The sequence below is a fragment of the Miscanthus floridulus genome, chromosome 16, assembly GCF_019320115.1.
Source record: "Miscanthus floridulus cultivar M001 chromosome 16, ASM1932011v1, whole genome shotgun sequence".
In the NCBI taxonomy this organism is placed as follows: Eukaryota; Viridiplantae; Streptophyta; class Magnoliopsida; order Poales; family Poaceae; genus Miscanthus; species Miscanthus floridulus.
Genome location: NC_089595.1, coordinates 72,014,851 through 72,086,523, shown reverse-complemented (window position 1 = coordinate 72,086,523; position 71,673 = coordinate 72,014,851). Strand labels below are relative to the sequence as shown.

Here is a 71,673-nt window from a genome sequence, read left to right as displayed (position 1 = left end):
TCAACTACGCTCCGCTGCTGACCCCATTGCTCGTCAGTCGTGCTTCACCATCAACTCCACTTCCTAATAGTTGCCCCCACATTGCTACATGTTCCACAACTCACAGCCAACCCCAATGCTCAATAGCCTCGCCCTACCGCTTGCTCCACCTGTCGAGCTCGCTTTGCTAGCCTCGTGACCTCCTCTAGAATGCTGGCTTTACAATCTCAAGATGACACTAGGACAGAGGATCTATCTTAGGAAGAAGGCATACGGACAATGGATGATAGGTGGGACCAGTGGTTATCACGTGGGGCTGCTAATTGTTGATACTAACTGTGTCAAAAAGCTATCCACCTTATCCCTCCCAACCCCTCAAATTAAGGGGAAAACAAGGATAAATCTATCATTATCCAAACACTCAGGGCTTGTTTGGCTACACCTCAATCAACCCCAGTTCATGTGTATTAGAGTGATTTGATGTAGAAAAATAACTATTTTTTCATCCAATACTTGTATTTTTCTCGATTGGGTCTTTTACCCATTTTTCATTAAGAGGAAAGGCCAAAAGAAAGGCCGGGACACGGATACAAAGGACTCCCAAGTAATCTGAGGATTACCAGCGGAATCCCAAAGACACAAACAAACATCAAGAATACACGGGGGAACCTCCACCACAAAACACCAACCAACTATGCCTACCAAAAAAAGATGCATCCACGCAATGGTCGCCAATAGAGGGTGGGTGAAGCCGTGGTGGCAAAGCATCCACCGGTAAAATGCTCAGCATCCATCCGCAAGCGACCAGGTAGCCGCTGCGAAGAAGAAGGCGACAGAGTCCGCCAGCGACTAGGTAGCCGCTGCGAAGAAGACCACCAGCGACCAGGTAGCCGCTGCGAAGAAGATGACGTATCTACCAGCAACCACATAGCCGCTACGAAGAAGGAGACGACTACAGCGACACCAACACACTAGTTGGATAGACCAAAGCGAGGAGGAAGCTGAAGCACAGGCAGACACAGCGCAAATAAGGAGCGACGCGATGGGATGGAGCGGAGTGCATCAACGAAGCCTTCAAGAAGGTGATGACATCTGCGGACACCAACTTCGTTGGGAGGAGCACCCACAAGAGACTTTCGTCCTCAAACTTGCCCCATCAACTCCAACACCAAACTGAGCATTTGACGACGCCTCCAAGAAGGTGATGACGCTGGCACGCCATCGTCATCGGCCCAAGGCAAGAACCCCAACGGGGTTTTCACCCCAAGTGGCCCACACCGCCGGCCACTGCTAAGGAGGGGCGCACGGTATAATAGGACAGCAGATCCGGTCCCAGGAGGCCCGGATTTGGCCATCCACCGCTAGAGATCCCGCACACCCACAGAGCCCCGTCCACCACCGGAGTCAGGTCGGCTCCCTTGTCTGCCACGTCATCATCGCCTGCCGCATCCCGGCACAGAGCAAAAGCAGCAGCTCCCGCCGTAGTGGCCAACTTTCACATGCGCCCTAGCAGACAACACTAACCAGCCGAAGTCGTAGATGTAGCCGGCTAGCCACGAGTCGGCCGTGGGTAGGCCTGTCGAAGCACCAGCCATCCACAGTTCAACAGGCATGTCAGACCCTAGTAGGCGACAGCACCCTGCTGCCACCGAAGCGTGCCAAACCACGTGCGGTGGGTCACAAGGAGAATCACCGCCAAGCATGGATTTAGCTTGGGGGAGGGCGGATCCAACCCCGGGCGGCCTAGATCTGGGCTGTCAACTAGTCACCCCATCGGAGAAGCAGGAGGTTGTGGGGTGGGAGGGCAAGGACGCCATGCTACCCTAGTCAGAAGGAAGATCTAGCCGAAGCCGACCCCAATAGCTTGTAGACGCTAGATCCGGTAGCGGGGGCCCAGATCCGCTGGCCGACTGGCTAATTATGGTGGAGGGAGAGGGTGGGAGGTGGAGGGAAGGGACAAGGGGAAGTGTCAGTGTTTTTGGACCACTGATGAGTAAATTTGTATTTACGCGTCTGGCTCGGATGGTGTGCTCAGAGGACACAAGGGTTTATACTGGTTCAGGCGGAATGTCTCTACATCCAGTTCGCTACTGCTCGTATTACTGGCACTTGGTTTGCAGTAGGGGTTACAAATAGGTGAGAGAGGGAAAGGATCCCAAGCCTCTAGTGGGAGGAGTGAATGGGTGCTGAGAGCTCGATTATCGCTCAGCCATGTGCTCGTGTCATGCTCTTGTATTCATATGTCCCCTTCTTTAGCATGGGGCACCCTGCTTCCCCTTTCATAGGAGAAGGGAAAGCACGGGATACAGAGGAGAAAAGGAGAACGAGAGAGAGAGAGAGAGTGAAGAAGGCTTCTAGGGTTGTCGGGTTCTTCTTCTCCTTCATGCAGGTCAAGCTAATCATGTAGATATCAATAGGGATGGCTCTATGTTGTGGCCCTGTTCAACACTGGCACCATGCGTAGGCATCATCTGTTGGTCATGGCGTTCCACTCTATCTCGACGGACGTCGTGGTGAACTGACGCGTCTGTCAGCGTTCATACGAGGGTTAGGCAGAACAGCACCGGCACATCCAACACTGTTCTTGATGTGAATCTCCAAGTATGGCCCGTCATGGCCACAGGTTACATCGAGGCATGCTAGCCTCTTCCCTAACATTAGAGTTTTGGCCTAGGCCCATACGCTTAGACCTAGAGTGGTTGACGGCGATATGGGTCCCCGTTGGACAAGATGAAACATGCGTCCTCAAGGTCGAGCAAGACGGAGCCCGCGACCTTAGGCGAGACAGAGCCCGCACCCAAGATGTTGGGTGAGATGGATCCCACGTCCTTGGGGTGGGGCGAGATGGAGCCCGCACCCAAGGGGTCGGGTGAGACGTAGGCGCTAAAAGCTTCACAATGTCCTCATCGTTGGCCCTGTGTTTCTCAACATTGAAGCAACGTAGGCGCTGCTTCACCGACTTGGAGCCTGGCCTGATCTTCAAGGCATGCTTAGCGACTTCTCTCGGAATGCCTCGCATGTCTGATGGTCTCCACACAAAGATATCTCTGTTGGCGTAGAGGAAGTCGATGAGTAGGCTTTCCTATTCAGAGGACAACATGGTGCCGATGCGCACCACTTTGCCCTCAGAGCCGTTGGGGTCTATGAGGACCTCCTTGGCGTCCTCTATAGGCTCAAAAGACTCGGTGGGCCGCTTAGGGTTGGGCGCTTCTTCGATGACCTCCTCCCGAATGGCCGCAAGCTCTTTGGAGGCGACAATTGCCACAACGTGTTCACAGCACTCGACCTCGCACTCATAGGCGCGCTAGAAGGAGGTGCCGATGGTGATGACTCTGCATGGACCCGGCATCTTCAACTTCAGATAGGTGTAGTTGGGAACGGCCATGAACTTCGCATAGCATGGATGTCCCAGGATGGTGTGGTAGGTCACGTGGAACCCGACCACCTCGAAGGTAAGGGTCTCCGTCCCATAATTGGTCGGATTCCCGAAGGTGATGGATAGATCGATCTGCCCAAGTGGTACGGCCTGCTTTCTAGGCACGATGCCATGGAAAGGCGCCCCGATTGGCCGGATGCATGATCGGTTGATGCCTATGGTGATGAGGACATCACTCCTTTAGATGTACCTGCTGATCCTCCAACCGTCATACAAGGTCCGATGACCCGAGCTCAAATGCGTCAACTCAATTTAGAGGTGAGCTCGTTCTTAAGCGATCCTTTTCATACTTTTGAGAATAGACTACTACCTAATGATGTTATCTTGCTTAGAAACATTGGAGAGGGTTATGAGGGACTTAGAGGAAGTGGTGGAGGCGATGATGACCAATAAGGACGTCCAACAAAAACCGGAGGCCCGGTCCAATATGATTTCGAGTCTGCTGGGGCCCCTAGGACCAGTCTGCCTTAAACTGGTCACCCAGGACGCATCCAGACTCTATTTTCGACGATCCACATATGGTTGGAAAGCTAATTTGATAAGGAAGCCAATACAAGTGGTCTCATGTCAAAAGCTCTTCGAAATCCATAGGAATTGTTAAAATAAGTCAGCATCCAGAATCTGTCTAGGTGCTGTGTCACCGTATTTGGTCCAATGGGCCGTGTATCATCTTTGAGCCTATTAGGGGGGCGCATCTAGGGTAGACGATGACCCTAAGACCTTTATAATCATACACCGCTGTCATCATTAGGTTTCAGATTTTGCTTAGATTAATCTGTCAAGAATAGTTTTGCCATTCATTGGTTTATGAGACCCCAACATCGTGAGATTAATCATTCATCTGCAATTTTATTGTTTTTCTTTCTTGTTCTTGCTTGTGTTCTTCGTTGCATAGGCAATGAAAGCATCTAGGCCCCTAGTTGGGTTTCAGTGATTAATGACAATATGTGATTACAATGACTAACGTGTGTTTTACAGAGACAATTAAGTTAGGTCATGGTAATGGAGATCGATTGGGCTATCATGGTGGTCATACCCTCAATGGAAATTATTTCGGTTTTCAAAGGATGGACGACAAGGTTAAGGATGGACTAGTTCTAAGTGTCGCTTGGTGTTGAAGAGACACTTAGAGTAGTTTAGGACTTTGTTTTTTTTTTCCTTTAGCTGTACTATGGACGGGTAGCTTAACCTAGGTGAGTCTAGTGGGTTAGGTGTGGTGCACACTTGCTAAACCTAGCACTAGGTAGCTCCTAAAAAGACCTTAGATCCATTGGAGCAAACTTCATTCATGTATGATCAAAAGTTGGAAGTGAATGGAGGGTCAAATGTTGACCGGACGTTGGCTTCGGTGTGATCGAACGCTAGTGCAGAGTCCGGTCAGTTCATTTGATCAAAGCGAAGTCATTTGGAAGTGAGCAGACGCTGAGAGGTGAAGTGACCGGATGCTGAGGGCCAACGTCCGGTTGACTACAGTAAGGTTCTAGAGAGGGAAAATCATTGTAATGTTCCGCCTCTCCAAGGCCAGGCCCGCTTATATCTGATAGCTTCTCTAGGATATAGACTGCCCTCACAGACCAACACAGGTCTTTTCTGCGCACTTTGTCCTCACTCGTGCGCACCCGGGAAGAACTTCCCGGTCGGTCACCCATTGCTCTAGGCCAAGCACGCTTAACCTCAGAGTTATTTGCAAATGGGCTTCCGGAAAAGAAGTTGCAACTTATTGGTATGAGTATCCTATTAATCCTGTTAAGCCCTAGGCTGGGATGTTACATCCTCACCCCCTTAAGAGATCGACGTCCTCGTCGATCAATCCCAAGCCAGGAGCGTCCTCTCTTGGCCACGTCTGTGTGTCTAGAGCCAGCGCATGTGCCATGCTGTGTGACCACGCCGGATCCACACCAGCCATGCGCACCATGCCTGCACAACTGTGACACACGCGCCCGTGAAACCACGAGAGTTGGCTCTGATACCATTCTGTAATGTTCCACCTCTCCAAGGCTGGGCCCGCTTACATCTGATAGCTTCTCTAGGATATAGACTGCTCTCACAGACCAACACAGGTCTTTTCTGCGCACTTTGTCCTCACTCGTGCGCACCCGGGAAGAACTTACCGGTCGGTCACCCATCGCTCTAGGCCAAGCATGCTTAACCTCGGAGTTATTTGCAAATGGGCTTCCGGAAAAAAAGTTGCAACTTATTGGTATGAGTATCCTATTAATCCTGTTAAGCCCTAGGCCAGGATGTTACAATCATGACCGGACATGTCTGGTCAGTGCTGACCGGACGCTAGCCAGCGTCCGGTCACACTTTAAACACTAGAGTTCAGGGTGAACTGACCGACGCGTCCGGTCAACATGACCGGGGCGTCCGGTCACCCCGTAGAGGCACATAACAGTTCGTTTTTCAGCCCATGTTATAAATACTTTCTCCATTCGTGTGTGGGGGTACTTTTGCTTATTTGAACAACTAAGAAACACCTTTGAGAGTGCCAAGAAGAGCAAGCTCCTAGTGAGGTGATTGAGATTTGAGAATCCCAAAGAGAGCCCTCATTAGTGAGATCAAGAGTAGCAAAGTGTGCATCCACCCTTCTCATTAGGCTTATCGTGGTCAAGTGAGAGTCCGTGCTTGTTACTATTGGTGATCGCCATCATCTAGATGGCTTGGTGGTGATTGGGAGCTTGGTGATCATCTAGAGAGCTTGTGGATGACCCAACTCAAGTTGTGAGCGGTTGTGGGTAATTCACCATGATGGAGTGTCGAAGAATCAACCCGTAGAGAGAACTTAATCCTTGTATGGATCAAGGGGGAGCTACACCCTTGCGTGGGTGCTCCAACGAGGACTAGTGGGGAGTGGCGACTCTTCGATACCTCGGCAAAATATCGTCACATTCCTCCTTTTCTCTTTACTTTGAGTATTTACTTTGAGCAATTCAATTCTTGTCATTTACATTCCTAGAATTGCCATGCTAGAGTAGGATTGGAACTTAGGGTGCTAAACTTTTGTGCGTTAGATCAATAGAAACACTTTCTAGGCACAAGGGGTTAATTGGGCTAATCGTAGAGTTTAATTATTACAAAGAAATTTAGAATTAGCCCAATTCACCCCCTCTCTTGGGCATCTTGATCCTTTCAATTGGTATCAGAGCCTCGTGCTCATGTATTTAGGCTTAACCGCCTAGAGAAAGATGTCTCACAGGGATGAACCTCCTTCTATCTTCGAGGGGGATGATTTTCTATATTGGAAAATTCGCATGGAGGCGTACTTAGAAGCTCTAGATGTTGGAATACTTGGAGCCACCTCACAAGGCTTCCCAAAACCTCGGGATGCTACTAACCTACTAGGCGATGAGGTAAATTATGAGAAATAGAATGCAAAGGCTCAAAACACCATTTTTAGAGGTCTTTGCAAAGATGTGTTCAACCGGGTAAGGAACCACAAAGACGCCCATGCACTATGATCAGACGTTTGTGTGCTCCATGAGGGAACCAAGAGTGAGCGTGAGGAACGCTATCATCTTGTCATGAAAAAGCTTAACTCTTTTGAAATGCTTCCTAAAGAATGTGCTAATGAAATGTATTCATGCTTGAATGTTCTTGTAAAGGAAGTCAATGGGCTTGGACTCACTCAAATGCAACCATCTGATGTTATAAGAAAGATCTTGAGTGTCCTCCCCATTGACAAATATGGGCATATTGTGACCGTGCTTCATCAAGGTGATCTTTCCATCGCTACACCGACACAAATCTTGGGAAAGATCAATGCTTATGAGATGTACATGCACATCACACCTTAGGATGGCTCATCCTCTATAAAGAAGAAAAAAAAGGACTTAGCATTCAAAGCTAGTCAAGAGAAGGGCAAAGCAAGGCTTAAGTATGAGAGCTCAAGTGATGATGAAGTTGATGATGCAAGCCTTGCTCTCATGGTGAGAAAAACTGCCAAGATGCTAAAGAAGCTCAACAAGAGTGGCATCAAGTTTGATGGCAAGAAGAAGTTCTTCACTAGCTCTAGAAGGAAGCTAATCTCCAAGATGGATTGCTATAATTGTGGAGAACTTGGTCATCTAGCTCACCAATGCACAAAGCCCAAGAAAGACAAGTTCAAGAACAAGAACAAGGGCAAGAAAGATGACTCAAGTGATGAAGATGAGAAGAAGAAAGACAAGCCATACAAGAAGAGAGATGGCAAGAAGGACTTCCACAAGAAGAAGAAGAGTGAAAAGGCATACATCATCGGTGATTGGATCATGGACATTGATTCATCTAGTGGCTCATTCGATGATGATAGTGACAACGAGAAGGTGACCGCCATTGTTATTGACTCTTCATCATCTTCACCGCCACCATCGCCATCATCCTCTACACACCAATGCCTTATGGCCAAGGGTGAATGCAAGGTATCAAATGATGATGAGAGTAGTGGTGATGAACATGCTAGTAATGATGATAGCGATAGTGATGATAATGAATATGAATCACCTTCTTATGATGATCTTGTTGAATTGCTAAATAAATACTCTAAGATCATTATAAAGACTAGAGCTAAGAATGACAAGCTAGAAGCTAAAAATGATTCTCTTTTAGCTAAATATGATATAGCAAAAAAGGCTAGTATTGAGCTTAGAGAAGCAAATGAAGCCATGTCATCCAAACTCAAGGAGCTCAAATCTTCTAAGAAAGAGCTTAAAGATAAACATGATAAACTTGAGAGGATGCATAAAGAGCTCATCACTAGCCATAATATGCTAAAAGATGAATATACTGCTCTTAAGATTAATCATGATAATCTTGTTATTGCTCAAGAATATTTATCCAATGAGCCACATGATGCTACTAACAATATTGTTAAGATTGATATAGTTATATCATGTGATGATTTGATCATTAAGAGCATTGAGCAAAGTTCTAGTAGCAAGGGCAAGCAAGTGGTTGAGGCTAATGATTATGATGAGTTTGTCAAGCTCAAGAATGACAATGAAAAACTCAAGAAAGATCTTGAAGAGATCAAAAGTCACAACACTATTATGCTAGAAACTCTTGATCATGATGGTGAGTTGATGCTTGAGAATGAGAAGCTCAAAGAAGAAAACAAGAAGCTCAAGGAAGAGAAAAACAATGATGCTCTTAAGGAAGAGAACAAGAAGCTCAAGTTGGAGAAAGAGCATCTCAAGATTGGATTGAGCAAGTTCACTAGAGGCAAGTATCTTCAAAGTGAGCTACTAATGAACACCATCATGAAGATGGATAGAAGTGGCATTAGGTACATGGCAAACAAAGAGAAGAAGGCTCAAGCTCAACAACAACAAAAGCCAAAGCCAAAGAAGTGTTTTGAGTATGGACAAGAAGGCCACTTTGCTCATGAGTGCCAAACTCTACCACCACAACCCTTGCCCAAGCATGCTAGACTTGTTGCCTTCAATGCTCACTACATGCTTAGAAAGGATTCTAGTGGAAAGATGAAAGTCATGTTCTTAGGACCTCCCAACAAGAATAGGCCTAAGAAAATTTGGGTTGCAAAGTCACTTGTTGAGAAGGTAAAGGGCCCTCAACAAGTTTGGGTTCCTAAAGCTTGATCTCTTGTGTGTAGGTGAACTACAAGACCGGTGGAAGTCATTGGGTTATTGATAGTGGTTGCACACAATATATAACCGGTGATCCTCGTATGTTCACCTCACTAGATGAAGAAGTATATGGACAAGAAAGAATCATATTTGGAGATAATTCAAAGGGCAAGGTTAAAGGATTGGGCAAAGTGGCAATATCAAATGATCATTCTATCTCAAATGTGCTATATGTTGCTTTATTGAGCTTCAACTTGCTATCCGTTGGACAATTATGTGATCTTGGCTTCTAATGCTTGTTTATCGAGAAGGAAGTTGTTGTATCTAAGAAGGATGATGATCAAGTGATATTCAAAGGATTTAGATACAATAACCTATATCTAGTGGATTTCACCTCCGAAGATGCAAATTTGAAGACTTGCCTATTTACCAAAACAACACTTGGGTGGCTATGGCATAGAAGACTTGCTCATGTTGGGATGAGCTCACTCAAGAAGCTAATGAAGAATGACTTGGTGAGAGGGTTGAAGGATGTAAAGTTTGAGAAGGACAAGCTTTGTAGTGCATGTCAAGCCGGCAAGCAAGTTGCAAATACTCATCCAACCAAAGCTTTCATGTCAACCATAAGAGTGCTAGAACTCCTTCACATGGATTTATTTGGACCAACAATATACAAGAGTTTGGGAAAAAATCTTTATTGTCTTGTGATTGTTGATGACTATTCAAGATACACATGGGTATTCTTCCTTCATGACAAATCCAAAGTTGCATCTTGCTTCAAGAAGTTTGCCAAGAGAGCACAAAATGAGTTTGAAGTGAAGCTCAAGAAGATTAGAAGTGACAATGGAAAGGAATTTGACAACGCAAACATAGAAGCCTATTGTGATGAAGTTGGGATCAAGCATGAGGTCTCCGCAACATATACTCAACAAAATGGTGTAGTTGAGAGAAAGAACCGGACATTGATCACTCTTACAAGAATAATGCTAGATGAGTACAACACCCCCAAAGCTCTATGGGCGGAAGCTATCAACACCGCATGCTATGCATCCAACTACCTATTCCTTCAAAAGTTTTTTGGCAAGACACCTTATGAGTTGCTCAATGGAAAGAAGCCAGACGTCTCTTTCTTTAGGGTGTTTGGTTGCAAATGCTACATCTACAAGAAGCGGCAACACCTAGGGAAGTTTCAAAAATATTGTGATATTGGTTTTCTTGTTGGTTACTCATCAAAGTCCAAAGCATATAGAGTATTTAATCATGCCACCGGCTTGGTTGAAGAAACATATGATGTGGAATTTGATGAATCTAACGGCTCCCAAGGAGCATATGAGAATATTGATGATGTAGGTGATGAACCATTGAGGGAGGCTATGAAGAACATTTTGGTTGGAGACATCAAGCCTAAAGATGATGAAGATGATGTACAAGTGATTGATCCACATTCTTCATCAAGTGTGCCACAAGATGATGATAAAGATGGAAGAGTAGAAAATGAAGATACCCATGTCTCTCATGATCAAATGGTGGTACAAGCACAAGATGTTGATGCTCCACAACCTCCTCCTCAAGTGGTCAATAGAAGAAATACACCTCTACTATAAGATTATCCACAAGATCTCATCATAGGGAGTCCATCAAAGGGTGTAATAACTCGCTCATAAAAACTTGCTTCATTTATTGCTCATCACTCTTTTGTCTCTTGCTATGAGCCTACCAAGGTAGAAGAAGCTCTTCAAGATCCAGATTGGATAAATGCCATGCATGAAGAGTTGAACAACTTCATCCGTAATGAAGTTTGGACTCTTGAAGAGCGACCACAAGGTGCAAGAGTCATTGGAACAAAGTGGGTGTTTTGCAACAAGCAAGATGATCAAGGCATTGTTGTGAGGAACAAGGCAAGACTAGTTGCAAAGGGGTTCTCTCAAGTTGAAGATTTGGATTTTGGAGAGACCTTTGTACCGGTTGCAAGACTAGAAGCCATTCATATCCTCCTTGCATATGCATCACATCATGAAATGAAACTATATCAAATAGATGTGAAAAGTGCATTTTTAAATGGCTTTATTAATGAACTAGTCTATGTTGATCAACCTCCCGGGTTTGAAGACCCTAGATATCTTAATCATGTTTATAGGTTGTCCAAGGCATTATATGGGCTTAAGCAAGCCCCAAGAGCTTAGTATGAGCGCCTTCGGGACTTCCTCATTGAGAAAGGCTTCACCATTAGGAAGGTCGACACCACACTATTTACCAAGAAGCTTGATGGACATATCTTCATTTGTCAAGTGTATGTTGATGATATCATCTTTGGATCATCAAATGAAGAATCTTGCAAAGAGTTTGGTGAATTGATGTTGAAAGAGTTCGAGATGTCAATGATTAGAGAGATTACATTCTTTCTTGGTTTTCAAGTCAAACAAATGAGAGAAGGGATTTTCATCTCTCAAGAGAAATATACCAATGATCTTCTCAAGAGATTCAAGATGGATGAATGTAAGCCAATCAAGACACCAATGTCGACTAATGGACATCTCGACCTAGATGAGGGTGGTAACACGGTTGATTAAACTCTCTACCGCTCTATGATTGGTAGCTTGCTATATTTAACCGCATCTAGGTCCAATAGCATGTTTAGTGTGTATATATGTGCTAGATTTTAAGCTAATCCTAAGGAAACTCATTTAATTGCCGTAAAAAGAATCCTTAGGTATCTTAAGCACACACCAAACATTGGCCTTTGGTATCCCAAAGGAGCTATATTTGAGTTAGTTGGCTATTCCGATTCGGATTATATCAGTTGCAAAGTTGATAGAAAAAACACATCCGGAGGGTGCCATTTGCTTGGTAGATCACTTGTGTCTTGGTCCTCCAAGAAGCAAAATAGTGTGGCTTTGTCCACCGCCGAAGCGGAATACATTGTCACGGGTGCTTGTTGTGCACAAATACTTTACATGAAACAAACTTTGCTAGACTATGCTGTAGTCCTAGAAAAAGTACCTCTTTTGTGCGACAATGAAAGTGCGGTAAAACTTGCAAATAATCCGGTTCAACACTCTCACACCAAGCACATAGATATCCGCCATCACTTTATTAGAGATCATGTTGCTAAAAATGATATTTCATTAGAAGGTGTAAGGACCGAGGATCAATTGGCGGATATCTTCACTAAACCGCTAGATGAGGCGACTTTTTGTCGATTGCGGAATGAGCTAGATGTTCTTGATTTTAGTAACTTCACTAAAAATGAGCTTGTGTTGTCCCTTGCATTGCATTGTAACATACAACATGTTTAATTTTTGGTAATGCATATAGGTCTTGTCTAACATGGTTAAGATAACCGCCATAAATCATGTGAAGAAGCTTAACCTTGGATCAAACTTGACAAGCAACTAGATTTATCTTCAAGTATTGCATTGTATATGCATGAATGTTGTTTTATCATTTATCTTCAATTGCCCTCTTATTGCCTATTTTCATAAAAAGAATTATAGCCTAAGACAAAATATTTTTGAAAAACATGAGGGTTTGAAAGAGGTCACTCACATCAGTCCCAATTGGTGTTTATTTGGATCTTATTGGAGTTGGGACTTGATTGGGAACAGACAGCACGAAGGACTTTGAAGATTTGCTGGAAAAAGAGTGACCAGATGCTGCACCAGACTCTGATGTCCAACGTCCAGTCAGTTCATAGGAGGTGAACCTGCTGCGAAGGAGTGACCGAACGCTAAAACAGTGTTCTCCCAGCGTCCGATCAGATGGTGGCTCAGCGTCCGGTCGATCGAAGACAAAGGAGACAGCTTGCACCGGACTCTGGCTGCGTCCGGTCGGGGTTCACTCGACGCGTCCGGTTGCGATTCTAGGAGATTTGGACCTCTCTAGAATCGGTCGGACACTAGGTGACAGCATCCGGTCGCTGTCACCGGAGCGTTCGGTCAGTTGAAAACATGTGGTACTCAATCTCTTTTCTCTGTTTCCTTTCCCATCATGTTGGGGGCCACTATTTAATCGCAGTGCCATTTGACCTAAGGCCGCAACCGCGCCAACCTCGCTGCCTCGCTCCTACGTCGCCGGCCGCTGCACCGCCGCTCCCTGCACCACCCATGCTACATCGCGCCCGCGCGCCATCCTTGCCCGCGCCGCTGCAGCGTCCTCACACCGCTGCTCGCGCATCTACAGCCGCATCGCCGCCCATCACGCCTCCGCGCAACACGCCTCCACGCCACGCGCCTCTGCCCAAGCTGTCACGCTAGCCTCCCCATGCCTCCACTGCCCAAGCCGCCGTGACCAGCCTCCCCGTGCCTTCATTGCCTGAGCCATCGCCGAGCACCACAGCCACAGCACCACTCCTGTGCTGCACCACTCGTGCCTCTGCCCTAGCCACCAAGCTCGTGCCCTAAGTCAGTTCCTCCACATCATCTTGGTCGTCGATTTTCATTGAGCTAGAACCCTAACCCTAGCTGATTCGGTGGTTCCCCGCATGTCGCTTCTCATCTCTTTGGATCACCGGTTCGTCAGGTAGCAAGCCCTCGATTCAATTTCGTACCTAATTGCTTGCTTTCTTACAGTTTTGTATCTCTAGATGAATAATTAAGATTATCTGTATATCCTCTATTCTATCGTGCAGTGAGTCGGTGCCGTTGAGGTCCTATTTGCAGTTGTCAGTCAACTTAGGTCCAAGCTCGCGAGTACGGATCGAGGCCAAGCCTCGGAAGTGACAGTTGATAGTTGTTTCTTATCAATGGTAGTTGTTCTTTTTAGATCCAACCGATGGTTTGCGTCAAGAATGTTGGAGGTGGTCCAAGTGTTGAGGATCCAAGACACCCGCCTCGCCTGCCTACAGATCTAAAAGGCAAGGCGATGAAGAAACTTGCAACAAAGAAGCGGAAGTATCCAGATGCAGACACAGCTAGAGCAGCAGTAGAGCGTGTGGAGGCAGGAGGTGCTAGGAGTGGATCCAGATCGCATATCATCTCTCTCCATCTACGAGGGCCACACTAGAGCAGGTTGAGCGCCGTCATGGTGGTCCAACTAGGACTATCATGGTTGCGGGATGGCAAGTTGTCTTGGATAAGAGTCAGCCTTAGGGGGGGTCACAGCAGGAGCCATAGGCCACAAAGCATACTCAGGAGGGATAGCAGGCCAAGGAGACAGAGCAGGCACCTCAGCCACAGCTTCACCGCTCTGGTCGTACTCGTGCTCTAGTCACACTAAGGGCAGATACACAGCGGAGGGGTTCTCATCCACCGCCCAGACCACAGGGTCTGCCTCTAGTGACTCATCTAGATCTAAGGGCTGCCACGACCAAGCAGGTGCAGCAGCTCGAATTTGTGGATTTTGAGCAGTGGTTTCCACCGAGGTGAGATGAGCGTGCATCAGAGGGCTTCTACACACCACTACAGGAGGACTTTTACAATGCATATCTTAACAGTGGAGCTATTTTTAGATCTCAGAGGGTGTGCAACATAGAGTCTATTGTTGCAGCAGTTGGAGAGCACATCCGCCCCTACCTTTCTTACCTGCCAGGGCTGGCAGATTTACTTGGATGGATAGGCTTATATGTTCCATCTTGGGTCTGTCAGTTCTATGCTTCTCTCTGGATTGACCCGCAACACATATTCATACACTTTGCATTTAGTGGTAGAGATTACAGGCTGACGAGCACTAGGTTAGAGAGATACTCTGGCTTCAGGAGTAGCCCGTTCGGCTACATGAGGTTTACTATGGACAGACAGTGCCCCCTAGACGTCCTCATGGCGGGATGGTGCTCCATACAGATCTAGTCCGCCACTGCTTCATAGAGCCATTCAGCGAGGGGTCTAGCAGGACACCCAGTGATCTCACTCCCACTGCTAGAGTGCTTGATGCCATTCTGAGGAGGACACTGCTTCCGAGAATGGGGTATCATGAGGGCTTGACTTGCATATAGTTGTGGCTACTGAACTGTCTGATGCATCAGATAGTGTTTGATATTTGGGATCTCCTTCTATCAGAGATGGAGGATACTATTGCTAAGGGGTCCAGAGGTTATTGACAATTGCCCTATGCCCACTGGATCATGTTTCTTATTCACAGGACAGTTATAGTGAGGCCACATGAGATGCTAGCTAAGTATAGTGGTGCTACTACAGAGTTTCCTGCATATAACCTGACTCAAATGATCTGCCATAGTACACTGAGTGCACCTAGTCAGCCGTGTCGTCATCCAGAGTGTTGGATTTAGGCCCATGTTTGGCCCAATCTAGAAAATTCCAAAGCATGCACAACCTTTAGTCCCATATTGCTAATTCAAGGAGAGGTTGCCTTGCTTAAATATAGGAGTCTCCTCTCTATGCAAAATAGGTGCAATTGAGAGAGAAGGAGACTGTTGCTACACGCACGCGTAACTCGCGTGCATTTTTCGCGTGAAAAATCGCGTGACTTGTGACTTGCGATGAGCGCGACATGTATATGTACAACAGGCTATTATTTGTGCAGTTTCTATTTTTTATGCTGAGCGTAATGCCGCTTCAATGTGATTGAAACTGCCATTTTAAACGGTAATAAGGTGTGTCAGTTTCTACTATTTAATTGCAGCATTTTCTGTCATTCAAATGGGCAGTTTCTACTGCTTGATGAGGGGAATTGATGCACTATGAAGGTCTATAAAATTAGGAGACGTCCTGGTTGAAGGGTACGAATTCACATGCTCATCTCCCCACTCGTTGTGCCGAGCTTCTCGCTGCTGCGCCTTATCGACCTTTGAGTTCGGCGTGCACCGGACTTGAAGATAGCGGGATCTCTAAAACCACTACCGTGAGACTCCTGCACGGGGCGGCAATCAGGTTTTTGGGCAGCGCCTACACATGACCGCTTGGTGATGTGCAACATCTACTTCAACATGTTCGACTATGTTCTGCGTGGGATCGTTGAGTAATTTCCTTGTGCAATCCTATTCTAGTTAGTATATTGTATGTTTACATGTTTTATATGCTTGCATCATTTTTTATCTATGAGTCTTTCCTCCAAATAAAATCTAGAATGTATTTTAGGCACATATTTCCAACATTCCAAAAACCTAATTGTGCCTATTTCTATGATCTAGCAATGGCAAATGCATCTGATGCCATGAAACCTGAGAGGTTTGGAGGTGAGAACTTCCATAGATGGCAGACAAGGGCCAAGTTTTGGCTCATGTCATTGGGGCTGTGGTGGGTGATATACCTCGTGTTTCCTATCATAGAGGAACAGACCATGCAGTTTGAGAATGCGAATTACACCGCATTGGGCTGCATCCTCACCATCTTGGCAGATCAACTCTATGATGTGTATATGAATTACTCATCGGCCACCATGTTGTGGGCAAGCTCGGCGGGATTCGGCGCTTTTGGGAAAATGAAATGCCTATTTTCTATTGCACCAGATGCAAAATTCTTGGTGGTTGGCACATTTGAGCAAGGGTGAAGAAGTTAGAGTTGAAATGGAGTTGGTCGAAATGATGCTAGCGTTGGTCTACTGACCGGACACTGGGTCACTCAGCGACCGGACGCTAAAAGGCTGCGTCTGGTCGAGCTGTCAGATGGCACAGTGGCTAGGGTATTGCACCGGATGCTGGTTTGTGTCCGGTCAAGGTGGACCAGACGCGTCCGATCGAAAAAATATGCCTCAGGAAGCTTACTAGAAATGACCGGACGCTGGGGCTTCAGCGTCCGGTCAGTTTTACCGGAGCATCCGATCAGCTTCGTAGCCGTTGAAATCTAACGAACAGCGTTTGAAGCTGATGACGCGTGGTGTCCATCAGGCGACCGGACGCTGAGGGCCAGTGTCCGGTCAGTATGACCGGAGCGTCCGGTCAGAGCGCGTTTTGCCCAGTGAAGGGGTATAACGGCTCTATTTGATTGGGGCTCTATTTATAGCCCCATGGCTGGCTCAAGGGGGTACTCTTGCACATTTTCATTGACATAGCATCCTTGTGAGCTTAGCCAAATCCCTCCCACTCATCTCCATCATTGATTCATCATCTTTGTGAGATTGGGAGAGAATCCAAGTGCATTGCTTGAGTGATTGCATCTAGAGGCACTTGGTATTCGTGTTGCGCTATGGATTTCACTTGTTACTCTTGGTGGTTGCCACCACCTAGATGGTTGGAGCAGTGGTGGAGGATCGGCACGAGTTGGTGATTATTCGTGGCCGCCTTCGGTGATTGTAAGGGGAGTTGTACCTTCCCTGGCGGAGTGCCGAAAGGTAACTCTAGTAAATTGCTCGTGTCATTGAGTTACCTCACTTGTGGGTCAGTTCTTGCGGTGTTCAATCATGTGGACGAGGTTTGTGAAACACCTCTTAGCCGCCAAACCACCAAGTGTTGGTCGACACAACGGGGACGTAGCGTGTTGGCAAACACGTGAACCTCGAGAGAAAATCGATTGTCTCTTGTCTTTGGCATTCTTCCGGTGATTGGCTATATATTCATCTTGTGATTGGTTCATCCCCTACACGTCGGTATAATCACCTTACTCACTCATTTACATTCTTGCAAACTAGTTGACACAAGCTCTTTAGTGTAATTAGATTTGAGAGCTTGCTTTATTATTTATAATCATCTAGTTGAGCTCTTTAGAGTAGCAAGGTTGAGAGATCTTAGTGAGTAATTACATAGCAAGTTTGTGTGCCTAAGTAATCATTGCAACTAGAATTGTTGGATAGGTGGCTTGCAACCCTTGTAGAGCTAGAGCAAGTTTGCATTACGCTATTTGTCATACTAATCAAATTGCTCTAGTTGATTTGTAGATTTTTAAATATGCTATTCACCCCCCTCTAGCCATATTAGGACCTTTCACTATGTGTTTACACTAGCAGGTGCTGTAGTTACATGGAGGTCATGTAAACAGACCATTTTGACGCGGTCGACCATGGAAGCTGAGCTTGTAGCACTTGACATGGCTACTATTGAGGCCGAGTGGCTAAGAGAGCTACTCATGGACTTGCCACTGGTAGAGAAACCAGTTTCGGCAATCCTTATGTATTGTGACAACCAAACGATAGTGATCAAAGTTATGAGTACTAAGGATAATTCAAAGTCCTCAAGACATGTGAAGCATAGGCTTAAATCTATTAGAAACCTAAAAACTCTGGAGTAATTGCTGTGAATTATATTAGCAGTGAGAAAAATCTAGCAGATCCCTTTACAAAAGGGCTTGCACGAACAACGATTTCTGTTGCAAACATGGACATGGGGTTGAGACCCATTTAGTTGCAAAGTAATGGCAACTCATTTCCTTTGATAGGAGATCCCTGATTTGGAAAATGAGAAAAATAAGTTACTGTTGTAACAGGGAGTACAGACTGTTTAAAAATTACCCATGTTCCATAAAATGTACTCTCTTCTGTATGGAAGGCTGGCTATTATGCCTTAATGTATTCTAGTGTCCACCAAGGGAGAAGGTATCATCCTATAGGATACCTAAAATGAATACACCTATGTGAGCTAAATTGTTAGGTCACAGTTCATAAGAGTGGGGTACTCTTTGGCAAGCTTATGAGAAGATCGAGGAGCAAGACCTTTAAAAGCTTCATTTGGACTTGGCGTTCTTGCAGTCTATGTAACACCTCGGGTGTTTAAATATTAAAATCTAACATGTCATCATATGCATTGCAAAGCATTTGGCATTTGGTGAAAAACTTTGATATGCATTTACTAAAACAAGTTTACATTTGTGTAATGAGTGTTGAATTGTATTGTTTGACTCAAGTTCAAAGTTTGTTTGGGTTTTGAATTTTTCGAGAAAACCCCGCTTTTCAACATTTAAATCCTACCCTGAAAATCCATTTCAAAATCTAAGCATATTTTGGGGTTGGGCCCAAAAGCAAAAGTGTAGAGCTTGGCAAGTTATACAAAGTTTGTTTTTGGAGTTTTCAAAGTTGTTATGAAAAATTTGAAGTAATTTGAAAAGGCGAGATTCTTTAAATGTTTCGTTTTTGAATTCAAATTTGCATTTCAAAATGTAGACCGAATTAGGGGGTGGTTATAAAAGCAAAGTTGTAGAACTTTAAATTTGGAGCAACTTTTATCTTTGGAGATTTTTGAGTTGTTACATAAATTTGGGAGTAATTTGGATTTTTAAATCGAATGGCAGTTTTGGTAATTTTGATGAACAGTAACTGCGGAAGCCAACTCACCGTCTACGATCTTCCTTCTGCTTCCAGACGCGACAGTGGCCGCCCTTGGCTTCGCGTTGGCATGGGAAAGGCTCCTGCGTGGCTTCTCCTTGCTTCTGAGCCACTCTATAAGGACTTCACCGTCGCCATTTTTTACCACTCTCCTCTGTTTTCCAGTCGCCATTGCCGCTGCTCTGTCATACGTTTGCCGTCGCCGCAGTGCCTCCACCATTTTGGTAAAGCTTGTTCTAGCTCCGTCTACTCCTTGCACACCTAGCCAACTGAGTCTTGGTGCCTGATTCCACTAGGAACCCGCTGTGCACGCCTTCCTTCCTCGCGGCCGGCAACCTCACCGTCGTGCTTGCGCCGTCATGGCCAGCGCTCTCCGGTGAGCCATTGCTCTTGCTCAGTGTACCTCCAGCTTCACCTTGATGCCGTGGTTCTTAATACCTTGTTGCTTGATAGTTTTGTCCACCGCAGTCGCTGGAGCACCGCCACCGTCGACGTTTTGCTCCGCCGTGGTTGCTCGGATCGTCGACCTGCTTCACCGTTGCTTCTCCGGCCTCGTTCTTTGCTCCATCGAGTTCGGGGTGAGCTACTAGTGCATCCTGTGCACGTCGAACCACTCATCCGTTGCTCTTCCGATCTAGCTTTATGCTCCAGTGTGTTTGGGGTGAGCTCTAGGTTCTTTTCCGAGTTGTTTGGGGTGAGCTCCAGGTTCTTTTCTGAGTTGTTTGGGGTGAGCTCCAGGTTCTTTTTCGAGTTGTTTGTGTGAGCTCCAGGTTCTTTTCTGAGTTGTTTGGGGTGAGCTACAGGTTCTTTTCCAAGTTGTTTGGGGTGAGCTCCAGGTTCTTTTCTGAGTTGTTTGGGGTGAGCTCTAGGTTCTTTTCCGAGTTGTTTGGGGTGAGCTCTAGGTTCTTTTTCGAGTTGTTTGGGGTGAGCTCCAGGTTCTTTTCTGAGTTGTTTGTGTGAGCTCCAGGTTCTTTTCCGAGTTATTTGTGTGAGCTCCAAGTTCTTTTCCGAGTTGTTTGGGGTGAGCTCCAGGTTCTTTTCCGAGTTGTTTGTGTGAGCAGGTGGTTTGAAAATGAAATTTTCCTTTTTCAGATATGATTGAATAGTGTTGTAATTTATTATTTTTGTGTAGATTTATTTACAGCTCCAAAAATTATGAAAATTTTTGTGTGACCTCTCTGTGATGTATATTATTTAGGAAAAATATAAAATGATACTTTTCAATAATTTTTGAATGTGATAAAAAATTGCTCATTTAATTAATAAATGAGTTTTCATGATTTTTCTAGGCTTAATTAATTATCCAAAAATTATGAAAATTGCTTTTCCAGTTAGTTATCATGTGGTGAACCTTTACAAAAATTTTGAGCTCAATTGGAACAAGTTGATTTATTTCATAATTTTGAATTAAATAATTAATCCATAAAAGCAAATATTAACCTCTAATGATTTAGGTTTGGATTGAATTTTTGATTGAGTGATGACTTTGTGTCATTAGTTGGTAATGATCCTTGGCAATTGAAATAAGTTTTATGAATATGTTTAATTAATTGTTAATTGGCATCCATCATCGAGCATCATGTTTTGTATTCCGCATCATGTTAAATATGTCATTGTTATTACGTGTAGTGAACGAAGGTGAACACGTGGTAGTTAATCAAGTTGTTGAGGAGGTTAATCTGTCTGTTGAGGTCGGATCAAATACTTGTGAAACATCGCAGGAGCTGGATTTTTCCGTCAACGAAGGCAAGCCCCGGATGCATACAACCCTACCTTGTGTTTTATAAATTAATTTTGCTTTTGCTTTTCGTTACTGCATTAAGTGATTAGGAGTTAAGTAATAGCCTAATTGGTGCATTACCACCCATGTTATTCCATATTTACCATATTACCAATTTTAAACTTGTATAGGCCTAGTTTTGCTTAGCTATGCGTAGAACGATGAAAGTCGGGTGTCTACCTATCACGTGCAAGTTTTAAATGGAACATTGGTTAATTATGTTAGCATGTGGTATGGGAATGTGGAGTAATAAATCTAGACCGGGCGGACTCGGTGAGTGTGAGCCACAAGACATGGAGGTCTTGTGAGTGGGTTCTTTCCGCCTGTGTCGATTAAGGCACGTCCGTTGTTGAATTGCATGAGGTGAGAATTTGTAGTACTAACCACATACTCCGGTAAGCCTGAACTTGGCAATTCTATTACGAGAAGGGCTACTCGCGCACTGGGAGTGGAGAGATGGTGGGAATAGCGTGTATCCACGTGGCAATGGGCTGGATTGATGGAGTACTGTATTCTCAGGTGGCGTGGACCCATTCTTGTTTAGAGGATCTGAGGGTAGGTTGATATATGTAAGTCGAGGACCTACATATCTCGTGTGGTCTGGAATTCCCAGCTGGGCTTAATCGGTTTGAATCGTCGTTGCTCCTCGGTTATGGAGATTCAACTCACTGTTCATCATCGTAGTACTAATAACTGGAACTCGAATAAGGCTTATGAAGGTGTTGGATATAAAGTTTCATGATCTCAGCACGGATCATGTCAGCTTTGTATATAATTCTTATAAAGTTTTCTATATAAAGAATTTTGTTAAAAGAGCTTTTATGCAAAAGAACTTTGATTATTGCTAAAGCCATACCTTGAATCCCTGAGCCTGCATCCCTGAGTCTTCTCAGTATTATTTCGGTTAAGTCTTGTTGAATACTTTTGTACTCAGGGTTCGTTGACCCTTGTTGCAGGTGAGCCTCATGAGCAGATCTGTTTTGGATCATGCTGCATGACTATCGTTTGTTCTGACGATGAGAAGTAAATGTGTGATCCTTGGGCAGGATGTTTATTTTGTGTGTTATGTATATGTTAATGATGCCACTCCACTACTACTATGGTTTGTAATAATTATCGAACTTAGTTTGTAAGGTTTGAAACAACTAGTTTGTAAACTATGTTATCGTAAGACTTCCGCTGTTTTTACTCTGGTGTCGATAATTGAATAAATGTTGTAATACTGCAATGACTCTGTAACGTGATCTTGCTTAGAAATCGTGGATGATTCAGGGTTCCCCGAGGACACCTGACATACTTCTTAAGTTACCAGGAACATATGCATTGTTGTCAAAGGTCGTTGGACAGTGACAAGTGCATGTGGGTCCTATAATTTAGGAGGTTCTGCCATAGAATGGTATCAGAGCGATCATTACAAGGTTTTTGTTGTATTGTTTTACAAAAACTTCAAAATGATTTGGGATGACTAAATTTAACTTGATAATTTGGTCCAAATTGCTTCTGACTTATCTTATTTCTTTCTCACCATTCCATATTTGATTAAAAAGGTTTTGTGTGGTGGAGTAGTAATATTACTATGCCCTATATAAAAATAAATGTTATTTATGTGCATTATTAACTTTGATGTTTTTGTTCATAAGAACGATTCATGCATCATGAATAATTCACTCGTTACTTCCTTCACCTCTTAGTCTGGAGTTGAGTAGTGAATCTGGTTTGAGGAATGTAATCCATCTTAGCTACTTTTTGGATTTTGATCAAATGGTCTCACTTGGATTAAATTGGCTTCCTATAGTATGGCTCGTGCCAAGATGACGCCCCGTAAGTCCACTGGACCCAAAGGAGTTCCTCGTCACCAACTTGCCCCTAGAAATGATGGTGCTAGCAGTAGCAGTACTAGGCCTGATCCCCAGGCAGAGATACTGAGGGTTTCTATAGAGTTAGCACAATCTACAAGAGATAGGGCTTTGGATGTTATACAAATAGGAGAATTACAGGATCAATTGAGGCATCTCACCACCATACACAGGAACTGCGAAAGCATGTTAGTTCGTACAGTGGAGGGACGAAATGAGGCTTGGCATAGGGAAAATGTAGCTAGAGCTAGAACTCATGAGTTAGAATTCTATGTAGAAGATTTAGAAGAACATAATACCTATCTACATGAGGAAGTTCATAGGCTTAGCAATCTACTAAACCTGAATCATGAGCCTCAAGCTGATGCCATGGACCTCGGTGTCATCCTTGCCGATGATGATGAATCGGGAGAGGAAGAGGAAGAAGATCCTGAAGAATTAGTAATGATCGATGAAAGTGATGATGAAGGCGGTAATAATTCCGGAATGGATACCGAGCCTGAAGTTTGAAGAAATTGAGGAAAAGAGTAGAGTTGTATAATAGTAGCTCTAGTTAAGTTATGTAGTTTTGTTTTCGTACTCGTGGGTTTGTTTGTACATTAGTAAACTCTATGTAATGTGTCTAGAGTAAGCTTTGGTACAATTCAATAAAGACATGTGAATAAAGTTTGGTTTGTTATGAATAGATACGTCGTACGCGGGGTTCGTATGTTCCTGGAACTTCACAAGATGAGGATGGTATTTCAGATCCGCCACCAGTTCCAACAAATTTAGCTGATGCTATAACCACACTTGTCAATGTGATGGTTGAAAATTCTCGTTTGCTTCATGAGATCGCTCTAAGTAATTAGAATCAGATGCAAGGAAACCATGGTCGTCACCATAATAGACAGGAGGCTACATATGTTGATTTTACAGACACAAGACCACCGGTGTTCACCAAGGCAGATGAACCATTGGAGGCTGATGACTGGCTTCGAACCATGGAGCAGAAATTTGACCTTATTCTATGCACGGAGTATCAGAAACCTGCGTTTGCCACCCAGCAACTTAGAGGAGCAGCAAGTGCTTGGTGGGCAAACTTAGTGGCTATGCAACCAGCTGGCATTCCAATAACTTGGGCTGAGTTCCGTACTGTCTTCAGAGCCCATTATATCTCTGAAGGAGTGATGGCTATGAAGCTAGATGAATTCCTTGCTTTGAAGCAAGGAGATCAAACTGTGATGCAGTATGTGGGAAGATTTAATCATCTATCCCAATATGCATCAAAATATGTCAATACTGATGCCAAGAAGAAGAGGTGGTTTATGAGAGGCCTAAATACCAAGTTGCAGACTATGATGACCACTTGCACCAATGTTACTTATCATGAGGCAGTAAATATTGCAATTGCTTCAGAGTCAAAGTATCGGCAGCATAAGGAGCTCAAAAAGAAAAAGAGTGTGTCGTCTGGATCTTTTGGGGAAAATCAGAAGAGGCAGAGGGTGATTTATCATCCAGTACATCATAATCATCCTCCTTATCATCCGTCGCAGTTCCAAGCTGGGCAACAGTCAAATGTCCATCCTGCTATCACCTATCCGAATTCACAGTCAACTAGTGCTCCTGGTGGCAATGCTCCAACATCCCAGGGTCACAACTACCCATGCTACAATTGTGGAAGGACTGGTCATTTCTCCAAGGAATGTCCATATCCTAGGCAGGCTAATCAAAATTATCAGAAGAGCCCTGCCAATCAACAACAGGGTCAAGCACCAAACAAGAACCCCAATCAGAATGCTCAGAAGGGCAAAGATGAGAGGAAGACAGGACAGGTGTTCTATATTCAAGCTGGAGAAATTCCGGAAGGGGAGCCAGTGATGATGGGTATGTTTCCTATTGCCAATCATCCTGTAGTTATACTTTTTGATTTTGGCGCATCGCATTCATTTATTAATAGAACATTTGTCGTGAAGCATGAAATTTCAACTGGGGCAACAAAGGAAAGTTTCTTTATACAGTCGCCCAGGGGACGTCTGTGTACTAAGGAAATGGTATACTAGGTACCCGTAAACCTGGGTGGGCATATTTTTCCCACTACCATGATTATCCTTAAGGATCAGGATATAGATGTAATCTTGGAAATGAATTGGATGTATCAGCATAAGGCTGTTATAGATGCTTTGAATAGGACATTAAGAGTGAGTTTGCCTGATAGTAATTCTCAACTTCTCATCCAACTTCCAACCCTAAGAAGATCAGTGGGCAAGATTTGTGCAACTGATGTCAAAGAGATTAGAGATATTCCGGTAGTGTGTGAATTTCCGGATGTGTTTCCTAAAGATTTACCCGGTCTACCACTTGATAGGGATGTACAGTTCAATATAGAGTTACAACCTGGAACAGCTCCGATTTCTTAGAGAGCTTATAGGATGCCACCTAAGGACTTGGCCGAGTTGAAGACTTAGTTACAAGAATTGATTGAGAAAGGGTTTATCCAACCTAGTTCCTCACCTTGGGGATGTCCGGTAATTTTTATGAAAAAGAAAGATGAGACCCTGAGGTTATGTGTTGACTATCGTCCATTGAATAAAGTGACCATCAAGAATAAGTATCCATTACCTCGGATAGATTTGCTTTTTGATCAATTGGCCGGAGCCAAAATTTTCTCCAAGATAGATTTGAGGTTAGGATATCACCAAATCAAGATAAAGCCTGAAGATATTCCCAAAATGGCATTTACCACAAGATATGGATTATATGAGTACCTGGTAATGTCTTTTGGTTTGACAAATGCTCCAGCTCATTTCATGTATCTCATGAACTCAGTATTCATGCCTGAGCTAGACAAGTTTATAGTGGTGTTTATTGATGACATTTTAGTATATTCCAAGACTAAGAAAGAACATGCGGAACATCTCAGAATTGTTCTGACCTATTTGAGAGAACATCAACTATATGCCAAGTTCAGCAAGTGTGATTTTTGGCTTAAGGAAGTGCAATTTCTTGGATATGTCTTGTCAGCCGAAGGAGTTGCAGTTGATCCTAGCAAAGTGAAGGATGTGCTTGATTGGAAACCGCCAGCCACAGTTCATCAAGTTCGGAGTTTTCTGGGATTGGCGGGGTATTACCGTCGGTTTATTCTAGATTTCTCAAAAATATCAAAGTCCATAACTGAATTATTGAAGAACCAAGTTAAGTTTGTCTGGTCATCAGATTGTGAGGAGGCTTTCCAGACTTTGAAGAGTCTGTTAACCACTGTACCAGTATTAGCCCAACCTGATATCGAGAAGTCGTTTGATGTCTATTGTGATGCTTCAGGTATTGGTATTGGATGTGTGTTGATGCAAGAAGGCCGAGTCATTGCCTATGCATCCCGGCAACTTAAGCAATATGAAGAACACTATCCGACTCATGACTTGGAGTTAGCAGCTGTGGTTCATGCTCTGTAGATTTGGCGGCATTACCTACTTGGTAATACATGTCATATGTATACAGACCACAAGAGCTTAAAGTATATCTTTACTCAGTCAGAGTTGAACATGCGACAAAGAAGATGGTTAGAACTAATTAAGGATTATGATTTGGAAGTACATTATCACCCTGGTAAAGCAAATGTAGTTGCAGATGCCCTCAGTCACAAAAGTTATTGCAATTGTCTAACAGTGAGAACAATGGGTTTGAATTTATGTCAAGAAATAGAAAAGTTGAATGTAGAAGTAATTCAACAAGGAAGTTTGACCAACATAATTGTTGAAGCCACTATTCGAGATCAAGTTATTGCTGCTCAGAAGGAAAACAAGGGTATAGCCCATATCAAGGAAAGAGTCAAGAATGGGAAAGCAGAATGCTTCAGCATAGATGATGAAGATGTGTTGTGGTTCAAGGATCGCCTGGTGGTACCAAAAGTTCCGGAGTTGCGGCAGTTAATTCTAGATGAGGCACATGCTACTAGGTTATCAATCCATCCAGGAAGTAACAAGATGTACCATGACTTGAAGCAAAGATTCTAGTGGACTAAAATGAAAATAGAGATTGCTAGATATATAGCGAAGTGTGATACTTGTTAAAAGGTGAAAGCTATACATTTTAGGTCTGCTGGTGAATTACAACCATTGCCTATTCCATCTTGGAAGTGGGAGGACATAAGTATGGATTTTATTATTGGTCTACCCAAGACATCAAAGGAATTTGACTCAGTGTGAGTTATTGTAGATCGACTCACTAAGTCAGCACATTTTCTTCCAGTCAAGACAATATATCCCATGATCCAATATGCCAAGATGTACTTAGCAAGAATCATGAGTTTGCATGGGGTACCAAAAACCATAGTGTCAGATAGGGGTACACAATTTGTCTCCAACTTTTGGAAACAATTGCATTCTTCATTGGGTACCAAACTACTATATAGTACAACTTATCATCCCCAGACTGATGGTCAGACTGAAAGAGTAAATCAAGTACTTGAAGATATGTTAAGGTGTTGTGTCCTTAACTATTCCACTAAGTGGGACAAATGCTTACCTTTGGCCGAGTTCTCATATAACAATAGTTATCAGGAAAGCATTAGAATGGCTCCATTTGAAGCACTCTATGGTCATAGATGCAGAACATCATTGAGTTGGTCTGAGCCTGGAGAGAGAAGATTCTTTGGAGTTGACCTTGTGAAAGAAACAGAAGACAAGGTTAGGCAAATACAGAGTAATTTGAAGATAGCTCAATCCTGACAAAAGAGTTATGTGGATAAAAGGTGGAGGCCATTGGTATTTAACAAAGCAGATTTGGTATATCTGAAAGTATCACCAATGAAGGGAGTTACCCGTTTTGGTGTTAAAGGAAAGTTGGCACCCCGATACATTGGACCGTATCAAATTTTGGAGAGGTATGGAAAAGTGGCATATCGCTTGAAGTTACCTGAACATCTCGCAGCTGTGCATGATGTGTTCCATGTTTCTCAATTGAAGAAGTGTCTCCGAGTGCCTGAACAGAATGTTGAAGTTGAAGGAGTGGAACTAGAACCGGATTTAACTTATTCCGAGTATCCTATCTGAGTGTTAGATCAGAAAGATCGTGTTACATGAAGACGGACAATCAAGTTCTATAAAATACAATGGAATCAACATTCAGAAGAGGAAGCTACTTGGGAATCAGAAGATTACTTGTTAGAGAAGTTTCCAGAGTTTCTAGCGTCAATATAGAATAGAGTAGTGTTAGTTGTGCTCGGTTGCTACAAATTGTGTTTTGTAAAAGGAACCTTAGCTATTTTATAGGCAAGTTTTGGATGTTTTTGGACTGACATATTTCCTTTTCCATTACTTACTCTATGGCTTTGAATCTCAGGGCGAGATTTCTTTTAGGGGGAAGGATTGTAACACCTCGGGTGTTTAAATATTAAAATCTAACATGTCATCATATGCATTGCAAAGCATTTGGCATTTGGTGAAAAACTTTGATATGCATTTACTAAAACAAGTTTACATTTGTGTAATGAGTGTTGAATTGTATTGTTTGACTCAAGTTCAAAGTTTGTTTGGGTTTTGAATTTTTCGAGAAAACCCCGCTTTTCAACATTTAAATCCTACCCTGAAAATCCATTTCAAAATCTAAGCATATTTTGGGGTTGGGCCCAAAAGCAAAAGTGTAGAGCTTGGCAAGTTATACAAAGTTTGTTTCTGGAGTTTTCAAAGTTGTTATGAAAAATTTGAAGTAATTTGAAAAGGCGAGATTCTTTTAAATGTTTCCTTTTTGAATTCAAATTTGCATTTCAAAATGTAGACCGAATTAGGGGGTGGTTATAAAAGCAAAGTTGTAGAACTTTAAATTTGGAGCAACTTTTATTTTTGGAGATTTTTGAGTTGTTACATAAATTTGGGAGTAATTTGGATTTTTAAATCGAATGGCAGTTTTGGTAATTTTGATGAACAGTAACTGCGGAAGCCAACTCACCGTCTACGATCTTCCTTCTGCTTCCAGACACGACGGTGGCCGCCCTTGGCTTCGCGCTGGCACGGGAAAGGCTCCTGCGTGGCTTCTCCTTACTTCTGAGCCACTCTATAAGGACTTCACCGTCGCCATTTTTTGCCACTCTCCTCTGTTTTCCAGTCGCCATTGCCGCTGCTCTTTCATACGTTTGCCGTCGCCGCAGTGCCTCCACCATTTCGGTAAAGCTTGTTCTAGCTCCGTCTACTCCTTGCACACCTAGCCAACCGAGTCTTGGTGCCTGATTCCACTAGGAACCCGCTGTGCACGCCTTCCTTCCTCGCGGCCGGCAACCTCACCGTCGTGCTTGCGCCGTCATGGCCAGCGCTCTCCGGTGAGCCGTTGCTCTTGCTCAGTGTACCTCCAGCTTCACCTTGATGCCGTGGTTCTTAATACCTTGTTGCTTGATAGTTTTGTCCACCGCAGTCGCTCGAGCACCGCCACCGTCGACGTTTTGCTCCGCCGTGGTTGCTCGGATCGTCGACCTGCTTCACCGTTGTTTCTCCGGCCTCGTTCTTTGCTCCATCGAGTTTGGGGTGAGCTACTAGTGCTTCCTGTGCACGTCGAACCACTCATCCGTTGCTCTTCTGATCCAGCTTTATGCTCCAGTGCGTTTGGGGTGAGCTCTAGGTTCTTTTCCGAGTTGTTTGGGGTGAGCTCCAGGTTCTTTTCCGAGTTGTTTAGGGTGAGCTCCAGGTTCTTTTCCGAGTTGTTTGTGTGAGCTCCAGGTTCTTTTCCGAGTTGTTTGGGGTGAGCTCCAGGTTCTTTTCCGAGTTGTTTGGGGTGAGCTCCAGGTTCTTTTCCGAGTTGTTTGGGGTGAGCTCCAGGTTCTTTTCCGAGTTGTTTGTGTGAGCTCCAGGTTCTTTTCTGAGTTGTTTGTGTGAGCTCCAGGTTCTTTTCCGAGTTGTTTGGGGTGAGCTCCAGGTTCTTTTCCGAGTTGTTTATGTGAGCAGGTGGTTTGAAAATGAAATTTTCCTTTTTCAGATATGATTGAATAGTGTTTTAATTTGTTATTTTTGTGTAGATTTATTTAGAGCTCCAAAAATTATGAAAATTTTTATGTGACCTCTCTGTGATGTATATTATTTAGGAAAAATATAAAATGATACTTTTCAGTAATTTTTGAATGTGATAAAAAATTGCTCACTTAATTAATAAATGAGTTTTCATGATTTTTCTAGGCTTAATTAATTATCCAAAAATTATGAAAATTGCTTTTCCACTTAGTTATCATGTGGTGAACCTTTACAAAAATTTTGAGCTCATTTGGAACAAGTTGATTTATTTCATAATTTTGAATTAAATAATTAATTCATAAAAGCAAATATTAACCTCTAATGATTTAGGTTTGAATTGATTTTTTGATTGAGTGATGACTTTGTGTCATTAGTTGGTAATGATCCTTGGCAATTGAAATAAGTTTTATGAATATGTTTTATTAATTGTTAATTGGCATCCATCATCGAGCATCATGTTTTGTATTCCGCATCATGTTAAACATGTCATTGTTATTGCGTGTAGTGAACGAAGGTGAACACGTGGTAGTTAATCAAGTTGTTGAGGAGGTTAATCCGTCTGTTGAGGTCGGATCAAATACTTGTGAAACATCGCAGGAGCCGGATTTTTTCGTCAACGAAGGCAAGCCCCGGATGCATACAACCCTACCTTGTGTTTTATAAATTAATTTCGCTTTTGCTTTCCGTTACTGCATTAAGTGATTAGGAGTTAAGTAAGAGCCTAATTGGTGCATTACCACCCTTGTTATTCCATATTTACCATATTACCAGTTTTAAACTCGTATAGGCCTAGTTTTGCTTAGCTATGCGTAGAACGATGAAAGTCGGGTGTCTACCTGTCACCTACAAGTTTTAAAAGGAACATTGGTTAATTATGTTAGCATGTGGTATGGGAATGTAGAGTAATAAATCTAGACCAGGCGGACTCGGTGAGTGTGAGCCACAAGACATAGAGGTCTTGTGAGCGGGTTCTTTCCGCCTGTGTCGATTAAGGCACGTCCGTTGTTGAATTGCATGAGGTGAGAATTTGTAGTACTAACCACATACTCCGGTAAGCCTGAACTTGGCAATTCTATTACGAGAAGGGCTACTCGCGCACTGGGAGTGAAGAGATGGCGGGAATAGCATGTACCCACATGGCAATGGGCTGGATTGGTGGAGTACTGTATTCTCAGGTGGCGCGGACCCGTTCTTGTTTAGGGGATTTGAGGGTAGGTTGATATATGTAAGTCGAGGACCTGCATATGTCGTGCGGTCTAGAATTCCCAGCTGGGCTTAATCGGTTCGAATCTTCGTTGCTCCTCGGTTATGAAGACTCAACTCACTGTTCATCATCGTAGTACTAATAACTGGAACTCGAATAAGGCTTGTGAAGGTGTTGGATATAAAGTTTCATGATCTCAGCGCGGATCGTGTCAGCTTTGTATATAATTCTTATGAAGTTTTCTATATAAAGAATTTTGTTAAAAGAGCTTTTATGCAAAAGAACTTTGATTATTGCTAAAGCCATACCTTGAATCCCTGAGCCTGCATCCCTGAGTCTTCTCAGTGTTATTTCGGTTAAGTCTTGTTGAGTACTTTTGTACTCAGGGTTCGTTGACCCTTGTTGCAGGTGAGTCTCATGAGCAGATCTGTTTTGGATCATGCTGCATGACTATCATTCGATCTGACAATGAGAAGTAAATGTGTGATCCTTGGGTAGGATATTTATTTTGTGTGTTATGTATATGTTAATGATGCCACTCCACTACTACTATGGTTTGTAATAATTATCGAACTTAGTTTGTAAGGTTTGAAACAACTGGTTTGTAAACTATGTTATCGTAAGACTTCCGCTGTTTTTACTCTAGTGTCGATAATTGAATAAATATTGTAATACTGCAATAACTCTGTAACGTGATCCTGCTCAGAAATCGTGGATGATTCGGGGTTCCCCGAGGACACCCGATAGACTTCTTAAGTTACCAGGAACATATGCATTGTTGTCAAAGGTTGTTAGACAGTGACAAGTGCATGTGGGTCCTATAATTTAGGAGGTTCTGCCATAGTCTAGTACCAGTTGTATCTTCGAGAGAAATCTGATTGCAAAAAGCTATGAATTCAAGGCTTAGTCCATTCATAAGCTGCTGGAAGATGGACCTTGTTGATCTAGGTGTAAGTTCAACCCGTACGGGACTTATAGTGAAAATCTGGTATATATAAAGAATATTCAGTACAACAGCATTGGAATTGGTGGGGGATCATTGGATTTAGGCCCATGTTTGGCCCAATCTGGAAAATTCCAAAGCATGCACAACTTTTAGTCCTATATTGCTAATTCAAGGAGAGGTTGCCTTGCTTAAATATGGGAGTCTCCTCTCTACGCGCACGCGCAGCTTGTGCGCATTTTTTCGCGTGAAAAATCGTGTGACTTATGACTTGCGATGAGCGCGACACATACGTGTACAACAGGCTATTATTTGTGTAGTTTCTATTTTTATGCTGAGCGTAATGCCGCTTCAATGTGATTGAAACTACCGTTTTAAATAGTAATAATGTGTGTCAGTTTCTACTATTTGATTGCAGCATTTTCTGTCATTCAAATGGGTAGTTTCTACTGCTTGATGAGGGGAATTGATGCACTATGAAGGTCTATAAAACTAAGAGATGTCCTGGTTGAAGGGTATGAATTCACACGCTCACCTCCCCACTCGCTGTGCTGAGCTTCTCGCTACTGCGCCTTATCGACCTTTGAGTTCGGCGTGCATCGGACTTGAAGATAGCAGGATCTCTAAAACCACTACCGTGAGACTCCTGCATAGGGCAGCTATCAGGTTTTTGGGTAGCGTCTACACGCGACCGCTTGGTGATCTGCAACATCTACTTCAACACGTTCGACTATGTTCTACGTAGGATCATTGAGTAATTTCCTTGCGCAATCCTATTCTAGTCAGTATGTTGCTTGTTTACATGTTTTATATGCTTGCATCATTTTTTTATCTATGAGTCTTTCCTCCAAATAAAATCTAGAATGTATTTTAGGCACATATTTCCAACACAGAGGTGCTAGAGACTGTAGCCCAATAGGATGATACTATTAGGGCATAGCAGCTATAGAGGAGGAGCAGCTTGACGCTCAGCAGGAGGGGATGGTCGAGAGCGACCCCAGCGACAGCTTAGATGAGGACTACTGCGATATCCCTCAGATGCCTCCTCGACGATATGATCATGAGGCCGGTAGCTCTAGTTCAGCTCCATCTGCACTGCAGACTAACCCCGCTCTACTTGCCATACTTGAGCGGATGAGGCAGGATCAGGCTCGCCAGGCTCAGGAGACCGTTGCTACTTTTACATAGTTTCAGGCTCGACAAGATGAGTTTCAGCGGCAGCAGCAGCAGGCCATGCATCAGCAGCAGCTCCTCATGTAGCAGCAGCTCCTTGGATTTATGCAGCATGTAGTGACAGCTATTGGGGTTCCACCGCCACAGTCTTCACCCCAGCTTGGTCAGCCTGCCACCACTTCCATGACTCTAGTGTTACAGCCTAGTGGGCTTTAGAGTCAGGGACAACCACTAGCATAGTTTGCTTCACCTACAGAGTAGGTGTCCAAGTGGTTTGCTTTGCCTATGTTAGCCCCACAGTTCACACCTCTCCAGATGGGCTTCACACCGGCTCAGACTTCCTCGCTGCTAGTGCTAGAGACTACAGTGTCTAGGAGCCTTAGTGCATCTTTCAGTGAGTTGGCAGGGCAGCCTACTCCACCATATTTGCATGTCCTAAGTCCTTCTATAATTGCACCTATTATCGGGACTACAGAGACGCTCCATTCCTTAGTGGCATCATTGGAGCCAACAGCTCCAGTCATACCTGCATAGTCTACAGCAGTTCTAGTTGTTGATCCGACCTAGACCGCTTCAACGTCGCTTCTAGCTACAGAGGGTCAGACAGCTCTGGTTCAGATGATGATGGCACTCAGTTCCAGCTTGCTCCTCGTACCTCAACGCTCAACTCGTCCGCTGTAGCCCTACCGACTGACCCTTAGGTTTTGGTGTTTGACGCCAAAGGGGGAGAGGGATCGAGTATGCTAGACTTAGGGGGAGCGACTTAGGGGGAGCTTAGTTTACTTAGACTATCTATTACATTTGGAGTTTTATGTGTGATACACTATTATGCATGTGTGTGTTTACTTTTATGCATCAAACTATATTTATGTGATAGTGATATCTACGTGATCGTGATATATGACATGTGTGCTTTCTACTTTGAATTATTTACATGTCATATCACTTGTGCTATGCTCATTTGCTTTGCTTCCGCGTTTTACTCCGATGCAAATGAGCTTTATTACTTGTACTCATGCTTATTTCATATCTTTTGAGTACATCATGTAGGCTTGGGTCATATAAGCTTGCCTAACTCTCTTGTTCTTATTGTCAAAAGCTTATATAAACCAAGCATGTTAAAAACCTCAACTCTTTCACATACTCGAGGTAGTATTGTCATCAATCACCAAAAAGGGGGAGATTGAAAGCATCTAGGCCCCTAGTTGGGTTTCGGTGATTAATGACAATACATGATTACTATGACTAATGTGTGTTTTACAGAGGCAATTAAGTTAGGTCATGGTAATGGAGATTGATTGGGCTATCATGGTGGTCATGCCCCTCGATGGAAATTGTTTCGGTTTTCAAAGGATGGACGACAAGGTTAAGGATGGACTAGTTCTAAGTGTCGTTTGGTGTTGAAGAGACACTTAGAGTAGTTTAGGACTTTGTTTTTTCCTTTGGCCATACTATTAAGGGGGTATGGATGGGTAGCTTGACCTAGGTGAGTCTAGTCGGTTAGGTGTGGTGCACACTTGCTAAACCTAGCACTAGGTAGCTCCTAAAAAGCCCTTAGATCTATTGGAGCAAACTTCATTCACGTATGATCGAAAGTTGGAAGTGAATGGAGGGTTAAATGCTGACCGGACACTGACTTCGGTGTGACCAAACGCTGGCGCAGAGTCCGGTCAGTTCATTTGATCAAAGCGAAGTCATCTGGAAGTGACCGGACGCTAAGAGGTGAAGTGACCGAACGCTGAGGGCCAATGTCCGGTCGACTCCAGTAAGGTTCTAGAGAGGGAAATCATGACTGGACGCGTCTGGTCAGTGCTGACCGGACGCTGGCCAGCTTCTGGTCACACTTTAAACACTAGAGTTCAGGGTGAACTGACCGGTGCGTCCGGTCACCCCGTAGAGGCACATAACGGTTCGTTTTTCAGCCCATGTTATAAATACTTCCTTCATTCATGTGTGGGGGTACTTTTGCTCATTTCAACAACTGAGAAACACCTTTGAGAGTGCCAAGAAGAGCAAGGTCCTAATGAGGTGATTGAGATTTGAGAATCCCAAAGAGAGCCCTCATTAGTGAGATCAAGAGTAGCAATGTGTGCATCCACCCTTCTCATTAGGCTTGTCATGGTCAAGTGATAGTTCGTGCTTGTTACTCTTGGTGATCGCCATCACCTAGATGGCTTGGTGGTGATTGGGAGCTTGGTGATCATTCGAAGAGCTTGTGGATGACCCAACTCAAGTTGTGAGCGGTTGTGGGTGATTTACCGCGATGGAGTGTCGAAGAATCAACCCGTGGAGAGCACTTGATCCTTACGCGGATCAAGGGAGAGCTACACCCTTGTGCGGGTGCTCCAACGAGGACTAGCGGGGAGTGGCGACTCTCCGATGCCTCGGCAAAACATCGCCGCGTTCCTCCTTCTCTCTTTACTTTGAGCAATTCAATTCTTGTCATTTACATTCCTAGAATTACCATGCTAGAGTAGGATTGGAACTTAGGATGCTAAACTTTTGTGTGTTAGATCAATAGAAACACTTTCTAGGCACAAGGGGTTAATTGGGCTAACCGTAGAGTTTAATTATTGCACATAAATTTAGAATTAGTCCAATTCAGCCCCCTCTTGGGTATCTTGATCCTTTCAGGCAGGGATTAGCCTTCTCGGTGATGTCAACTGGATCTGTGTCTCGGTTGATAACTAGAGGAGTTGTGGTGCTAAGATTGTAGGGTTCGATCTTTCGATCTAAAGCTAGATCGGTGTGTCATTCTCCGCCACAATGATAGTTACCTCTACCTGACGGAAGATTGGGATCCCCATTCCCATTAAGTGGTAATCAGAACTACGGTATACCGTTAGGTTCACATTTATCCTCTAGTTTTGAGTGTTTCGCATTCGTCCCATAGTCCAGTGCCATACTCATTTTTTTCCTGTCCTAGAACCTTTCGCGCCATAGCCTTTGTATATTTCAGTTTCAGAGTCCATCATGTTGAGTTTGTGTCCTGGTCAAGGTCTTGTTGCTAGTTAAGTCATGTTAGAGTCCAGTTCGTGTGTTTTTTTCCATCGTTTCCATCAAATCCTTGCTGTCGTGACTAATTTTGTGCGCATTGTTTCTGTTTTGTCCTCTAATTCGGAGTCAGTTCGTAAAACTGGTCTAGTTTTCGCATACGAACTCAGATTTCGATGTTCCATACATCAAAATCGATTAGAAATTTTTTTTTGGATCCATCTGTCCCTCGCTTTGTTGGGTTCAGAAAATTTTAGTTTGGCCAAAAACTGGTCATAAGATCCTTTTTTCGTGGTCACAAGCCTTTTGTCAATTTTGAGCATGTCTTCTGAATTTTCCACAGGCCATGTCTTTCACTTATTTAAGCTCATATTTTCTATGGCTACTTATTTTGTGCTCCTAAGTGAAGAAAAAATATCAAAAAAATAAAAATAAAAAGTCAAAAAATCCCTAAAAACAACGACAGTCCAAAAATAAAGAAAAAAGAGAGGGACAAAAGTGGAACAATATTTAGAGAAGCACATAGAGAAGATCAAAGTGAGCTGTGTTAGCGTATGATGTCTGGTTCCTTGTTTGTGTTGCTCTTGCTATCCACCATACTTGTTTTTCACACATCTGGCACCTTGCTATCCACCATACTTGTTTGTCACACACCAGGCACTTGGAACATTTTATACCAGTAATGAGAACAAGTACTTTGGACTATAATTCAGCATTACTTTCTATTACTAACTTGTGTGCTAAATATACATATTATTCTTTATGTGCCTTCCAAGCTCCACAAACTCTTCAGATTAGTACAGAAAAAAGGCCTTGCAATCTTGGTACCACTGCCTCACAGGTATCATGAACTAGCCACCGGTTGTACCGCCCACTACTTGTGTTGGTAAGAACTTGGTAAGACACTTCCACTTGCTATGAAAAGTGACACCACTGCAACCACGTAGTCATTTGGCAGGGATAACTTTCACCGGTTGTTCCTATTTTTGTGTTTACAATGGCAGGAGGTGATTAGACTGAAGATAACGGTCCCAAGGATTTCAGCGGGTGTGTTAGCCAAGAGCAACTGCAAGCTACTGTAGGGAATGCCCAAAAAAGAATGAATGAGGCCATCAGGAAGGCCATCACTAACGCACTCATTGAACTCAACATTGGCAATGGTATGTAGAGATTGAACAAACAAATTTCCACGTTAACCGATAAGGTTACTGAGTTGGAAACCTTGGTGGTGGTCAACAACGATGTCTCCGGTAGCAACACCGATGGTCTCTTGCCAGAAGACACGGTGCATGATGCCACTAGGAACATAGATCGAGCAGCCTTCCGACAAGCAAGATTACGACAACGTCTTCGCCGTAACACGACAGGTATGGGTGGTGTCCACCACCATCAAGGTAATAATCATTGTGTGCCCGATGATCCTTATGCTAAGATTAAGTTCACAATACCATCTTTTTCAGGTCATTATGATGCTAAGGGATATCTTGATTAGGAGATGATGGTAGAACAAAAGTTTAGTGCCCACCTTGTGCCTGAGCATCATAGAGTTCGACAAGCTACTAGTCAGTTTAAGGATTTTGCCATTATTTGGTGGAATGGGCTAGCTGCACAGGATGCTTTACCTAGTATGTGGGAACAACTTAAGATAGCTATGTGTGATCATTTTGTTCCCCCTTCCTATCATAGAGACTTGCGTAAGAAATTAATGTGTTTAGAACAAGGAGAGAAATTTGTACAGGATTACTATAGTGAGCTTCAAAAGGGATTGATGCATTGTAGTGTTGTGGAGGGGAACGAAGATTCCATTTGTCGTTTTTATTTGGGTTTGAGGTGCGAGATTCAGGACATTATTGATTATAAAGAATTTAACACTGTTAACTAGTTGTTTCAGTTTGCTATGCTTGTAGAAAAGGAATTGTAGGGGCGTGAACAGCAGAGCAAGAGCAAGGTCAGCACCACATACACACCACGCTCAGCTCCATCTTCAGGGCTAACCAAGCCAACTACTTTTTGGGCGCCTCCACCAGCGAGCAAGCGACCAATAGTCTCTGGAGTTACTGCTACACCTAAGGCACCTTCCGCATAACCTTTAGATTCAGGTAAAACTTCTTTACAGGTGCCTGCCAAGAGTGTCTCATCTGTTGCATCGACGGGACGCACTTCGGGCATTTAGTGCCACCACTGCCATGACATTGGCCATGTGCACAAGGACTGCCCAAGTCAGCGGGCATACATTGCTATAGAATATGGTTACATCAGCACCTCTAACATTGAAGATGATGAAGACCAAGATACAGATGAGGAGGATGGCAAAGTCCTTGGTGACGAGGCCATGTCGGCCTATAGGAGCATCATTGTACAATGGGTGCTCAGCTCGCAAGTACAGCAACCTGAGAAGCTACAACGTCATAACTTGTTCTAGATTTTCTTCGTCATCAGCAACCATCGAGCATGCGTCATTATTGATGGAGGTAGTTGCAATAATTTGGTGAGTTCTAATTTGGTCAAGAAGCTTGGCTTGACCACATGGCCGCACCCACGTCCATACCATATTCAGTGGCTAAATGATTCTAGAAAAGCAAAGGTAACACAAACTTGTAGAGTTTCATTTTTCATTGGTTCTTATGCTGATTCTATTGATTGTGATGTGGTACCTATGTAAGCATGTTCACTCTTATTGGGTCATCCTTGGGAACATGACAATGATGCTACACACCATGGTAGAAGTAATAAATACACTTTTATGCATAAAGGAAAGAAAATTACTTTGGTGCCTTTGACCCCTGCTCAAATTGTACAAGCTGATAGAGAACACGCTGCTAGTTTCAATGATGTTCAATCTGAAAATTAGCAAGTTGCTAATTCTATTCTCCCACCTAAAAAGGATAAGTCTACATCTATTTCTAAGGCCAAGGGGATTAAATTGAAGGGTGGTGTTATGCTTGCAACAAAATGTGACTTTGCTGAAATTTCTGATGATGATATTTGCTATGCTTTGGTATGCAAACGAGCTATGTTTTCGCTTGATGATATTTTTAGCTCGGTGCCTCCTGCTGTCACTAATCTTTTGCAAGAGTATGAGGAAATTTTTCCAGCTGAGATACCCCCGGGGCTACCACCTATGAGAGGGATAGAGCATCAAATCGATTTGATTCCGGGAGCAACCTTGCCCAGCCGTGCTGCCTATCGAACCAATCCTGAGGAGACTAAGGAAATTCAGCGGCAAGTACAAGACCTTTTACACTGCAGATATGTACATGAAAGCCTTAGTCCCTATGCCATTCCTATACTTTTGGTTCCTAAGAAAGATGGAACTTGGCGTATGTGTGTTGATTGTAGAGCCATCAATAATATTACTATTTGGTATCATCATCTTATTCCTAGGCTAGACGACATGCTTGATGAGTTGTGTGGTTCTATAATTTTCACCAATATTGACTTGCGAAGTGGCTACCACCAAATTAGAATGAAACTTGGAGATGAATGAAAAACCGCGTTTAAAACCAAATTCGGGTTGTATGAGTGGTTAGTAATGCCTTTTAGTTTGACAAATACACCTAGCACTTTCATGTGCTTAATGAATGAGGTTTTAAGAGCTTTTATTGATCGTTTTGTGGTAGTTTACTTTGATGATATATTGATTTACAACTAGTCTTTTGTTGAACATATGGATCACTTACGTGCTGTTTTTAATGCTTTATGTGATGCACGTTTATTTGGTAACCTTTAGAAGTGCATCTTTTGCATGGATCAAGTTTCTTTTCTTGGCTATGTTGTAACTCCATAGGGAATTGAGGTGGACGAGATAAAAATTGAAGCCATAAAGAGCTAGTCGGTTCCCCAAACCATCACATAGGTGAGGAGTTTTCTTAGTCTTGCAGGATTCTACCGCCGCTTCATCAAAGATTTTAGCACCACTGCTGCCCCGTTGCATGAGTTGATGAAGAAAGGGGTGGTGTTTTATTGGGAAAAGGCACATGAGGAGTCTTTTGACACTTTGAAGGACAAGCTCACACACGTACCATTGCTGCAACTTCCAAACTTTGGTAAGACTTTTGAGCTAGAATGTAATGCTAGTGGAGTTGGCATTGAGGGTGTTTTGATGCAAGATGGTAAACCCATTGCTTACTTTAGTGAAAAGTTGCATGGCCCTTTTCTGAATTATTCCACATATAATAAGGAATTGTATGCACTTGTCTGTTGTTTAGAGACATGACATCATTATTTGTGGCCTAAAGAATTTGTCATTCATTCTAATCATGAATCGCTTAAGTATCTTCGCTCTCAACATAATCTGAATTGTAGGCATGCTAAATGGGTTGAATTTATTGAATCTTTTCCTTATATTATCAAACACAAGAAAGGGAAGGATAATGTGATTGCTGATGCTTTGTCTAGATGATATACATTGCTGTCCCAACTTGATTGTCAGATTTTTTGGCTTGAATCAGTAAAAGAACAATATGTGCTTGATCCTAATTTTAAGGACGTGTTGCTAAATTGTAGAGAGGGACATGCATGGAATAAGTTTATGATCAATGATGGGTTTTTGTTTAGAGCTAACCGCCTATGCATTCCAGTTGGCTTCGTTCGTCTTTTGTTGTTGCAGGAGGCACATGGAGGCAGATTGATGGGACACTTTGGAGCCAAGAAGATGGAGGAGGTGTTGTCCACATATTTCTTTTGGCCTAGGATGAGGCGAGATGTAGAATAGTTCGTGGCTTGGTGCACCACATGTCAAAAAGCTAAGTCGCGGTTGAACCCACATGGTTTGTATATGCCTCTTTCTATTCCTTCTACTCCTTGGGCTGATATATCTATGAATTTTGTGTTGGGTTTGCCAAGGACTTAGAGGGGGAGGGATAGTATTTTTGTGGTGGTTGAGCGTTTTTCTAAGATGACATATTTTATTCCTTGTCATAAGAGCGACGATGTTTTGCTGACCTTTTCTTTCAAGAAATCATTCGCTTGCATGGTATGCCTTCTACTATTGTTTCAGATCGCGATGCAAAATTCTTGAGTCATTTTTGGCGCACTTTGTGGAATAAATTGGGAACCAAGCTATTGTTTTCTACAACATGTCATCCCCGAACTGATGGGCAAACTGAGATAGTGAATCGAACATTGTCCACCATGTTGAGAGCAATTTTGAAGCGCAATTTAAAAATGTGGGAAGTGTTTGCCGCATATGGAGTTTGCATATAACAGGGCAGAATATTCCACCACTAAGGTAAGTCCTTTTTAGGTAGTGTATGGTTTTAACCCCCGCGCTCCTAGTGATCTTTTGCCTTTACCTACCACTGAGAGAACACATAGTGATGCTAGAGAGCATGCTAATTTCATTCATAAGTTGCATGAAATAACTAAAGCAAATATTGAAAGAATGAATGAAAAGTATAGAATTGCTGGTAGTAAAGGTAGAAAAGAAATTAAACTTGAACCGGGTGATTTGGTTTGGTTACATTTGAGAAAAGATAGATTTCTTGAGCTGCGTAAGTATAAATTAATGCCAAGAGCAGCTGGTCCTTATAAGATAATTGAGAAAATAAATGATAATGCCTACAAACTTGAGTTGCCACCTGAGTTCAGGGTTAGTCCCACCTTTAACATTGCAGATTTGAAGCCTTATTAGGGAGAAGAAGATGAGCTTGAGTCGAGGACGACTCAGTTTCAAGAGGGGGAGGATGATGAGGACATCACTCCTTTGGATATACCCACTGATCCTCCAACCGTCATGCAAGGTCCGATGACCCGAGCTCGAATGCATCAACTCAATTTAGAGGTGAGCTCATTCTTAAGCGATCATTTTCATACTTTTGAGAATAGACTACTACCTAATGATGTTATCTTGCTTAGGAACATTGGAGAGGGTCATGAGGGACTTAGAAGAAGTGGTGGAGGCAATGATGACCAGCAAGGACGTCCAACAGAAACCAGAGGCCCGGTCCAACATGATTTTGAGTTTGCCTCGGCCTCCAGGACTAGTCTACCTTAAACTGGTCACCCAGGACACATCCTAACTCTATTTTTTACGATCCACATATGGTTCGAAAGCTAATTTGATAAGGAAGCCAATACAAGTGGTCTCACATCAAAAGCTCTTTGCAATCCACGGTAATTGTCAAAATAAGTCAGCGTCCAGAATCTATCTAGGTGCTGCATCACCGTATTTGGTCCAATGGGTCGTGTATCATCTTTGAGCCTGTTAGGGGGGCGTGTCCAGGGTAGGCAACAACCCTAAGAACTTTATAATCATACACCACCGCCATCATTAGGTTTTGGGTTTTTTTGCTTAGATTAATCTATCAAGAATAGTTTCGCCGTTTATCGGTTTGTGAGACCCCAACATTGTGAGATTAACCATTCATCTGCAATTTGGTTGTTTTTCTTTCTTGTTCTTGCTTGTGTTCTTTATTGCATAGGCAGGGATTAGCCTTCTTGGCTAGGTCAACTGGATCCGTGTCTTGGTTGATAACTAGAGGAGTTGTAGTGCTAAGATTGCAGGGTTCGATCTTTCTATCTGAAGCCGGATCGGTGTGTCATTCTTCACCACAACGATAGTTATCTCTACCTAATGGAAGATCGTGATCCCTATTCCCATTACATGGCATCGAGTGTTTTAGCATACATGATGTTGAGGCTGCTACCTCCATCCATCAGCACCTTGGTGAGCCGCTTTGTGCCAATGATCGGGTTGACCACGAGCAGGTAACTTCCTGGCTGCAAGATGCTTTCTAGGTGGTCGGTCCGATCAAAGGTTATGATGGACTCCGACCATCGAAGGAAGAAAGGCGTGGCCAGCTTGGCCGTATAGACCTCGCAACACGTAAGCTTCTGGCAGCGCTTGGAGTCGTAGGCTATCGACCCTATGAAGATCATGAGGCAGCCATCTAGCGTCGGAAATCCACCATCCTTCCCCTCGGTGTCATCTGCGTCTAGATTGGGCTACTTCCTATGCTCCCCCTTGTTGGAGCCTCTGGACAAGAACTGCTTCATGAGGACGCAGTCCTTGTATAGGTGATTGATGGGGAAAGCATGGTTTGGGCATGGCCCTTCGAGCAGCTTCTCAAAGTGGTCTCGGGTACCCTCGGTGGGCTTCCGTCCCCCCTTGCAGTCGGCAGTGGCCACGAGCGAGCCCTCACACCGCTGATTGTTCTTCTTGTTGGGATAGTTGGAGGCGCCTTTGCCGACATCCTCGCCCCGCTTTGCCTTGCCTTTAGGGCAGTCAAAAATTGCCCCGACCGCCTCCTCGCCCAAGGCATGGCTGGTGGCGATGTCGAGGAGCTCCTTAGTGGTTCACGGACCCTTATGTCCTAGCTTGTGAACCAGGGACTCGCAGGTGGTCCTAGACAGGAAAGCTCCTATGACATCGGTGTCGGTGATGTTGGACAGCTCGTTGCACTGCCGGGAGAAACACCGGATGTACCCACGAAGAGTTTCCTTAGACTTCAGTTGGTAGTTTTTGAGATCCCATGGGTTCCTAGGACGCGCATATGTGCCTTAGAAGTTTCCCACGAAGATCTCTTTTAGGTCCGCCCAACTTTGGATTCGGTTGGGCAGAAGATGTTCCAACCATGTTCGCATCGAATCGACTAGGAACAATGGAAGGTTGTGGATAATGAAATTGTCACTATTCGCTCCACCGGCTTGGCAAGCAAGCCGATGATCCTTGAGCCATAGTCCAAGGTTTATTTCTCTGAAGTTTTTTGGGATGTTGGTCAGCGGTCGGTACCACGGTGGGAAGACGACATTGAGGATGTGTTGGCCAAAGGCCTGAGGTCCTGGCAAGTCAGAGCTTGGGCTTCGGTCCTCATCACTGTCATAGCGTCTGCCATGATGAGGGTAGTAGCCGCAGCTAGCCTCCTCCCTCTCATCGCTGCTGGCACGCCTGCGGGCATCCAGGGTGTTGTGCGTGTCACGATGGAGTCCAAGACACCCATGAACCAGGGCCACGGCACGTGGCCTGCCGCCTTGCTACACCTGGTGGACTAACACATCCCTGTCGGGTCGCTCTAAGGGCACGTGTTGGCTAGCATTAAGCTTGTGTCGTCGGAACAACAAACTTTCGGCCTACTATGTCGCCGCACGCTCGAGTAGCATGCGAATCTCACAATGGGCCCAACGATCCTCTAGTGTCATGGGCTCTAGAAGCCCCTAGAGCAAGGCCACTATGGCAGTGATGTTCTAGCTTGCCCTAGTGAAGTGTGGGAGGGATTCATCATCCTCGATGATCCTCTGGTTCATGTCATGGGCCACGATGCGCGCACGCCCACCATCTCCATGACGCTCGATCTCTCGCTCGAGCTCCGCACGTTCCTGCTCAAGCTGGAGTCGTGCTTCTTCAAGCTCTTAGTGTCATGCCCTCAGCTGCTTTACCCACAGGCGAGGTGGGGCCCCTGCATCCCCCTTGACCTCGTCGTCGAGGTCATCTATTGGGGTAGCCCTCCCTTGTGGATGCTTTTGATGTATCCCTTGGGGGTACTTGCCATGAAACATTCTCATGAGGGGTGATGACTCCTCCTGCTGGAGTCAAAGTCAGAGGGCGACTCCGATTCTTTTACGAGAAGGTCGTGGAAAGATTCCACGATGTATTCAGTCATCCCCACTAACTCATCGTTCGTAGGGAATGGGGGCGTGCGTTGCGCCACAAGGTGGCCAATGGTCTCTATGGCATTGCATAGACTGAATGGGACCACTATTGGGGCACTCCGGATGAGGTATTTTAGGGAGAGCGGCTCTCCTCCAGCAAGCTACGTCATGATGTTGGTGAATGAGAAGGTGAGGCGGCGCAGGTCCTCCCTTGATGGTTAGGGTCCCAGGAAGGCGCCGAGCTAATGCTCTAGCCTCCCATAATCAAAGCCGAGGAGCTAGTTGCTCTTGGGGGCATGGGCCTCTAGTGCGTGCAGCTATAGCTCCCCAAGCATCTCGGCGATTGCATCGAGGCTAGTGGAGTGGAGAGGTTGGACGACGGCAGGAACCTACGCCAGCTCTCCCTCCGTCGTAACGATGAAGTATAGGTTCTCAAAGCGCACGTGCATGCTCAGGACCCAGCTGACGCCGTGACTAGCCATCCAAGGCCTGATGTTGACATCGAGACACGCAAAAAGCCCCTACCTAGCACGCCAATTGTCAGTGTTTTTGGACAATCGACGAGTAAATTTGTATTTGCATGTCTGACTTGGATGATGTGCTCGAAGGACACAAGGGTTTATACTAGTTCGGGTAGAACGTTCCTACGTCCAATTCGCTGCTGCTCGTGTTACCAGCACTTGGTTTGTAGTAGGGGTTACATACAGGTGAGGGAGGAAAAGGATCCCAAGTCTCTGGTGGAAGGAGTGAATGGGTGTTGAGAGCTCGATTGCCGCTCAGCCGTGTGCTCGTGTCGTGCTCTTGTGTTCAGATGTCCCCCACTTTAGCGTGGGGCGCCCTGCTTCTCCTTTTATAGGCGAAGGGAAAGCATGGGTTATAGAGGAGGAAAAGAAGAAGAACCAGAGAGAGAAGAAGGCTTCCAAGATTGCCGGGTCCTTCTTCTCCTTCATGCGGGTCCCACTGATCCTGTAGATGGCTCCATATCGTGGCCCTGTTCAACACTAGCGCCATGCGCAGGTGTCATCTACCGGTCATGGTGTTCCACTCTGTCCCGACGAATGTCATGGTGAACTGACGCGTCTGTCAGCGTTCGTGCGAGGGTTAGGCAGAACAGCACTGGCACGTCCGACATTGTTCTTGATGTGAATCTCCAGGTATGGCCCGTCATGGCCATGGGTTACATCGAGGCATGCCAACCTCTTCCTTGGTGTTAGAGTTTTGACCTAGGCCCATACGCTTGGACCAGTAGTGGTTGATGGTGGTATGGGTCCCCATCGGACAAGACGGAACCCGCGTCCTCGAGGTCGGGCGAGACGGAGCCCACGACCTTGGGCGAGACGGAGCCCGCTCCCAAGGTGTCAGGCGAAACAGAACCCGCGTCCTTGGGGTTGGGTGAGACGGAGCCCGCACCCAAGGGGTCAGGCGAGACGGAGCCCGCGACCTCAAGGTCGGGCGAGACGGAGACCACGTCCTTAGGATCGGGTGAGATGGAGCCCGCGACCTTGAGGTCGGATGAGATAGAGCCCACAGCCTTGGGGTCGGGCGAGACCTTTTAATACGTCTTGAGCCATTCGGGGAAGTCAGCGTGGGCATTAACTTCCTTGCTTTGTGTATCCCTAATATCGATACCCGACAGGAGGAGACGGTGGAGAAAGAGAGGAGAGAGCGCAACTCCCCTGTTGGCCGCCGCCGCTGATGTGAAGGAGGCCAAGGTGGTGCGGCGGCGGCGGCCGAGCTGGCGAGGAGGAGCGCCGAACTTCTACGACCAGCCGGGGGCCCTCGAGTCACCCCCGCCAGGAGACGATGCGAGGGAGAGCTGTTTAAGCCATCCAATACTTGTAGATTGGGATGTATTACTAGGTAGCATATTCTTGGTCAAACAAAAAGGCCAAACACACCATGGATTTTCAATTTTAAGAGATTCATGCACGCCCTTTGTGTTCCATGCATTTCCAATTTTCCATCCTTATTCCTTAGTGCTGAGTGACTGTGCACATAACCTACATCATACAGCCATTGACAGGTGGGACCTGCTTATCAGATCAGATTCAAACGTCCTCCTCGTCGGAGCCGTCTCGGCGGCGGCGGAACAAGCCGGGGAACCTATCGAAAGGGGCGCCACCGATGCTAAAACCGCAGACGTCGTGGGCAGCTTCCCTCCCTCTCCTCCTCGTCCGCCGCTGCTCGAGATCCGCGGCCAGCCCATCTCCTGCCGGTGACCGGCGGTTCTCCTTTCTCCCGTGAGAGCATTCCCGCCCCTAAGTCTGCCCCTTCTTTCCTCTCTTGCGGTCTTGCCCTCTTCGTTCTAACGTTCCAGCGGATCCGCAAAATTAGGGTTTGCAAGCGGCGGATGAGCACGCTGGCGCAGCCGAGGTTCGCCCCTCTCCCTACGGAGCAAATTGAATCCCAAACAGATGCCGGTCAGTCCTCGTCAGCCCTGAAATCTTAAAGATGTAATCACTGACACTTGCAACTGTGGAATTCCTGTGCGATCGATGCTAATATTCATTTCGGGTTTTGGCTTCCAGTGGCTGCAGGGTACCAGTTCCGGCTGGTCTCTTACAACATCTTGGCCCAGGTGTGTCTGTTTTTGCTTAGCTTTCTGGCATAGGTGGATGATGGTGGGTTGCCAACCGTGCCTAATAGTCTGCTCTGTGTTGCAGGTTTATGTTAAGAGTACGTTTTTTCCTCATTCTCCATCTGCATGCCTCAAGTAAGCCCTTGATTGACCAGCTGTTTGTGCTATTTATTGGATTTTCATTACAGTCATGGTACTTATGGTTAATGCTGTATAGTCATGGTGTCTGAAAGGAAGAAATCTATGGCATTTCCTTATCTAACTATTTGCATGTGGCTTACTTGAACTAGGCTTCATAAGTCGAACAAAGTGATATTGAAATATACAAATTTGGTTCCATGAAGGGTTACCCAGCAGATCTTTATCAAACTGGACGACGTGTTTGCTAAGCAATACAACATTTAGACTTTGCTCATAAACATATATATACTCCCTCTGTTCTAGATTGTAGCTTTTCTAGGTGCGTATCTTTTGCTATGTACCTAGATATATGCTATGTCTAGATGCATTGTAAAATCTATGTGTCTACGAAAACCAAAATGACTTACAATTTGGAATGAAGGGAGTACTATTATACTATTTAATTGTCACAACAGATATTGACAACATGACCCCTAACTTATGTTCCTCTTTCTTGTTTGCAAAATAGGTGGAAATCTCGATCGAAAGCTATTCTTACAGAACTGAAGAGCTTTGATGCTGACCTCATGTGCATACAGGTTGTCTTTCATATGTGAAGTTTTAACATATAATAACACCCTTTATGTATGTCATCATTGTGTGGTCATACAAAGTTCTGCAGTGTTTACTGTTACTTTGGTTACTTTGCACAATATGTTGGCTTTTCAGTTCAAAGTTGTACTAATTACCGGGGAATTAAGTTGATAAGACATACTATGAAGCTATGAGAGAGAGTTATCGAGAATCGCTTGAGAGCAATAACGCGGGTCTCTATGAACCAATTTGGTTTCATGTCCGGAAGATCAACCATGGAAGCCATTTTCTTAATAAGACAAGTTATGGAGCGGTATAGGGAGAAGAAGGATCTACACATGGTTTTTATTGACTTGGAGAAAGCTTATGATAAAATACCAAGGAATATTATGTGGTGGGCTTTGGACAAACATAAAGTCCCAACGAAATACGTCGGGCTCATTAAGGACATGTACAACAATGTTGTGACTAGAGTTCGAACAAGTGATGGAGACACGGATGACTTCCCGATTAGGATTGGACTACATCAAGGATCAGCTTTGAGCCCTTATTTGTTTGCCTTAGTGATGGATGAGGTCACAAGGGACATACAGGAGGACTTCCCTTGGTGTATGCTTTTCGTGGACGATGTAGTGCTAGTTGATGAAAGCCGGACAAGAGTGAATCAGAAACTAGAGTTATGGCAGGAGACTTTGGAGTCCAAAGGTTTTAGACTCAGTAGAACTAAAACTGAGTATATGAGATGTGACTTCAGCACTACTACTCGAGAGGAGGAAGATATTAGTTTGCAAGGTCAAGTAGTGCCTAAGAAGGATACCTTTCGATATTTAGGATCAATGCTACAGAGAGACGGAGATATTGATGAAGATGTTAGCCATAGAATCAAAACAGTGTGGATGAAGTGGCGGCAAGCATCTGGTGTCCTATGTGATAAAAGAATACCACAGAAGCTAAAAGACAAGTTTTATAGGACGGCGATTAGACCTGCTATGTTGTATGGTGCAGAATGTTGGCCTACGAAAAAACGACATGTTCAATAGATAAGTGTCGCGGAAATACGTATGTTGCGTTGAATTTGCGGTCATACAAGAAGTGATCGAGTTCGGAACAATGATATGCGTGATAGATTAGGGGTAGCACCAATTGAAGAAAAACTTGTCCAACACCGGTTGAGATGGTTTGGACATGTCCAACGGACACCTCCAGAGGCACTGGTGCGTAGTGGAATCCTAAGTCAGGATAGTAACGTGAAGAGAGGCAGAGGAAGACCGAAGTTGACTTGGGTAGAGGCAATAAAAGGAGACTTGAAAGGATGGAATATATCCAAAAACTTAGCCTTGATAGGAGTGCTTGGAAGATAGCTATTCACGTGCCTAAACCTTGATTGCTTCTGCTGGGTTTCAACTCTAGCCTATCCCAACTTGTTTGGGACTTAAAGGCTTTGTCGTTGTTGTTGATTATCTAGGGTTTTGTTTTACCCCAAAATTTTGCCAATGAATATGAAGAATTCCAACAGATTGTGCTGTTGTGGCATTGTTGGCCAAGTATAGAGGAAGTCACATCCTACCTTGTGTGTGCCATCTTGTCCAAAAAAAAAGGAGAATCCGCTTCTTTTCTTCCTGTCCTCTGAGTCCTCTCTATATTCCTGGCTTTCCTGTCTTTGCCGTCTGTCCACAGCTGCTCCTTCTGTTCCTTGGCACCCAGGACCAGTAGCAAACTTTATTTGCTTATGATACGATACCTGTGCTTATGCTGAGAATGAGGCAAGGGGTTGCAAGATGTAGTAATGGTGTTTATTTCTTTTTCTTATGAAATGGTGTTTATTTCTTTTTCTTATGAAACAATTCCACCCTCTCACTAGATGGCATCAATGACATGGTCCAGTAGGGTTTGTAATGTAATGTTAGGCTAGCATGTCTTAATTTTACTTTTGGGTTTTGCCCAACTAGATTCCAGCTATCACATGTGGTTCAAAATTATCCTTGTCCTATTTGTTCACAAATAAGTTTTTTGGGATGCTGGCATTCCTACTATCAATGTTCAGTCTCTTTTGTGTGGAATGATTCTCTTCTGGTTCATACTTGTAAGCAATATATAATTCATGTGACTTGCGCAGGAGTTGGATGAGTATGATACCTTCTACAAGAAAAATATGGAAAACTCTGGATATTCAAGTATTTACATTCAGCGATCTGGAGACAAAAGAGATGGCTGTGGTATATTCTATAAACCTAAAAGGTATTAATATTTTTCCTTAAACATGTCACAACAGCTACTGATCCGAGGGAAAAAAAAGTAACATTTAACCTCACCCATCAAAATATGTGTTCTCTTGCATCCAATTTACTATGGATGATTTCATGGAAACTGATCACTAATAGCTACGTGTCTTCAGTTTGGGAACAATTTCTTCTAAATAAATGATCAGTGATCTAGAAAGTTGAACATGGAACATGTTGGGTCTTCTGGGACTTAACGTCTTTATGTGCATTGCAAAAGTATTTTAACCTCATCATTTTTCTTTGACTCTCTCTTACCTTTGCAGTGCAGAACTGGTGCAGAAAGAAGGAATACATTACAATGATTTAGTGGAAAAATACGTTCCTAGTGATCATGTAAATAGTGCCCTGGAAAATAATTCTTCAACGGAAGAAGGTAATTGGACTTGTATCCTACTATAATAATCTCATGTGAATCACAGTAGGGTGCTCCGCCATGAATCTTTAAAGTTGTAATCTGAGCTAATAATGCTACTTACAAGTTACAAGCTATATATTAGAACGGGCTGTTTTTTGTTCTGTTCTTAACGCTTAATAAATCTGTCATTGGAGATGCATTATATATCAGTGTCTAACAAGTTAACAGACTCCTCTAACCTCATACTGTAGCTATTTCCTGTACTTTGGATTTATCTCTTGCCTGGTCTGATGCTTGACGTGAATACTCCATGATGTTTTTCTCTCTCTTTTTCCAGACAAGAATGCAAAACCAGATAATAGCAAGCGCGGCGATCCAAATGATCCACGCGTAAGATTGAAGCGTGACTGTGTTGGTCTGCTCGCAGCTTTCAAGCTTAGTGATCCTTGTGATCACATTTTAATTGTGGCAAACTCACATATTTATTGGCAAGTGAAACAGAAAATTTTACTCTCTTTCGAATATGCTTTCACAAACTGGATATTTTTGTTGTGTTTGGTCTAGCTATATTGGTTGACAGCCGTCCAGCAAATGTATAAGTTTCTGGTTGATGCATAATTCTGTAGGGACCCAGAATGGATCGATGTAAAGTTAGCTCAGGCAAAATATCTTCTTTCGAGAGTATCTCAGTTTGAGCAACTCATCTCAAATAAATATGATTGTAAACCTTCAGTGATCATCGCTGGTGACTTCAATTCGACCCCTGGTGACAAGGTATGCCTTGCATTTATTTCATTGCTTCCTGAAGCTGATTGTAAAAATGTCATGTCGTGCTTTTGCTATTATTTCTATCTAGTGTAATACGAAGTATAATTAGAACATCATAGATGTGATTCTGAGAGGTCCTTTTTTATATATAAAAAATCCCATTGGGTGTCTTACGTTTTCTTGGACATGTATGGACCACGTGGGACGCAAAAATATCTTATAATGAATGGACTTATGGACATAATTGTAGATCCATGCTCAATTGGACTATATTAGAAAGGGAACTTTGTGCACAGCAACTCACATATTGGTTTCATGATATAACATAATCTGTTAACCAGTGTTGATTTTGGGTTCAATACAACTTTGTCCCACCCCATCTGATTAAATACTACAATTTTCAGGTATACAATTACCTTGTATCTGCCAACCTAGAATCTACAGATGAAGCTCCAATCAAGCTACGCAGCCTTTATGCTGCGAATGGAGGGGAGCCAGAGTACACAAATTACACTCCTGGTTTTACTGGAACACTGGACTACATATTCTTGTCGGATGGTAGTTCAATAAAACCTACTAGCCTACTTTGTTTGCCGCGAGAGGATTCTGACGATGTGAAAGGAGGCTTGCCTAACTTTCAACATCCTAGCGATCATCTACCAATTGGTGCTGATTTTCTTGTAGTTAACAGCTAGTGCAGGTATTGATTGCATTTTCAACAGAGATAGTAAATGCCATTGAATAATTTGTGTTGTTAGTTCAAGTTTCAGAGTTTAAATGTAATATCGCAAGGAATAGGCGTTTCTTTTCTTGTAGAGCTAATAGCAATGAACAATGTGAATTTTATTCATCAATATTAATATGATAGTTTGTATGGGCATTGCGGATTTTGTTCTTCCTTAATTTTTAAAATGATTCTTCTTCCTTCCATTTTCTCGTACTGAGTATAGAGGGATTGGCAGAGCGCGGCGTGCAGCAAAAATTCAGTTAGGTAGGTATATGATGTCAGCTGGAGTAGCATCATCTTCAGTTTTAAGTTTTAGGGTTGAACGCAGTCCAACTTGTTAACTAAATAAGTTCAACACTAGGAAATGAACCTCGTGGAGTCGTGGTGTTATCCCTGGATTTGAAGCACGTGTATTCAATATTTTTATAAATGTGCTGATGCTGTTGTCTCAGATTTTGAAGAACGTGTATACAATATTTTATACTCCCTCCGTTCCAATCGGAGGGAGTATAAGATAAAGAAAATCGACTGCTTCAACCTGTTATGTGACATTTATAATCGATTAATACACTTGTATACCATTGATTAGCAAAAATAATGGAGACTGAATACCCCCGGGCCTGCCCCTGGTATTATGCTAGGTGAGCTTTAGAAAGAACATAGGTGCTGATCATTCTTTCTTGAAAGTACCCAAAAAAGTCAGCATAACTCGAATGACATTTTACAATGGCTACAGAAATAACGCAGCAAGCTGATAAGATCATTGCAGTCGAATCTGGCCTTTTCCTTCGCATATCTACCCTACGCCCTACGATCTCCATGATACTTACGATGTGTAAAACCCACCTCTGTGATGTTATTTCAGGCTACATTGTAGGCATGACAATGGTTCGATATACATCATCAAACAGTATGCCACTATACAGCCTGTTCGGTTGGCTGGTTCGTATCGTTGCTGGTTCGTTTATGTGAGAGAGAAGTACTGCTGGCTGGTTCATGTAAATAGTAGCAATGTGAGAGGGCTGGCCAGCCAGCATTGGCAATGAGGCAACATAAGCAAATTGAACTGTTCATATAAAACACATGTAACAGGCAAACCATTACATAAAACGACGTAACTAGTTACATAAAGTAATACTAAATCTGTAGAAGAATGGTAGTGGCACGGATGTATGTACATATATGCTCGTTGTTTGACGACAGTTCTTGAGAAGCCTTACAGGTGTTAACACCGGACAAATCTAATCTTCTCCTATTGTGTTTCTGTAGGCTATGATCACATAATGAAACTGAAACGAGACCAAAAGGATGAGGGTAAAGCCCAACAATGAGCGTTACATCATCTCCAGATAATATTTATGTATTCTACTCTTCTTTCTTCTCCTTGTCTCTTCTCTCTTTGATCAAAGACGAGCAACATAGTGGCAGAATTGTGCACGCGGCCTCAATCAACAGGCAAGCTGGCAGTGCTGAGAAATCATCTCCAGATACTCCCATGAAGGCAGCAAGAGCAACTCGAAGATAGCCACTGGCAATAGTGGCAAGGGCAAGTGCAGACATGAGAAAGGCCATTACCGATCCCTCACAACCAGCAGGGCAAAGTTTTGCAATATGAACACTGAAGGGCAGGACCTTGAAAAATATAAGACCCTCGAGCAACCCAGAGAAGACAATCGTGTATATGGAGTCTGGTATTCCAACCTTCCTGTATATTCCCTGAACGAATAACACATCTGACAACATTATACGTCGTCTTCTATTGCGCCATCACGATCTTACGTGGACGTGGTGCGGGTTGGGGCGACCATGGCGGCTCAGGGCTCGGGCGGGAATTTTGGTCATGGAGGAGGGGGTAGGGCAGTGAGCTACGATCCTGGATTCCAACCGGGATTCTATCCGGGACGTGGGGGACGGGGTAGGGGTCAAACCTTTGCTCCTCCTCGTGGTCGCGGTCGTGGTCATGGAGGCTACGGCGGTTCGGGATACGATGGATTCAACAGCGGATACAACGGCGGCGAGCGAGGTGGACGTCCCTATGGTGGGGCATACGGAGGAGGGTGTGGCCATGTGAAGCATAACCAGGGCCGGCCATACTATCAGCCATCCTTGGCGTCGGGACATCCACCTCCCTTCCAGGCAGGCGGTACGTTCGAGGCGGTGACACAGGCGGCTAGTGCCGGTGGCGCGCACGCTGCCGCTGGCAGTAACGCACACGTAGCTGCTGGCAGTGGTGGCGTTAACCTGGCCATTGGCGGTGGTGCAGGACGAGGGGTGCTGGAGGCATCGGCGGGACAGCCCACTCTGGGCCAGGCACCTGTGCATGGACAGGGCGTGGCTACAGTGCAAGGCGTTGGAGCCAATTCGCAGGTGGCGCTGGGTGCTGTCTCCAACCCAACCATGGGGGCAGCTCCTCAACCTTTGTCCACGATGGAAACGGCATCAACCGAAATACTCAAGCCGGCCACTGCCCCACCAAGCTCCAACAATGCAGTGATCCAGAGCGATGTGCCAGAGTCATCCCAGAAGGAGAATAAAAAAAGCAAGGGTAAACCATATTGCTATCGTTGTCATACTAAAGGGCATACAATTTCAGTTTGTACAGCAGTACTTATCTGTGAGATCTGCTTTGGGGATCATGTTAAAAAAGTTTGCCCAAATTTGAAGAATCTTCTTTCTACTGCTATACCATGTGGATATGTTGTTGAAGGTTTATGATTCTATTTTATACCTGTTGTAGAAAATCCAAAAATAGTTTCAGAGGACAAATCAGTTGTGGTACGTGTTCTGGAGGGTTCTCTTACTGCAGATCAAGTAGCAGTGGAACTCGACAAACTACTACCCGGAAACAGTTGGGTGATTGAAGAGAAAGGCAACGACGCCTTTATCACTAATTTCTCTTCTTCTGAAGTGCTCAATCACATGGTGAATTGGGGTCCAATGGACACCAAAACAGTGAAAGGAAAGATTCGGTTTGAGAAAGGGACACCAAATGATGTTTTTAAATATGAGATTGACAAGGTTTGGGTGTAGTTTCAAGGACTCCCAAAGGAACTGCGAGACTTCCCTATTATTTGGGCAATTGGCTCAATCCTAGGTGTCTCTCAAGTGGTTGATACTAAGTTTACAAAGAAGTATGGCAGAGCTAGAATGAAGGTAGCCGTGCTGAATCCCGACCTCATCCTAGACCTAGTGGATGTAGTCATTGGGGATTATGTCTATGAGCTACAATTCAGAATGGAGAAAGATATGTCCGATGGTGAGCCCCAAGTCATTGACATGGACTCTACCATGAACGAGGATAAAGCCCCAGAGGAGAAAGAGCCAGAGAATATGGATCATGATGGTAGAAAGATGGAAGACCTGCCAGCTAGTCAAACATCTGAAAAGCAGCCTAATAACACAGTTGCAACGAGTGGACAACACATGAGTAAGGCTGCAACAGGTATACCTCTTGAGCAGCACGTGGACTTGGCAATGGGGACTCAGCATGTCCTTGCAGAGGACGCTGGGATCTAGCAGGTTTCTATAGGTGCTACAGAGGAACCATTTCATCATGTTGATCTGGAAGGCACAGGTTCTGACTCTGCTAGGAAGAGTGATGTAGTTAAGCCGGTGGTGTTACTCACGTAGACTGGGATGACTCTAGGTGGATCTGCACAGTGGAAAGCTAGTTTGATGCAATCCAAGATTGACTCTGGTCTTCTGAATAAGACTAAAGCACTGAGTGGTGGGGTAGTGTCGTCAATGAGAGCTAGTAAAAGGAACACGTCTATTTCGGAGCAAGACTCGTTGAAAAAGGCAACAAAGTTAAAGGCGCGTAGGAACATGGATTCTTCTTCTATCAAAGGTAAAGAACTACCACTTTCTTTTGATGTTTTTGATGATTCATCCTTACTAGCTTCTACTAGCACACTAGGCATATCACTTGGGGGTAATGAACAGGAAGCTGCTCTTTCTATGCAACTTCTTAGAGACATAGAATCTCGTAGAATGTCTGAGAGTAAATGTTTATATGTAGAGTCTAATTCTTTGTTAGGTGATGCTTCTTCTGTTTGTTCGCTAGATGAGAACCTAGATTTAGATGCTTTAAACCTCATTTGTGCTGAAATCTCTGAAGACCTAGGTGATGGGGGCTGTGACCCTGTATGTCTACAGACCCCTATATCACATCTCAAGAAGTCTAGGTCCAAAAACAAAAAGAAAAAATTAAAAAACCACTCGAGATGAAAGGAATTTTCTGGAATAGCAACGGTTTTGCGGACAAAAAAAATATAGATTCCTTTCTGATTTAACAAAAGAAAAGAACCTAGACTTTATAGCTGTATCGAAAACCAGGAGAGCCAATTTTCCGCAGTCCACCTTGAATAATATCTTGGCACGACATGGCTCCAAGGGGTCGGTCCAGTGGCATGATTCTAGGGGTAAACCTTTTAACCTTTGACATTGGACAAATAGGAGACTTTTTTATTCGGTTTATGTTGAGACACAAAGAGGATGATTTCAAGTTCAATTTAATCTCAGTGTATGGCTCAGCTCAAGTGGATTTCAAATCATATTTTTTATCCGAATTAGTCCGAGTATGTTCAAAAGAAACATTACTTGTTATTATAGATGGTGATTTTAACATTATTCGTAGACCGGATGAGAAAAATAATGACAATTATAATGATAGATGGCCTTTTCTTTTCAATGCTGTAATAGATACGTTAAACCTCAGAGAATTAAAAATGACAGGAAGAAAGTTTACTTGGGCTAAGCACTTACAAAATCAGACCTTTGAGAAATTAGATAGGATTCTTGCTTGTATGGATTTTGAGTCCAAGTATCCGGTTACAAGTGTCCAAGCTTTGAGCAGAGAGATTTCTAACCACACTCCACTGTTATGTAGCACAAATAGCCCATCTCCGGCTTACCAGCCATAGTTCAAGTTTGAACTGGGATGGTTGCTCAGGGATGGATTTTGCGACATGGTGAGAGATGTTTGGCATAGTGTGCCTGTCGAGGGCAGCCCCCTAGAGAGGTGGCAAGCGAGGATCAGAAGGCTTCGCCAGTACCTTAGAGGATGGGCAAAAAATGTGAGTGGCGCCTACAAGAAAGAAAAGGAAACTTTGTTAAACAAACTCGATGAGCTAGATAAAAAGGCAGAAAACTCTTTGCTCGATGAGTCGGAATTAAATTTAAAACATGTGTTAAGCGAAAGACTTGCTGAATTACTTCGCAAAGAGGAACTTAAATGGTATCAAAGGGCAAAGGTTAAGCATCCACTGGAGGGTGATGCTAATACAAAATATTACCATTTATTGTCTAATGAAAGACATCGAAAAACTCATATTTTCCAGTTGGAGGACGATAACACTGTAATAGATGGTGATGCTCGGTTAAAATACCATATTACCAGCTATTATAAGAGCCTTTTTGGTCCTCCGGAGAATTCTTTTATTGAGTTAAATGAACACTATGTTCATGACATTCGACAAGTCTCCCAACTGAAAAATGAGTACTTGACAGATGCCTTCTTGGAATCAGAAGTAAGGGCAGCAGTTTTCCAAATGGAACATAATAAGGCACCAGGCCTGGATGGTTTTCCACTAGAGTTTTATCAGGTTTTCTGGGACTTAATAAAAAATGACCTGATGGCTATGTTCATGGAATTCCATGAGGGAACCTTGCCTTTGAATAGACTCAACTTTGGAACGATAATCTTGCTACCAAAAAAGAAAGATGCGAAAATGATTCAACAATACAAACCAATATATTTGTTGAATGTCTCTTTCAAAATCTATACAAAAGTCGCAACTAATAGATTATCTATTGTTGCCCAGAAGATTATTAGACCAACACAAACAGCGTTCCTCCTAGGCAGAAACATTATGGAAGGCGCAGTAATACTCCATGAGACAATACATGAACTTCACTTGAAAAAACAAGATGGGATAATCTTTAAGATAGATTTTGAGAAGGCATATGATAAAGTAAAATAGAGTTTTCTACAGCAAACTTTAAGGATGAAAGGGTTCTCACAAAAATGGTGCTCTTGGGTGAAGCAGTTCACACAAGGAGGTAATGTAAATATTAAGGTGAATGATCAACTTGGCTCCTACTTCCAAACGAAAAAAGACTTAAGGCAAGGTGACCCAATGTCTCCAATACTATTTAATATAGTGGTAGACATGCTGGGCATACTAATTGCTAGAGCCAAGGAAGCAGGTCAAGTAGAAGGGGTCATCCCCCACCTTGTCCAAGATGGCTTGTCCATTCTCCAATATACGGATGACACAGTGTTATTTATGAGCCATGATTTTGAAAAAGCAAGAAACATGAAGTTAATTTTAAGTACTTTTGAGCAACTTTCAGGGCTTAAAATCAACTTTCACAAAAGTGAGATCTTCTGTTTTGGTAAAGCAAGCGATAATGAGGTGTTTTATTCGCAACTGTTTGGATGTGGGGTGGGTAAATTCCCTTTCCGCTACCTTGGTTTACCGATGCACACTAGAAAGTTGAGTAATAAAGTTTGGCAGACAATTGAAAATAGAATTGAGAAGAAACTTAGTGGACGAAAAGCTAAATTGCTCTCGGTAGGAGGTCGCTTGGTCATATTAAACTCGGTGCTCTCTAGCTTACCAATGTTTATGATGTCATTCTTTGAATTACCTTAAGGTGTATTAGAAAAGATTGACTGCTTTAGATCAAGATTCTACTGGCAAAATGATCAACACAAATGCAAATATAGATTGGCCAAATGGGATATCTTGTGCCAACCAAAAGGCCAAGGAGGCTTAGGTATACACAATCTAGACCTACAAAACAAATGCTCGCTGAGTAAGTCGCTTTTTAAACTTTTGAATGAAGATGGCATGTGGCAAGAATTGTTGAGTAAATATATAAAAGACAAGACTCTAGGGGAATGCACTAAAAAGCCAACATATTCTCATTTCTAGAAAGGTCTGATGAATGTTAAAGATTCCTTCATGAGTTGGTTCATTCAAAGTGAAAGACAGGTCATAGACTCGTTTTTGGATGGACACTTGTTTGGGAAATCAGCCATTGAAGGATAGATTTCCTTTGTTGTTCAATATTGTGAGAAGAAAACAAGATTCGGTGGCAACATTAATTGCTTCAGTTCCACTAAACATTTCCTTCCGCCGCAACCTAGTGGGTACGAACCTAAAGGACTGGCATAGAATTGTTGCCTCATTACAAGATGTGAACTTACAGGGGAAAGAGATGCTTTTGTTTGGGGACTACATTCATCAGGCAGATATTCTATAAAATCTATGTATGCTGCGTTAATCAACAATGTGGTCAAACTGTCACAAGATTTATGGCAAATTAAAATACCTACAAGAATAAAAATATTCTTGTGCTACCTAAAAAGAGGTGTGGTCCTTACCAAAGATAACATCGCTCGATGTAACTGGAATGGTGACATAAGGTGTAGCTTTTGTCACTCTCCAGAATCTATTCATCACCTTTTTTCGAATGCTTTTATGCCAAATTCCTGTGGCGCGCTGTACACTTAGTGTTTGGGATATCACCTCCCCTCAGCATAGATGATTTATTTGTTAATTGGTTTAAAGTTGGTGGTACTATTCACAATTCATTGTTACATTGTTACTAACAGCAGCATCGGCTTTATGTTGGACAATTTGGATAACAAGAAATGAAGTGGTTTTTGACAAATGTAGACCGAATTTTTTTTTGCAGGTACTCTTCAGAGGAACCCATTGACTGCGGCAATGGGCAAGAGTGCTGCGGCATGATGATCTATGGGACCAGCTGACATCTGCTGGGCGGCTTTTGGAGACATCAGCCTTGCATTTCTTTAGTTCCAATGGGTGGTTCTCAAATAGATTTATCGGTCTTTCTTAGTCAAGACTTTACTTCACGCTTTGTGTTTTCAAAGTCTGGCTGTAAGGTTGTTAACTGTGTAAGTAGTGTGCTCACCGTTAGGTTAAACCTTGTAATAATTGGCCTAATTCTACCTCATGGTAGATGAAGCCGGATATAAACTATCATTTATCAAAAAAAAAAAAAAAAGAGTGCTGTGACAAACTGCAGGACTGATAGGACCTTCCGGGCGGACATTGTTTTGAAGTACTTGTTGTATGACATGCTCCAAGCCAAGAGAGCCACTTGCCCAAACACCTTTGATAAGCCGATAACTGACGAGTCTAGTCTTAACACTTCAGTCTGATAGAAGAACATGGTCCCAAGAAGAAAAGGTATGACGGCGTAAGACACTGTAAACCATATGATTGACCAAAACATTTCAGGCATAGATAGGGCACATGACAGCTCTTTGACTTGCTTACGGATGCTGGTGAGTGCTGATAGATTGGTAGGAGTGGCTGCCTTTGGGAGTTTGAGAGAGCTCTCAGGTATAGCCACGGTTGTGAAGAACTGGAGCAGGAGAAGGATTGCGAAAAACAGAAACATGATTTTGGGAGAAAAATAGCTGAGAGCAATGCCTCCAAGGAGGTTTCCTAAAGCACCAGCAGAAGAGCCGAACATCCAAGCAAACGATTGAAGCTGACCCGATCCCGAGGAAGACGTCACTATCTTCCCAGCCTCCGCCACAATGGCATCATTGGCAACCTCACATATGGAAGCACCAAAGTTGCTCAAGAGGAGAAAAATGGTAAGAACCTGAAGAGAGATATCTTGCCAAAGTGCAATTGGCGTACCCAGTGCAAAAAGCTCCCGCTCTGTGCGGGGTCTGGGGAAGGGTGTTAGTGACAAGCCTTACCCTCGCCTGTGCAATGCGAGGAGACCGCGACTTGAAAGGCAATTGCTAGCCATGAAATTGCCTGCAAGAGAGCTGGAACCACAACAATCAAAAGGCAAGTTAGCATGGTAAATGCAAATTTTCAGTAAGAAAGAGTAGTGGCATAAGCCTTTGCAAAGACATTAGTACAATGCTGACATGATTTCTATGCCCATTCCAAACAAGACATGAAAATACAGCACCGACATTTCCAATGGTAGTTAAGTTCACTGGAATCAAGGATTTATAAATATACATGCTAAAAGTAGCCCTGGTGTGGAACCTAGGTCCCTGGGTTCACTTGACTTCGTCTTTTGATTACTTCAGGCCATATTTTCTGTTAACTGATGTGATTGACGGATTCAGCAAATTATTTATCGTTGCCAGAACAAGTAGCTAACTATTAAATGCTTCAAGATAAATTGGAATACAAAGATTCAAGTGATGCTAGCCAATTGTTTGGATGGTGTTTATAAATTGAGATGCAGAGTAAAACATATATTTTCTCTGCAGCCACAGTTTGAATCATGGGACATTGGAATAAGTTGGTTCACCATCCTTGAATTTCATCAAGGCACTTGTGTTGGGCAAGAAAGAATATTTTAAAGTGGACAGCTAGGGCCACATCAAGAGTTGATAGCTCATTCATGCGTGACCTAGTTGGATTGGGAGCTTTCTAGCTTGTTGATTTGTGAATGTGTAAACATCAACAAGAGAGCTAATTTGATGGAGGACCATATAAAAGTTGTTGCCTGGAAAAAAGGAAGACAAAGACGAATGGTAATTAGAAGAAGAAAAGAAAAGGTTAAAGAGAACAGACGGGACCGGTGAGGTAAGGCAAGAGGACAGGCGGTGCGTGAGCATATTGTTTGCGGTGCTGTCATTTGCCATGGGACACACATGTACCGACAACACGGGAGAAAAGAATGTGAAAGATCCATGGGTGTTTATTCTGTCACTGGGAAGACAACGCGAAAGCAGAGAAATGCTACGCATATTCACAGGTTTCACTGATAACTACTCTGTTCATGTTTAAGAGCTAGATTAAGGACATATATATTGAATAGCACATGCAGGTTTTAACAGGTACATTAAAGTAAAGAGATATATATATTTATATTTTGGATAACAAAAATGAGTAAAATTCCATCCTGGTGGTATACAATTCCCAAAAAACAAGCAATAAACAAGATTCGGGAGCAATGTGTTAGATTAAGTCCTGGAAAGGTACGATGAGAATAATGACGACGTGAATTGGTAACTGCAGATGTGGGTTCGGGATCTAGGCAGCAAATACTAAATACAACAGGATAGTAAAAGAGAATGGCCAAGAGGGCGTACCGCCGATGGCGACGTAGGGCAGGCGGCGATGCCCGCGTATGGGGACTGCATCGCAGAGGAGGCCAAGGAGCGGCTTGGCGACCATGGGCAGGTTGGCGGAGGTCTGGAGGATCTGCAGCGAGGAGGCGGCGACGCCCATGCCGTCGTTGAGGAAGAAATTGACGCCCAGCCACGGGAAGAGCCGGAAGCCCTGCACCCAGAACCCCACCCCGATCACCAGCCGCCGCCTCGCCGCCGCCGCCGCCGCGGCACCCTCCAGATCCTGCTTCTCCTCCTTCTCCATGACTGGGCCTCCTCCTCCCGTCGTCCGGGTTCAAATCCAAATCTTGATCCCGTCACTTCGGCTCTTCTCCTCCCGATCCAAGAGAACAGACTGTGAGCTGGCTCCTAGTGGGTTCTCGCACCCACGCGTACGAGGACACGTATTCTGCTGATCTGTTGTCCGATACACATAACTATTAAATCACCCAAAATGAACAGTAGAACATTTAAAATCAGTCTTTAATAGAGTACCTATATGAAAAATCTATTTTGAATTGTCTGAGAGACATAGGGAGTGTTCGGCTGGCTGGTTAATAAGCCAAAATACTGTTCCGATTGAATTGTTGTGAAAGAAAAATATTGTTCTAACTGTAAGACACTATTCATGTGAACAGTGCCTGCATGAGTGGGCTGGCCAGCCAGCCAGCCGAACACGCTCATAACTTAAACATAAGTATTCTCTCTTCTGAAAATCTATTTGTAAAAAAGATTTTTTTTAAGTCCTATTGTTCGAGAAAATGTTGAATAGACATTAAACTCTTTGACTGTAGCGTTACTCAAATGTTGAATATGTGTTGTATTTTAGACGTTTTTGTTGGAGATTGTCTTACCTACGCCTCGGGTGGGCTTGATATAAGCTGAATGTCCGAGCGGCTAGGCGAGCATGTGCATGTTGGGTTTTCACCGGGCCCGTCAACCATGTGGGCCACCATTAACAATCCATTGCTCGCCGCCTTCGTCGCGTACCTTTAAACCTCGTTTGATCCGTTTTTTTTTTCATCTGGAACAGTGTTTTACTCTCATAAATTCCTCCAGAATTCCTTCAAGCGAACGGGGCCTTTCTCCGAAAAAAAGAAATTACCGGTCACTGTCAGGCAGTGGTGCAGCTAGAAAGCTACTCTCTCCCTTTCAAACATACTAAATAAAAATATTCGCATTAGGAATTTTGATTGCCTATTTATTTTAGAGTCATAAATATGATAATATTTTTTTTTTATAAATTTTATTAAATTGAAGATAGACTTTGACCAGGTTAAGAATTACATAGGATGAAGGTAGTACAACATTTGTTTCATATATTTATAGATTTATGTATAATTTGTTTATATGGTAATAGTTCGATATATGTGTCATACTTTTCTTTTGGAACGGCCAACTCAATGGTACCTGCTATCTGTATGGTATAGATATGTTTGAAAGCATCTAGGTCTCTAGTTGGGTTTTGATGATTAATGATAATACGTGATTACTGTGATTAACGTGTGTTTTGCAGAGACAATTAAGTTAGGTCACGGTAATGGAGATCGATTGGGCGATCATGGTAGTCATGCCCCTACAATGGAAATCATTTTAGTTTTTAAAGGATGGACGATAAGATTAAGGATGGACTAGTTCTAAGTGTCGTTTGGTATTGAGGAGACACTTAGAGTAGTTTAGGACTTTGTTTTTCCTTTGGCCGTACTATTAAGGGGGGTATGGACGAGTACCTTGACTTAGGTGTGTCTAGTGAGTTAGGTGTGGTGCACACTTGCTAAATCTAGCACTAGGTAGCTCCTAAAAAGCCTTTAGATCCATTGGAGCAAACTTCATTCACGTATGATTGAGAGTTGGAAGTGAATGGAGGGTTAAATACTAATCAGACGCTGGTTTTGATGTGACCGGACGCTGGCGCAGAGTCCGGTCAGTTCATTTGATCAAGGTGATTTCGTCTGGTGCGACCGGACGCTGAGAGGTGAGCGACCGGACGCTGGGTGCCAGCGTCCGGTTGACTTCAGTAAGGTTCTAGAGAAGGAAAATTGTGACCGGACGCGTCCGGTCACAACTTAAACACTAGAGTTCGGGGAGAACTGACCGGAGCATCCGGTCAACATGACCGGAGCGTCCGATCACCCCATAGAGGCACATAATGGTTCGTTTTGAACACGGGTGTATAAATACTTCCTCCATTCGTGTGAGGGGAAACTTTTGCTTATTCCAACAGCTGAGAAACACTGTTAAGAGTGTCAAGAAGAGCAAGGTCCTAGTGAGGTGATTGAGATTTAAGAATCCAAGAGTGAGACCTAATTAGTGAAAGCAAGAGTAGCAAAGTGTGCATCCACCCTTCTCATTAGGCTTGTTGTGGTCAATTGAGAGTTCGTGCTTGTTACTCTTGGTCATCGCCATCACCTAGATGGCTTGGTGGTGATTGGAAGCTTGGTGATCATCCGGCGGAGCTTGTAGATGACCCAACTCAATTTGTGAGCGGTTGTGGGTGATTCACCACGACAGAATATCAAAGAATCAACCCGTAGAGAGCACTTGATCCTTGCGCGGATCAAGGGAGAGCTACACCCTTATGCGGGTGCTCCAACGAGGACTAGTGAGGAGTGGCGACTCTTCGATACCTCAGCAAAACATCACCGCGTTCCTCCTTCTCTCTTTACTTTGAGCATTTACTTTGAGCAATTCAATTCTTGTCTTTACATTCGTAGAATTGCCATGCTAGAGTAGGATTGGAACTTAGGTTACAAGTCTTTTTGTGCTGTAGAACATTAGAAACACTTTCTAGGCATAAGGGGTAAAGTTGGGCTAATCGTAGGGCTTAATTATTGCAAAGAAATTTAGAATTAGCCCAATTCACCCTCCTCTTGGACATCTTTATCCTTTCAATTGGTATCAGAGCCTCGTGCTCATGTTTTTAGACTTAACCATCTAGAGAAAGATGTCTTATGGGGATGGTTCTCCTCCTATGTTTGAGGGGGATGATTTTCCTTATTGAAAAATCTGCATGGAGGCGTATTTAGAAGCTCTAGATGTTGAAATACTTAGAGCCACCTCTCAAGGCTTCCCAAAACCTCAGGATGCTACACACCTACAAGGCGATGAGATAAATTATGAGAAATGGAATGCAAAGGCTCGAAACACCATCTTTAGAGGCCTTTGCAAAGATGTGTTTAACTGGGTGAGGAACCACAAAGACGTCCATGCACTATGGTCGGATATTTGTGCGCTCCATGAGGGAACAAAGAGAGAGCATGAGGAACGATATCATCTTGTCATGAAAAAACTAAATTCATTTGAGATGCTTCCCAAAAAGAGTGCTAATGAAATATACTCACACTTGAATGTTCTTGTAGAGGAAGTCAATGGGCTTGGACTTACTCAAATGCAACCATCCAACATTGTAAGAAAGATTTTGAGTGTCCTCCCCATTGACAAATATGGGCATATTGTGACCGTGCTTCATCAAGGTGATCTTTCCACCGCTACACCGACACAAATCTTGGGAAAGATCAATGCTCATGAGATGTACATGCACATCACACCTCAAGATGGCTCATCCTCTATAAAGAAGAAAGAAAAAGACTTAGCATTCAAAGCTAGCCAAGAGAAGGGCAAAGCAAGGCTTGAGTATGAGAGCTCAAGTGATAATGAAGTTGATGATGCTAGTCTTGCTCTCATGGTGAGAAGAACCACCAAGATGATAAAGACGCTCAACAAGAGTGGCATCAAGTTTGATAGGAAGAAAAAGAAGTTCTTCACTAGCTCTCGAAGGAAGCCAATCTTGGAGATGGATTGCTATAATTGTGGAGAACTTTGCCATCTAGCACAACAATGCACAAAGTCCAAGAAAGACAAGTACAAGAACAAGTACAAGGGCAAGAAAGATGACTCAATTAATGAAGAAGAAGATGAGAAGAAGAAAAACAAGCCATACAAGAAGAAAGGTGGCAAGAAGAAGGACTTCCACAAGAAGAAGAAGAATGGGAAGGCCTACATCATCGGTGATTGGCTCATGGACATTAATTCATCAAGTTGCTCATCCGATGATGATAGTGATAATGAGAATGTGGCCGCCATTATGGTTGACTCTTTATCATCTTCACCAACACCACCGCTATCATCCTCTACACACCTATGCCTTATGACCAAGGGTGAACGAAAGGTATCAAATGATGATGATAGTAGTAGTGATGATCATGCTAACAATGATGATTGTGATAGTGATGATGATGAATTTGAATCACCTTCATATGATGAACTTGTCAAATTGCTAAACAAATATACTAGGATCATTAGAAAGACTAGAGCTAAGAATGATAAGCTAGAAGCTAAGAATGATTCTCTTTTAGCTAAATGTGATATAGCCAAAAAGGCTAGTGTTGAGCTTAGAGAAGCAAATGATGCTATAACATCCAAACTCAAGGAGCTCAAATCTTCTAAGAAAGAGCTTAAAGAAAAACATGATAAACTTGAGAGGATACATAATGAGCTCATCACTAACCATAACATGCTAAAAGAAGAATATACTACTCTTAAGATTAATCATGATAATTTTGTCATTGCTCAAGAATATTTATCCAATGAACCGCATGATGCTACTAACAATGTTGTTAAGATTGATATAGCTACATCATATGATGATTTGATCATTGAGAGCATTGAGCAAAGTTCTAGTAGCAAGGGCAAGCAAGTGGTTGAGATCGATAGTTATGATGAGTATGTCAAGCTCAAGAATGACAATGAAAAGCTCAAGAAAGATCTTGAAGAGATCAAAAGCCACAACACTATTGTGCTAGAAACTCTTGATCATGATGGTGATTTGATTTTTGAGAATAAGAAGCTCAAAGAAGAGAACAATAAACTCAAGGAAGAGAAAAACAATGATGCACTCAAGGAAGAGAACAAGAAGCTCAAGTTGGAGAAAAAGCATCTTAAGATTGGATTGAGCAAATTCATAAGAGGCAAGCATCTTCAAAGTGAGCTACTAATGAACACCATCATGAAGATGGATATAAGCGGTATTAGGTACTTGGCAAACCAAGAGAAGAAGGCTCAAGCTCAACAACAATACAAGTCAAAGCCAAAGCCAAAGAGATGTTTTGAGTGTGGACAAGAAGACCACTTTGCCCATGAGTGTCAAACTCCACCACCACAACCCTTTCCCAAGCATGCTAGACCTTTTGCTTTCAATGCTCATTACATGCTTAGAAAGGATTCTAGTGGGAAGATGAAAGTCATGTTCTTAGGACCTCCCAACAAGAATAGGCCTAAGAAAATTTGGATAGCAAAGTCACTTGTTGAGAAGGTGAAGGGCCCTCAACAAGTTTGGGTTCCTAAAGCTTGATCTCTTGTGTGTAGGTGAACTATAAGACCGGTGAAAGTCATTAGGTTATTGATAGTGGTTGCACACAATATATGACCGGTGATCCTCATATGTTCACCTCACTAGATGAAGAAGTAGATGGACAAGAAAGAATCACATTTGTAGATAATTCAAAGGGCAAGGTTAAAGAATTGGGCAAAGTGGCAATATCAAATGATCATTCTATCTCAAATGTGCTCTATGTTGCTTCATTGAGCTTCAACTTGCTATCTGTTGGACAATTGTGTGATCTTGGCTTCCAATGCTTGTTCATCAAAAAGGAAGTTGTTGTATCTAAGAAGGATGATGATCAAGTGATATTCAAAGGATTTAGATACAACAACCTATACTTAGTGGATTTCACCTCTGAAGATGCTAACTTGAAAACATGCCTATTCACCAAAACAACACTTTGGTGGCTATGGCATAGAAGACTTGCGCATGTTGGGATGAGCTCACTCAAGAAGCTAATGAAGAACGATTTGGTGAGAGGGTTGAAGGATGTGAAGTTTGAGAACAATAAGCTTTGTAGTGCATGTCAAGCCGGCAAGCAAGTTGCAAATACTCATCCAATAAAAACTTTTATGTCAACCACAAGAGTGCTAGAACTCCTTCACATGGACTTATTTGGACCAACAACATATATGAGTTTGGGAGAAAATCTTTATTGTCTTATGATTGTTGATGACTATTCAAGATACACATGGGTATTCTTCCTTCATGACAAATCCAAAGTTGCATCTTACTTCAAGAAGTTTGCCAAGAGAGCACAAAATAAATTTGAAGTGAAGCTCAAGAAGATTAGAAGTGACAATGACAAAGAATTTGACAACACAAACATAGAAGCCTATTGTGATGAAGTTGAGATCAAGCATGAGGTCTCCGCAACATATACTCCTCAACAAAATGGTGTAGTTGAGAGAAAGAACCGGACATTGATCACTCTTGCAAGAACAATGCTAGATGAGTACAACACCCCCAAAGCTCTATAGGCGGAATCTATCAACACCGCATGCTATGCATTCAACTGCCTATTCCTTCAAAAGTTCCTTAGCAAGACACCTTATGAGTTGCTCAATGGGAAGAAGCTGGACGTCTCCTTCTTTAGGGTGTTTGGTTGCAAATGCTATATCTACAAGAAGCAGCAACACCTAGGGAAGTTTCAAAGACAGTTGTGATATTGGTTTTATTGTTGGTTACTCATCAAAGTCCAAAGCATATAGAGTATTTAATCATGCCACCAGCTTGGTTGAAGAAACATATGATGTGGAATTTGATGAATCTAACGGCTCCCAAGGAGCACATGAGAATCGTGATGATGTAGGTGATGAACCATTGAGGGAGGCTATGAAGAACATTCCAATTGGAGACATCAAGCCTAAAGATGATGAAGATGATGTACAAGTAATTGATCCACCTTCGTCATCAAATGTGCCTCAAGATGGTGATAAAGATGGGAGAGTAGAAAATGAAGACACTCATGTCTCCCATGATCAAATGGTGGTATAAGCATAAGATATTGATGCTCCACAACCTCCTCCTCAAGTGGTCAATAGAAGAAACACACCTCTACTACAAGATCATCCACAAGATCTCATCATACTGAGTCCATCAAAGGGTGTAATGACTCGATCTCAAAAGCTTGCTTCATTTATTGAACATCACTTTTTTGTCTCTTGCTTTGAGCCTACTAAGGTAGAAGAAGCTCTTCAAGATCTGGATTGGATAAATGCCATATATAAAGAGTTGAACAACTTCACCCGCAATGAAGTTTGGACTCTTAAAGAGCGACCACAAGGTGCAAGAGTCATTAGAACAAAGTGGGTGTTCCGCAACAAGCAAGATGATCAAGGCGTTGTTGTGAGGAACAAGGCAAGACTAGTTGCAAAGGGGTTCTCTCAAGTTGAAGGTTTGGATTTTGGAGAGACCTTTGCACTGGTCGCAAGACTAGAAGCCATTCGTATCCTCCTTGCATATGCATCACATCATAAAATGAAACTATATCAAATGGATGTGAAAAGTGCATTTTTAAATGGCTTTATTAATGAACTAGTCTATGTTGATCAACCTCCTGGGTTTGAAGACCCTAGATATCTTAATCATGTTTATAGGTTGTCCAAGGTGTTATATGGGCTTAAGCAAGCCCCAAGAGCTTGGTATGAGTGCCTTCGGGACTTCCTCATTGGGAAGGTCGACACCACACTATTCACCAAGAAGCTTGATGAACATATCTTCATTTGTCAAGTGTATGTTGATGATATTATCTTTGGATCATCAAATGAAGAATCTTGTAAAGTGTTTAGTGAATTGATGTCAAAAGAGTTTGAGATATCAATGATTGGAGAGCTTACATTCTTTCTTGGTTTTCAAGTCAAGCAAATGAGAGAAGGAATTTTTATCTCTCAAGAAAAATATACAAATGATCTTCTCAAGAGATTTAAGATGGATGAATGTAAGCCAATCAAGACACCAATGCCAACTAATGGACATTTCGACCTAGATGAGGGAGGTAACATGGTTGATCAAACTCTCTACCGCTCTATGATTTATAGCTTGTTATATTTAACTGCATCTAGGCCCGACATCATGTTTAGTGTGTGTATGTGTGCTAGATTTCAAGCTAATCCTAAGGAAACTCATTTGATTGCCGTTAAAAGAATCCTTGGGTATCTTAAGCACACACCAAGCATTGGCCTTTGGTATCCCAAATGAGCTATATTTGAATTAGTTGGCTATTTCAATTCGGATTATGCTGGTTGCAAAGTTGATAGAAAAAGCACATCTGGAGGGTGCCATTTGCTTGGTAGATCACTTGTGTCTTGGTCCTCCAAGAAACAAAATAGTGTGGCTTTGTCCACCGCTGAAGCGGAATACATTGCCGCAGGTTCTTGTTGTGCATAAATACTTTATATGAAACAAACTTTGTAAATAATCCGGTTTAATACTCTCGCACCAAGCATATAGATATCCACCATTACTTTCTTAGAGATCATGTTGCAAAGAATGATATTTCATTAGAAGGTGTAAGGACCGAGGATTAGTTGGTGGATATCTTTACTAAACCGCTAGATGAGGCGACATTTTGTCGATTGCGAAATGAGCTCAATGTTCTTGATTTTAGCAACTTCTCTAAAAAATAAGCTTGTGTTGTCCCTTGCATTGCATTGTAATATACAACATTCTTACTTTATGGTAATGCACTTAGGGCTTGTCTAACATGGTTAAGATAACCGCTGTAAAGTGTGTGAAGAAGCTTAACCTTGGGATCAAACTTGACAAGCAACTAGATTTACTTTCAAGTATTGCATTGCATATGCATGAATATTGCTTTGTCGTTTATCTTCAATTGCCCTCTTATTGTCTATTTTCTTAAAAAGAATTATAGCCTAAGGCAAAATATTTTTGAAAATTTTGAGGGTTTGAGAGAGGTCACTGTCGATGTTTCACCACCGATAGCCTACCACGGGGGTACCTGGGGCAGTTTGTTCGGGCTTCAGCGTATGCAGAACTCGACAGTAAACGTAAGAGACAGTCGATTTATCCTGGTTTGGGCCCTCGACCGTGATCGAGTAATAACGCTACGTCCAGTCGGCGTTAGCCTTTGCATTGGATTGATTGTCAAGTGTTGTGTTGCGTTAACTTCTCCTGTGTCTAGGGACTCCGCCCTCCTTTATATAGTTAGGAGGCCAGAGTCCTAGTCAATTTACAATAAGATTCCTAGTAGGATTATAGGATAATACTACTACTAAGTATACAGGGAAAGAAATCCTAGTTAGACTAGATCTTCTCCCTGCATTATGGGGTATCCGGTGGGTCTCGTATCGACAAGCCCCTGAGCACTTCATGGTTGAGCTCTGGAATCCTCATCTTGTTCCTTCAGGTCTTGCTGAGCAGGAACAAGCGTTGTCCGAGTGCTTTCCTGAGTGAAACCATGTAGCGCTTCTTGGGATCTTCGATTGGTGTGTACTTTTTTGAAGAAAAAATACATCCATCTGAGTGTAGCCCCCGAACCTCTTGCTATTTGGAACAAGAAGCTAGAGGGTCTTGTCTTGAAATTGTTCTGATTCCTCGTCCAAGTTTTTTATCAAAAAGAACTCGGATATTGTTTGGTCTGGGTTCTTTT

General features: G+C 43.3%; 3 protein-coding genes across 8 annotated transcripts; 1 reads left to right on the top strand and 2 right to left on the bottom strand.

Moving 5' to 3' along the window:
- The first annotated feature begins 46,648 nt into the window (after positions 1–46,648).
- LOC136512443 (carbon catabolite repressor protein 4 homolog 4-like) lies at positions 46,649–52,206 on the top strand. The gene is made up of 10 exons (XM_066506405.1): positions 46,649–46,875; positions 46,970–47,055; positions 47,164–47,213; positions 47,299–47,348; positions 47,863–47,932; positions 50,044–50,165; positions 50,473–50,582; positions 50,902–51,052; positions 51,191–51,338; positions 51,737–52,206. The coding sequence occupies exons 1-10, from the start codon at positions 46,760–46,762 to the stop codon at positions 52,025–52,027; spliced, it is 1,194 nt and encodes a 397-aa protein (XP_066362502.1). The 5' UTR covers positions 46,649–46,759; the 3' UTR covers positions 52,028–52,206.
- Positions 52,207–55,410: 3,204 nt separating this feature from the next.
- LOC136513173 (probable folate-biopterin transporter 7) lies at positions 55,411–62,580 on the bottom strand. 6 transcript variants are annotated; one of them, XR_010773305.1, is made up of 3 exons: positions 62,165–62,580; positions 60,706–60,877; positions 55,411–57,145 (listed from the first exon to the last, which is right to left on the bottom strand). XR_010773305.1 is itself a non-coding variant. In XM_066507164.1 (3 exons), the coding sequence occupies exons 1-2, from the start codon at positions 62,445–62,447 to the stop codon at positions 60,789–60,791; spliced, it is 372 nt and encodes a 123-aa protein (XP_066363261.1). In that variant the 5' UTR covers positions 62,448–62,580; the 3' UTR covers positions 55,411–57,145; positions 60,744–60,788. The 6 variants fall into 6 exon arrangements, 5 of the variants coding, with proteins under 5 accessions (XP_066363261.1, XP_066363259.1, XP_066363262.1 ...); XM_066507164.1 differs by having other exon boundaries at positions 60,744–60,877; XM_066507162.1 differs by having other exon boundaries at positions 60,806–60,877.
- LOC136513513 (probable folate-biopterin transporter 7) lies at positions 59,830–60,738 on the bottom strand (the record flags this gene model as incomplete). Its single annotated transcript, XM_066507499.1, has 1 exon — positions 59,830–60,738. A coding segment is annotated over one exon (660 nt), but the record flags the coding sequence as incomplete, so codon positions are not given.
- Positions 62,581–71,673: the final 9,093 nt, after the last annotated feature.

What these genes read in the sequence shown, in the direction of transcription:
- LOC136512443 (XM_066506405.1), top strand. Translation starts at nt 46,760, where the DNA reads ATGCTAAAACCGCAGACGTCGTGGGCAGCTTCCCTCCCTCTCCTCCTC. An exon ending in CGGCGGTTCTCCTTTCTCCC is followed by an intron (nt 46,876 to 46,969) that starts GTGAGAGCATTC and finishes CCGCAAAATTAG; the next exon opens with GGTTTGCAAGCGGCGGATGA. An exon ending in TGAATCCCAAACAGATGCCG is followed by an intron (nt 47,056 to 47,163) that starts GTCAGTCCTCGT and finishes TTTGGCTTCCAG; the next exon opens with TGGCTGCAGGGTACCAGTTC.
- LOC136513173 (XM_066507162.1), bottom strand. Translation starts at nt 62,447, where the DNA reads ATGGAGAAGGAGGAGAAGCAGGATCTGGAGGGTGCCGCGGCGGCGGCG. An exon ending in GCCCTACGTCGCCATCGGCG is followed by an intron (nt 60,878 to 62,164) that starts GTACGCCCTCTT and finishes TTGTGGTTCCAG; the next exon opens with CTCTCTTGCAGGCAATTTCA. An exon ending in CTCGCATTGCACAGGCGAGG is followed by an intron (nt 57,146 to 60,805) that starts GTAAGGCTTGTC and finishes TCTTTCTTGTAG; the next exon opens with GCGCCACTCACATTTTTTGC.